The following is a 70,423-nucleotide window of genomic DNA, read 5'->3' as shown; positions in this document are numbered from 1 at the left end:
CTTTAATTGGATAGGTAATGGTCCACCTAATTCATTTTGAGCTAAAAGATATGATTATTTAAAGTTGACCCTCACTCCTAACTTAAAACTAAAAACTGTTTTTAGGGGACTGTTTTGAGGGTCTCGGTTCTAAATGATTTCATGACCTAGCTTAAGGTCTTGCTAGCTTATAAAAGTGATTAATCAACTAGCTAATCAACCCCTTAAGCCCTTAAACAACACTCCAAACTTCAACGACAAGACCCTTACAACTTACTAGTTCAAACGACTAGTTTCCGGACGTCACTGTCATTTCTCATCATTCATCAAGTTCTCAACTCCAAACTCACATGTGAGGCTCTAGTTTCACTAGTTCGTTTTTTTTTGGGTCGTTACACTATGTCTCTCACAAAGTTATACTTGATGTCAATGTGTTTGGTCTTGTTGTAATATTTAGGATCCTTCATATATGCGATAGCCGCTTGACTATCACAATATAGAATCAAGAGACCCTTAGAATTCTTTGCAATGCTCAAAGAATCTCTTTAACCAAGTAGCTTTTTGTACTATAGACGCACAAGTCAAGAATTTAGATTCCATGGTTGAAAGAGTTGTGCAAGTTTGCTTTTTACTTTTCCATGAAATAGCACCACCATTTAGTAAGAAAGCATAATTGGATGTTGATTTTCTATCATTTCGGTCACCAACCCAATCAACATCTATATAACCTCTTATGAATAAATCAGATCCACTATAACAAATTGTATGATCTGCAGTTCCCTTCAAGTATCGGAATATTCTCTTTACTTCTTTCCAATGATCTTTTCCCGGATTGAATTGATACTTGCTAACTAGACTCATAGCATAACAAATGTCAGGGTGAGTACACATCATAGCATACATCAAACTCCCGACAACACTAGAATAAGGAACTCGAGACATGTCTTCCTTTTCTTTTTCAGTCTTTAGACACATTTCAAGGCTTAAAGTTTCACCCCTTGCTACATGAGTATCCATGGATTTGCAACTATTCACGTTCCAATATTTTCTTTATATAAGTTTCTTGAGATAAACTCAAAAATTTCTTGGAACGATTTCTTTGAATCACCCATATCTTTCATATCAAATGATTTTGAAAGTCATGACTTGACATTTTTCACATACTCCAAATTACTTCCAGGTAATTAAATATCATTTATGTAAAGAGAAAGAATTACAAAATTTCTATTGGACTTTTTCACATAGATGCAAATCGATCATGGTGAAATCAAATACATCACATCCTTATGAAATCTCAGGTACCACTNATTGGACTTTTTCACATAGATGCAATGGTCTTCATCGATCATGGTGAAATCAAATGACATCACATCCTTATGAAATCTCAGGTACCACTACCTTGAAGATTGCTTTAGGCCATAAATTGATCTTTTCAATTTACAAACTTTCTTTTCTTGACTTTTAACAAAGAAACCTACTAGTTATTTCATGTAGACTTCCTCGTTTAATTCTCCATTGAGAAAAGCAGTCTTCACATCCATTTGGTGTAATTCTAGATCTAAACGTGCAACAATAGCTAAAAGTAATCGTATGGAGGTAAACTTCACAACTAGTGAAAAAGTTTCCTCATAGTCTATTCCAACTTCTTGAGTAAAACCTTTTGCCACCAATCGCGCTTTGTGTCTTTCTATCGACCCATAGGATCTACGTTTAACTTTGAGAATCCATTTATTCCCAATAGCTTTATGCTCCTTAGGAAGGTCAACTATATCCTACACTTTATTGGTTTTCATGGACTCTAATTCTTCTTATCACTTTTAACCATTCATCTTTTTTATGGCTCGATAAGGCCTTAGTCACAGAATTAGGTTCATCCAATTCTGTTAGAGATACCAAGAAAACATAATCCTCAATCTCATAAGATCATTTAGGTACACCTTTTCTTTTACTCTGACGTATTTGAAGTTAAGATTCCTCTATAGGATTTTGGGATTCATAACTCCCACTTGGACCAGGAATCATTTCTTCATCCATTGAATTATCAAGTATGTCTGACAACATTACCTGATCTTCTGAATTCAACATTTCGTGGAGAGGCTCAACTTCATCTATTTCACCCTTTTTGGGAAAATCATTTTCCAGAAATCTGTCATCTCGTGATACAATTTCAATAATACTTCCATCCTCTAGTTCATCGATGAACACATAACCTTTGGAGCATTCAGAGTACCTTATAAAGATACATTTCTTTCCTTTTGAACTTAGTTTACCAAACTCACCAAAGCGATCTTTAATATATGTTGCACAACTCCACGGTCGTATATCATTTAGGTTTGTTTTGTGACCAGTCCAATGTTCATAAGGAGCGGAAGAAACGGATTTAGAAGGCACTAGGTTCAATATGTGAACCACAATCAATAATGCATCTCCCCATAAAGAGATAGATAAATTTGTCTGCGCCATCATTGATCTTATCATGTCCAATAATGTTTTATTCCTTCTTTCAGCAACACCATTTTGTTGAGGTGTATAAGGAGTAGTTAATTGTCTGATAATACTCTTTTCAGAACATAATTCTTCAAATTGTTTTGACAAATATTCACGTCCTCAGTCAGTTCTTAAAGCCTTTATGCTTTTATCTAATTGATTTTCAACTTCGTTCATATATCTTTTAAAGCACTCAAGTGCTTCAAATTTATGAGAAAGCAAATACACATAACCAAAACGCGTGAAATCATCAATAAATATATTGAAGTATATAGCACCAGACCTTGCCTTCACATTCATTAGACCACAAATATCAGAATAAATGAATTGAAGCGAGAACTTGGATCTTTTAGCCTTCCCAAATGGTTTATGCGTGATCTTTCCAGCAAGACAGTTTTCACAAGTTGGCATATCAATTTTGGTGAAAGAATCTAAATGTCCTTCTTTTGCCAACTTATTTATTCGATCTAGCCCTATGTGACATGCATAATCTTGCATGCCATGTAATAACATTAAGATCATTGTTACTTGAATAACATGACATTACATAACGGTCAACATAATAGTCATAAGTTGAAGGATTATAATCTAAAATGATAAAATGATCATAACGTAGTCCAAAATCATATAAAACATTATCTAGAGTTATTCTAACACCATTACGACTAAAAAAATAAATCAAAACCAACGTTTAAAAGAACATACACAGATACTAAGTTTCGTCGAATCTCTGGAGCATATCGGATGTCATGCAACATTAAGGAACGACCAACGCAAGTCCACTTTGCAAGTATCAATAACTTTGACTTCAAGCCTAACATTATTTCCTACGTATATCCACCTTGATTTAGATGAAACTCGACGAAACTCCACAAACGCCTCTCTATCTCGACTCACGTGGTCGGTGGATCCTGAGTCTACGATCCACATAGGATAAGATTCAGTTAGTAAAGAAGTGCTAGAAACATATGTAGCACTTAGAGATGCGTTTAGAAATGCTACATTTTTGGGCTCGATATATTCACGAGCAAAATGCCTCAATCCTTGGCAATTGTAGCACTTCATTTTACTCGTCTCTCTTCTTGAAAAATCATTTGTCTTTCTTGGAATTTGGCTTCTTCCTTTTCTTAGAGGGTCCTTCTCAGTCTCTTTATCCTTTCCATTTCTTTTCTAATTTTTCTTGCGTTTGAAGCCTGAAGATTTTGTATCACTTGACTCTGCCACAAAGGCATTAGAAGCAACTTTAGCAGCACTAAGGCGCTCATCTTCAAGTTCAACATGTCGTGCAACATCAGAAAAAGTTTTGATGTTGTCATTATGGGTCAAGTTAATGTTCAAATGTTCCCAATAATTAGGAAGAGACCGAATCACTGCCTGAACTTGTTGCTCATCTGAAAGAACATGGCCAACACTCTTGAGTTGAGCTATCATGTTTGACATCACCCTAAGGTGTTGTTTGATATTTTGATCATGATTTTTTTGTAAGTGTCAAATTTGATAGTCAACTGTCGGAGGGGGGTTACGTAACCCCATACGTTCCTCGCAGATGTGCCCACATAGCATGAGCAGTTGGGAATTCCTCACATTCATGTATGAGGTCATCAACCACTGTACTAACTATTATTCCACGTGCAGTGGAATTAACTTTTTTTTTAAGCTTTGTAAGCTTCAAGATCTCTTCTGTGTTGTGCAGAATTACCCTAATCTGATTGATTCAAAACATGATTTATACCTTCCAGAGCATTTGGCTCTTCCAGTACATGCCATATTTTACGACTCCAGAAGTCGTAATTGTCACCATTAAGTTTTCCACCTATGTTTAAGTCAGTAATGATACTTTTTGATGCCATGTATGTTATTGAGATATAATAGGGCAATAATTTTTAATCAATTATGCATACGACATACATATTTAAGCAAATCAATTCTCATAAAATTTCATATTTAATGTAAAATCGAAAAGACACATATGCATTCAATCATCATCTACAAACTAAATAATTAACCAAAATTCAAATCTAATTTCTTAATGTGTATAATTAATTTATTGAAGACTTTCATAACAAGGATTTTTAAGTCTAATAACATAAGCTGAGAAAAAACAAACTACATAATTCATATCTTGAAAAACAAACTGCATAATTCATATCTTGAAAAACAAATCAACAATAACAAATTATAAGTGATTCAAAGACTAAAATCCTCCCACAAGTCTTCAAGACAACAAATATACACCCTAAAAGGCTGACTGGGCCAATTGTCATGATAAACATCAGTCAATCTACTACCCCAAGATTCACGGAGAGCGTCTGTTAAATAAGCTAATGCTCTCCAATCTGAAATTTCCTTATAATCAACTAATTCAATCCATTATTTCAAAAGGTGAATAAAATCATGTGCTGAAATATTAGGGGACATCTTCAAAGACTCAAACTCTTTAAATTTCTTCTCTTTATCCCTTCGAATGGTCCTTTGATTCCTTGACAGATTTTGTGTTGCTCTTGAGACATTAATTTGTGTTATTTCACGCCCTCGTAAATATGTCTTATGATGACTTTCTCTTCTACCTTGTCTCTTTGCTCGACTTTGAGAACTCCCACTTTGAGTAATTTGAGCATGTTCCCGTTCAGCCATATCTGAAATGGAAACAAAATGGAAATATGGTTAATACCATTTAATGCGACAACATATGTCACAAATTTCTCGTAAAAGGGAAAGAATTGCTTGAGGAACATAAGGACTAAATGAATTTACCGATATCAATTTTAATGCACATAATAAAAATCATAATTTAGTCAAAAACATTTGGTCACTATTCTTTATAAAACAAAGAAAATAATTCAAAGTCTATATCCCAAAAGGTTTTGACTAGATCCAAAAAAAATTATTACATAAATTTCACATGTCTTGAATAAGAAACTTTTTTTAAAATTCATATCCATTGAACAAGTACAATATGTACTACCTTAAGTAAATAGGAATGGATGTCACATCAGATGACAAAAGAATATTTTTAAATGACTATAAATATCTAGCAAAAATAGAGGCAACTCACGTTTTTTTTTTTCAAAAAAAAATAATTAAGCCTTCCATAGTACTAGTCTCCTTATTCTAAAAGGACATTGTATTTAATATTTTTTTTTCTTACTTTTTATTTGACTTTTTCCAACAAAGAACGTACAAAAGACCAAAAAACAATACAAGTCATTTAAAATCCATAACACTCCTTTTCCTTTACAACTCTAATCTTATTCAACTTTTCATCTTATATTTAGATTTTTAAAAAAAAACTTCAAAAAAAACAAACAGAAGAAAACGCTTCATCCACGATAGAGAAAAAAACTTTATTCTCTATCCAAAACGAAAAAAATTGATCATCTTTGATTGTCTTCCCAACAAAAATAAAAATAAAAACACTTCATCGTCAGAATACTAAATTGAAGAATCAAAGGTATGTTCTTAGATTTACAATCAAAGTCAATTTTTTTTTCTTTTAACATATGAGTTCTACTTAACTATTGTTTCAAAAAAAAATATACAGATCTTCATATAAATATTCTTGACACAAGATTTATATATATATATATATATATATATATATATTAATTTCAACGAATATTACATAATCATTGAGCAATTAACGATGGCTCTGATACCAATGAACGAATTTAAACAACAGTTGGTACAAGATTTGTGTACCTTTGATTGTTGCAGCGGAATGAAATTCACGAACTGGATGATTTGCTCCAAATCCTTCTTTGAATCACTAGGAAACAAAGATAGTGTTTCTCAAACTAAATGTTCTTTTTGTTGTGTGTCTTTAATCTAAGAAGATTTTCTTATTCTCTTTTGAGTTTTTGTTGTTTTTTTTGTCTTCACTAATCTAAACACAGTGGCGGATCCAGGATTTAGAGTTCATGGGTGCCAAATAACTTATCGATTAAATTAATTTTATATTTGATTGAATTATTCGTTTTTTTGATATATATCATAAATTGAATCAATAAAATATAAATAATAAGATATTACACTTTTATTGAGTATTAATCAAATAAAAGAAAAGTCAAAGAAGTAATAATGTAATTAATTTAATTTAAGTCAATAACAATTATTAAAAAAAAAATTGTGCCAACTGTTTTTCCTTAAAAAATGTGCTTGGAGCTTTTTTTTTTTCCTTAAAAAACGTATGCGGCAAATTTCTCAAAAAAATAGATACAAATGGAATTCGAACCCGCAACATCAACCTTCTAAAGTTGCCCTCCTACCGTGGCACCACAAGCCAGTTTTGTTTTGTGGGTGGCACGCTTTATATTTATATAAATATTATATATATATATATATATATATATATATATAACTATGTATATATAGAGTTTCCGTCGAACGGCACCCCCACAATCCTTCATAGATCCGCCACTGCTAAAAAGTAAAAAGAAATAAACTTGATTTAAAAAGGAGAGCATATTAACGTTGGAACAGTTCCCACCCCTTTTTGAATTAGTATGTATCTTTTTTTTTATTCAGAAAAAAAAAATATTGGGTTGGATTGGATCCAATCGGGTCGGGTCGGTTCATATGGACAATCCACAACCCAAAACTTATAGTGTCTCAATGTATAAAACTATAAATCATTTTAGGGGTTACACTAATAAAAAATTGTGGGATTAACGAAAAAAAAAAATCAATAAATTTCACATTAAAGAATCTAAAAAATGATTTGTTTTCTTAATTAAGTGTTATTCTTCTAATATTAGTTCTTTTATTGTGATTGAACAATAGTTCTTCGTCTTCTTTTTTTAAAAAAGAAAAATTATCCTTGATTTCTAACATATATCTATATTACCATAATCTTACAAAAGGCTAATGAATATGAAGTTGTTTGATGAGGTAGAGGCGGATCCAGAATTAAGAGTTTAGGGGTTCTAAATTTTAGGACAGATGAGAAAAATATTGCAAAGCATGCTTCTTCTTTTTTTTTAAAAAAAAAAAAGAAACTTAGTTGATAGTGAAGTTCAAATCCACAACTCTAGAGCGAAAAGCATTTTCATAACTCATTCCTTATCACCGAGCCATCAATTAATTTTGTTAGGGGATTCATAAGTTAATTTACACATTTATTTATTTGATTTTCTAATACAAATTCAAGCTCTATTGAAAAGCTGTTGAATTCGTTTGAAACGCCGAACCAGGGGTGGCTCTATGCTTTGTAAAATAAGGCTTATGCATTTTGGGGGTCCCAAATTTTTATCAAAAATAAATTAATTATGTGTTAAAAATTTTATAGAAAAAATTGATTATTTATGATTAAAAGTATAACATTTTAAATATATATTATTATACCCACTTTAACATCTTTTGTACTTTGTTAAAAATAAGAATTAATAATGAAAAGTGTTGAACAAAGTGAATTACAAATTCTTTTTTATTTGTTTTTAAATTTTAGCTTCAAGCATACAACAAGCATATTAAAAGGGGTATATCAAGTTATCAACTTCATGAGATTATATGGTTCTAACTCTTATCTTTATTCAAAATTTGTCAATTTATTACTTATAGAATAAAATTTGAATAAATGTGTATACGAAGTTTGTTTATATTTTAGGCCTCGAATTGAAATTTCGCTTTAGACCCCCAACTACGTTGAGCCGCCCCTGCGCCGAACCCAAACCCCCTAAATCCCCACTCAGCTTCGCCCTTGTGAAGAGGTAAGCCAAAAATTTATTTTAGTTGGGGTTGTTAACTTGCAGGGATTTAATTTATATATATTGTCTACGTAACTTGCCGGCAATACAGAAGTGGAGCGTCAAATTCTCTGGCTAAAATTTATATTTTATTTTTAAATATTTTTGTCTTTTTTTTCTTTTATATTTCTCTTTAAAATATTTTTTGACAAAATTTCTCTTTAAAATATTTGTTGGAAGAAAAATACAAAAAGTTCATAATTGTCTACATTCATTGCCAAAAAAATTATTCAAAAGTATAAAGTATTTTCAATTTACACTAATATTCTTAATCTTCATGTCTTATTAATAGCCTTCAAAGTTTAATATAGATTGATTTTCATTTTATTTTTACAGTAATTATTTTAATCTCTTTTTTCGAATTTAGTTTTTCCTTCAAAGTTTAATATCAATTACGGAGATTGATTTTCATTTTATTTTTACAATAATTATTTTAATCTCTTTTTTCGAATTTAGTTTTCTTTCTTATGATTGGGTGAAACATAGATAAGTTTGCTAGTTAGTGATAGAGAGAGAAATGAACCTTCAAGGATTAATTTGAAATAAACTTACTACTCTGCATTAACCAAAACTTGACCCCGTAGGGTGGCAATGGAGCGGGGTGGATTTAAGTCTATGCGGGGGCAGGACGGATTTATGGTTGTGCGGGGCGGGTAGAATTGGATTTTTAAAAAATTAATGTGGGACGGGACAGGTTGTGGGTATATGTGATTTTATGTGGATCGAACTTAATTAACTTTTTACATGTTTAAAGAATGATAGAGCATTAGTTATTGAGATAATTACATTAAAGCTACTAAAATATTCAAAATAATAAATGAAAATAGTTCAATAAAAAATAATACAATTTCTTACATGTTCCCCAATTAACCTCTAAAAAATAGATTTTAAGTCACTATCCTATTAAATTAAGTATAATTATAGGAAGGGAAAAAGGACGGATTTACCCCCGAACTTTAATAAATGGTACGTCTATGCCCTCCTTTATACTTTGCGTCCACATAAGCCCCTGCCGTCCAATTATAGGTACACACATGCCCCTCTCACTAACGGCCCCCTCATTTTTTACACATGTCTTAAATCTAATCAACTACCCGTTTAACCTTTCTTTTTAACCCATAAACCAACTACCCGCCCCATAAACCCAATACCCACCCAATTTCCTCTAAGATATATCCTATTATTTAGTTTCCTTTTTCAATTTTCCCCTAAACTTCAAACTTCAAAAAAAATCCCCTAAATTCTCGTTCTAGGAGAAAAAAATTCTCTTTGGGTCAGAATCTTCTCTCTTCCAGTGACTTTATTGCACTTTCCTCTCTCGATTTCTCCACAATTTTGGTCGATTGAATTCTGTGTGCATGCAAAGTTTTGATCTTTGTGTGGTGGAGAATTTTCAACATCGTGATCGATGGAGGGGTGGTATAGAGCCCTATGAATTTGGAAGGATTAGGGTTTGGATGTGATCTGTTGTTGTTTGTGGGTTTGTGTAAATGCTCGTGGGAGGGGATCTAGGGTTTCTCTCGAGCTTGGTGGTGGCGATGTTCGTGGCGGTTTTTGGATCGGTGTTAGGTTTTGTGGTTAGACGGAAATACAAGCGTTCGGTTAGACCGCTGAGGAATATGGGCATGATTATAGGTATAGGTATGAGTCGCTGAAGGAGGATGATGAGGTGTTTGTTGAAACACCGGCATCATCAGCAGCACCACCAACAATTTCAACATCATATTCTGGGTCTTTTAATTAGGATATGTCTTAGAGGAAATTGGGTGGGTATTGGGTTTATGGGGCGGGTAGTTGGTTTATGGGTTAAAAAAAAAGGTCAAACGGGTAGTTGATTAGATTTAAGACACGTGTAAAAAATGAGGGGCCCATTAGTGAGAGGGCATGTGTGTACCTATAATTGGACTGCAGAGGCTTATGTGAACACAAAGTATAACGGAGGGCATAGACGTACCATTTATTAAAGTTCGGGGGTAAATCCGTCCTTTTTCCCTTATAGGAACCACATATTATAAGTACTAAATAACATCCTATCCCTTCTAGTTTTCTATTTACCAAAAATCCCTTAAAAATGATATTTGCGGGATACATTAGGTTTGATACATTCCACATAGCGGGATACATAGCGTTGTGCACGGGAAACATTAAGTTTGATACATTCCACATAGCGGGATACATAACATTGTGCACGAAATACATAGCGTTTGATACATTCCACGTAGTGAGATACATAGCGTTGTGCACGGGATACATGTGGAATACATAGGTACATAAGGGATTTTTGAAATTTTTGAAATAAGTAGGAATAAATGGATATTAAGATAAGTAAAAGAGTGTAGTCAAGTAATTTGTCCTTAAATTAATGCAACCTAATGAAAAAAAAAATTATTTTTATGAATTTTATTTTTAGTATCAAACTTAGAAAAAAACTAATTTTAATTATATATTATAAAAGAAAAAAAAAACTTAACTAGAAAAAAGAAAATATTAAGAAAATTATTCAGGACAGGTCTATGTGGAGCGGGGCAGGTTGAAAATGAAAAGGGTTGTGGGGCAGGGCAGGTTAAAAATTCTGCAGGTTAAGCTCAATCCTCACTGCCCCCACCCCACACCGCCCCATTGCCTTCCATATTGACCCGACAATTAATGTGACCCATTTTGACCCGCCCATTTGTCAACAACAGTAAATTCCCACACGCTTATCCTTTGTAAGAATAAAGAACCATTACAAAGTTTCAAATAATATTTATAAGTTTTTGATGCAGTAAACAGAAGCAATTTATCAGATATGGATTTGCCGCGAAATACATTTGAGTTTTAAACTCAACTATAAAATTTGAGCTAAAAATATCCGTCAGACTTGAATAAAACCCCTTTAAGAAATCAAAATAGTCTTGACCTCATAGAAAATTACACGAACACTCATTGAAAGGTGTAAAAATGATTATCGTTTACCTCTACGGAGCTTAGACGATAGTGATTGTCCTTGTAAAGGGACAAAATGTATCGAGTAAGCAGATCATTGTCCTTTCTACTACTAACAGAAAGAAAAAAAAAAGAATATAGGATCAAAGGGAAAAAAGAGTTGAACAATGTTTGCGGAAAAATGATACATGCACCCTAACTGTCACTGGTTTCACCATCTCTTCACAGCATCTTAATGAGGTTTCAACAATGGAAAGAAAGAAGTATCACATGCCTGATTTACATGCTTCATTCCATACCATTCGCTCACACCATTGTAGCAGAAGAACTATAAGCTCGTAAGAGGCTCACAACATATGAAGCAGTTAGCACTTAGCAGGACCTTCTGCACAGATATCAATAGATTTGCCCACTTGCATCATAGGAAGTAATCGGGTGTTCTTCGGGTTACATCTGGCTCCCCTCTCCTGGGAGCTGGTTCAAACTGCAAAAGAATTATTTTTAGACTTCATGAACAAATTGCAATTTTATTACAGAACACACATTAATACAGTACACTAATTAGCAAAATTACTTGTCTGGCCTTGACAAAAGAAATTTGTACCAGGATAATGAAAGAAAGACCAACAAAAAAGGAAAAGAAAAGAAAAGAGCAGAGACCTGAATGAATGTACGGTCCTTGGCATCATCCACTTCCAAGATGGAAGCCATATTACCACAGCGGTAACAATAATTAGGTGCACTAAAGATGGTAACCACCTTTTGATCCTGCAATGAGAGCATCACTCATGAATCTTTCTCTTGGATAAAACTTGCACATAAAGAAAGAAGGATTTTAAGGAATAATTACATGGGCCCAATTGAATCCCTCCATAACCAGCTGGTGTGCTCTAGCAATTAGATTCAAGTTGTTGGTGTGGTTAAATTGCTCAGAAATATCCTGTTGTAATTCAATTAGCAAGATAACGAAGCTTCATATGCTGACAGGAACAAATACAAACTATTCATATACATCAAAAGAGAATGAATATGCAAGTTACCTGGCCAAATGTATATCCAGCACCCCTTGGGGAGATACCCCAACCACAACGATCATCAGGATCAGACCATAGAAGATCACACATGGCCCCCTCATGTGGAACTTCTTGGACCCGATCAAAATTGCGTATATCATCAAGAGTTTCGATAGTCGGAGACAAACCACCATGGAGGCAAAATATCTCTGACTCAACCTTCAAAATATCCCCAACGAACCCATTAAGACTCGAATTATGTGCCAAAGGCAACAGTCAACAATATTAGCAAATCAGAAAATGCATTCAAAAACTAAATCAGAAGATGACTTTAAGCATATTTTCCAGTTTTCTGAAATCATCCAGGAAAGTAATATCCGGTAATCCACGCAGGCTTTGAAAAGAATCACCAAGGTCTGAGGCTTGCTTCCTAATATATCCAACATCTTTTTGGTGCATTGCTTATGTGGAATTTTCCTAGAGCATCACATACACACCATTTAGGAACTCCATGCCATCACTCAAGGTTGTACAAAGAGCAGCTCTGCTACCATATGTAACAATCCAACCAACAGTAATATTGTTTGTTTGAACTTTGACAATACGCTTAAAACAAGACATTAGGGTCTAACACTTGTTTCCTTGTATCTACTAATATATAAGTGGTAATAAGAACACACCTCATGGTCAACATGTGTGCTTATTAGAATTGTCATTGAATTGGAGGTTGTTTATGTCAATTTAAGGCTTTCCATTTTATAGCTTCATGCTTTGATGATGTACTAAATGTTACAATTTGTGTGCCTTTTTTATATGGCCAAAAAAGGACTATATCGGTAGTTTATCTTTCTTTTTTTACATGGGCCAGCCCCCATTCATTTCAGACTTTATTGGCTACATGCAAATTTAGTAAGTTACTCTTCTTCCTATAAATTCTTTTGAACTATGTGGGGATTTTTGGCAAATAGTTATTATTTATTTCAAAATGTGTTTGGGAAGCCATAAAAATGGTGTATTGAAGAAGCTTCAATTAATTGAAAAGGATAGCAAAGAAGAGAAAGTGTTGGCATTTGATAGGCACTTTTGAGGAAAAGTATTCTTACTTTCATTGGTGCCTTTTTCCTATAAATATTCTCTTTTGCTTCAGCAAAGCATTGAAGAGAAACAAAAGCTAAAAACTAGCAAAAGTACTACTTGCTCTCTTTCTTCCTCCTCTCGTCCTTTCCTTTCTTTTCATCAAGTTTTTTTGCTTTTATTATTTCTTTTAATAACTTGCTGGTGTTACTAAAATTTTGTTGATTCATGTAATCTCTAATTAATTAAAGAAGACTTGTTTAATCCTGAAAAATATTTAACTTTGCTGAAATAGTTTCTTAGATTGAAAAAGACAAAAATAGAAAAACAGAGCATTGACAATTTTCAAAATCTAAAACGAATCCTCTACCGAGTCTGAGCACTGATTCATACACCTATAGCTTTACTTTGGGGATCTTGGGAAAGGAACAAGAGCTATTTCAAATTTGAGAACTAGTGGTTCAAATACGAGGGTTTTATTGATAGAGTTAGGGATTGGTAGCCATCCTTCAACTTTACTAGGAAACTTGACTTTAGACTGGCATGCAAACTATAAGTTTTGAAGAGCAAACTTAGAGAATGGAGGAAGGGAGAAGAAGGAAACTTGATCATTCCGGAAGAGATTGATGGAATAGATGGCTGACTTAGATGCTGATAGGGAGGACAGAACTCTCACACTATTGAGGAATCTGCATTAAAATCTGAGTTGTTGCTGAAGTATGAGTTGATCAAGGAGGAAATCTCCTGGAGGCAAAAATCAAGGGCTCTTTGGCTGAAAGAAGGTGATAAGAATACTAAAATTCTTTCACAAGACTGCAAATGCACACAAAAGATATAACAACATTGACCAGCTGGTCATACAGGAAGAGTGACTCAAGAGCCAAATAGAAGTAGAGAGAATTATTGATTACTACACTAGGTTGTATATAGAAACTACTCAGTGGAGACCCATGTATCAATATGTGTAATGCCCTGTTATAACAGAAGAAGAAAGACAGATTCTTCAAAGTAATTTTGAGGAAAGTGAAGTTCTGAGGTGCTTAAAGTTGTGCGCAATTGATAAACCAGCAGGTCCAGATAGCTTTACTATGGAGTTCTTCATTACATGTTAAGATGTGGTAAAGCAAGACATTATTATGGACACTTTTCAAAACTTTTATGAGTAAGAAGTATATGAGAAGAGTTTCAATGCAACATTTATGGCCCTTGTACCCCAAAAAGAAAGGTGCCAAGGAGTTGAGAGATTTTAGGCCAATTTGCCTAATTAGTAGTGTATACAAACTGATCTCTAAAGTCTTGACTGAGGCAAAAAAGGGTGGTAGACAAGTTGATAGATTCACAACAAATGACTTTTATTAAAGGGAGACAGATAATGGATGCAGTTTTGGTTGCAAATGAAGTTATTGACTCAAGAAACAAACAAAAGAAACTTGGGGTACAGTACACTGTAAGCTAAGCTGGATATAGAAAAGGCATATGATCATGTTAGCTGGAAATACCTAGTGAAGATGCTGGAAATGATGGGTTTTGGGCAGAAGTGGCTGAATTGGGCAAAGTTTTGTATCTCAACAATTGGCTTCTCAATTCTCATCAATGGTGAGATCCTGCAGGATTCTTCCAAACTCAGAGAGGACTCAGACAAGGTGACCCCTTCTCCCCCTTTTTGCTCTTGATCACTATGGAGGGCCTAAATAACATGATAAAGACAACAAACATGAGAGAGTGGTTAAGGGGCTTTGAGGTGGCTAGAGAAGGTACTGAGAGACTAGAAGTTACACACTTGCAATATGCAGATGACACTTCGATATTTTGTGATGCTGAGGAGGTACTTCTTAAATACCTAAGGATAATTCTAGTCTTGTTTGAAGGTATGGCAAAGAGAGTGATGTATCCTATCAAGGAGGTGAACAATATGAGATGGTTAGCTTTATTCCTGAGAAGTGAAATAGGAGCACTACCAACTACTTACTTGGGAATGCCTTTGAGAGCCAATTCTAAGTCCACAGAAATATGGAACAGTGTGATTGAGAAGTGTGAGGAGAAACTAGCCAAGTGGAAGACATAGTATTTATCCATGGGGGGTAGACTGACCCTTATCAACTCAATACTTGATGCTTGACCAACCTATATGATGTCCCTTTTACCTATTCTAGCAGGGGTCAATAAGAGGTTGGATAGCATCAAGAGGAAATTCTTGTGGCATGGTAATAAGGAGAAGAAAAGTTCACTTGGTAAAATGAAAGGCAGTGATGACAGGTAAAAAGAATGGAGGGATGGGCATAAAGAATCTCCAAATTCAAAGCAAGGCCCCAAGAATTAAATGGTTATGAAAGTATTCAAATAATAACCAGATGTTATGGATGAAGGTGATTGGAGTCAAATATGATGAAGAGAACAACTAGATTACTAAAGAAGTGACCAATCCTTATGGGGTTAGCCTCTAGAGATCCATCAGGAGTCTGCGGAATGAAATTAAAAGCAACTCAAAGATAAAAGTCTTGGATGGAAGAAAGACCAGATATTAGAAGGATAATTGGCATGAGAAAGGTAACATGGAAATACTTTTGTCCCAACAAAGTACCATAGCAGAGCTATGGTCCCCACTGGGATGGAATTTCACTTTCAGAAGACAGTTGAATGACTGGGAGATCATGAGTTGCTGAATTTTTAAACAAACCAGCAAACAAATATGGAAGAGTAGGATACCTCACAAAGTTTCATGCTTGGTTGGGTAATGGCTAAGGAAGCAGTCCTTACACAAGACAATGTCATGAAGAGGAAGATAACCTTGTGCTCCAGGTGTTTCCATGTAGTGAAACAAATAGACTGTCAACCATCTATTTTTACATTGCAAATACACCCAAAATTATGGAGAATATTTATCAGCCTGAAAGGCATTCCTTGGACCATGCCTAGGGAAGTGACCGGGGCCTTAATGAGCTGGGAGGGAGAAAGGGTGCATGCAAAAGACAAAAGTAGATCGATAATTATCCCTAGTGTTATATGGTGGGCTATCTGGAAAGAGAGAAATTCGAGATTTTTGAGAGCATAGTGAACAATGTGTAGAAAGTTAAACTTAACTGCATTCTTTTTTTATTTTTTGGTATAATCAGCTATACTCAAATGACACTATCTCTGTTTATTGATGTTCTAGACTCAATTTAATCATAGAGAAGTGAAATTGGGAGTACACTTGTATATAAGGTACAACTCATGCATCGGTATGTGATATAATACAAAGTTACCAAGTTCCAGAAAAAAATAGCAACAAGAATTTTTACGTTCACCAACCATAATCATACCAGGATTACTGTTATAAATTATGACCAGAAAATTATCCAAATTGTATCATTGAAAAAAGGTTATCCTGATGCACATATTTTATTCTAAATCCAATGAAATCAAGTTAGCAAAAAAAGCAATTTGATAAAGCTTCTAAGTGAAAATGAGTGATTTAGTTTGCCAACTCTTTAAATCACTTCTTCAAAATGATAGAGAACACTTCAAACCACCATCAAGTTCCAAGTTTGATTTTGGGTTTTGCAAATGTCTTCCAGGCAAGTCTACTTAACGCAATTTATTGGATATTCAATATATTTCCTAAGCATAAAGAGCTCTCTTAATTCAGAATCTCAATACATTTTAGGGTCCATTGTCAAACATAATGAATCAGCGCAATAAGTAAAAAGGAAGATCGTATCATATCATCAAAAGGAAAGGACTTATATAACATCAGCAATAAACATCTTAAGAGAAAATTTAAGAGACAGAGATATGTGTTTCAAATCAAAATCAATCAAAAAAGGAAGGAAGAAACTATTTGCATAACATGTAAGTAATCCGCTAAAGGCAGTTAAAAAGATATCATACTAACCAAAGCAGTCAGAGGAAAGTAGTCAAACAGATCTGTGAAAGTCTTCCACACATTGGCATTACCATATCTGTAAAATGCAAATACAGAAAATCACCAAACATTAATTGCTATAAACCTAACAATATGATGAGTCAGAAAAGCATCCATAGTTGCAAGTTTGGTGATATTCTAAGATGAATTAGATGAGCTACTAATGGAAAATAATAAAGTCAATAGTTGCTCTGCTTTTTTACTTGAGTGAAAAATAGTAAGGTTTAAGACTTGGGAGCTTTATTTTAAAAATTATATAAATTCATGAACATCAACAAATGCTACATCATTAACTTCTAACACTTCTTTTCATGAACGACAGTACATCACAGCTTGTGCCACTAATGTCAATAGGACCCAAAAGCTTGTGAAATGACTTTCAAGGTTTTGTCCTAGTATAAGTAACTCCAAAAATAGAATGATTCCTCTTTCCGAGAACTCTAATTAGTAAGACAAATATTGCTCCATTTATGATCTCCATTGAACATACCTTCATCTAGCTGACCCACTTCTGCACATTTCAACAATTACTTTAAGCGCATATCCCAATAACTCCAATGATAATATTTTTGTCATTCTCGATTTCTATACTATCCACCTGGATCAGCTTTATTGGTAAAGAGGGAATATTGCTCTGAGTTACAAACTTAATCCATCACTATCATATAGTATTTGAGACATAAACTTTAACCTTCTAAACTCATATTGACTCTCTATGTTCAGATGATAAGTTGCATCATATGCAGGCACTAGCCCTTAAAGCAACTCTAGAGACTACAACTTTCAAGAAGTTCAAATGACAAAAATGTTGAATATATCTTAAGGAAGTACCACCAATATGTGTATCTCCAGAACCTAGCTACACACATTGTGGAAAACTAGCATATAAACAGCATACCTTAACTGTGAAATACCAAATCAAGGAATTTGTTTAATCCAGATATCCAAACCCACCTCTCCCCGTTCACCCAAGGCCAAAGAACAGAAAACAATGACATAATGTAACTTACAAGAAGTAAAAATTAGGAGGCTTACTTTCGAAGGCATTCATCATAAAACCCATAAACCTGAGTAATCTGCATGAGACAGAGCCACAATCAGTATTCACCATCCGAATCTAAGCAAGATTAAAAATCATACTGGACCAAATGAATAAATACTTTTAACTCAATGAATGAAGGGATCCATTTAATGTGGTTTATGTAAAACTTAGAGAGAGAGGGAAAACTTTAATTCAAGAATGAAGTATACCTGACGACTCTCATGATTTCCCCTTAGGATTGTAATTCGTTGGGGATAGCGAACTTTGAGAGCCACCAAAAGCTGGAAACGTGAAAACCAAATGAGTATATAGTCAAAATGAGACCATCACTAGCAACAGCTACACAACAGTAAGCACATCTCATTAGTGAAAAGATCTTCCAGTACAATAGTGAAAAACTCTTCTTATGCATGTAACGCCGTTACACTTATGGTTTCGGACTTCATACATTCCAGCATACCAAATTGTAAATTCAACAATGCCCCATGATATCAAATAAGTCAAAGCAGCCAATGACAATTTTCATAAGTGAACTTTTTTTAAAGTTTCAATTTTTCATAAGTGACTATCATAGAAATGAAAAGCTTTGAACACTTCAGATAGCGAAGCAGAGAAGATATTTCTCCAAGTTTAAGAGATCAAATGCAAAAGGGTACTGTCCTGAAAAGGTGTACTGTAACATGAGAAGAACAAAAGAGAGGCATTCGGAAGATGGGAAAGGTTACAAGTATTACATGATTTTGTCATAAACAACTCATATATCATTACAGCATCAACTTGTTTTTAGAGGTAGAGGAGCTAAAATCTCACCGAAACTGTTTCGACAGAATAGTATCCACGATCCACATAATCTCCCATGAATAAATAATTAGTGTCGGGACACTGCCAATAAAACAAAAATTAGGATATGTAAGAAGATCAAATCTGATGACAATCACTTCCATGGAAATGTTAGAACTACTTGTTTTCAAGTAACAAATGAAAAAGTTAACAATTCAATTATCACATTAATTGTGACAAAAGCCACATTATTACCCGTAGGAACATGCATTATGTAGCTCATGTCCTTAACAATATAAGATTCCTTGGAGCTTGTAATAAAGTGACTAACCATACCATAGACCATTTCTGAAGAATTATTCATATCGTGCACCATTTCTGAAGATTTCTTCTGTTCATTTTTCTTTCATAGCGTATTGGTTTTGGTTTTGGTTTGCTCCATCGCAATGAAAAGAAGATACATCTTAGCTCTCTTGAGTTAGTGAAACGGCTTAGATCTAAATTGTACAGTGTTCACTTTCAGATTATTAACACAGCAACAAAACTAGAGTTCATCACTTAGAGAACATTATATGCAGCATTGCATATAGCTTCTAATAATAGCATATTAAACAAATTATCCTCCTTCCTGAAGAAGATAGGAAGTCTTCTCCCCAACCAGAGGAGTAACCAAATGACTAACATATTCTGAAAACGTTAATTGCCACCACGTATGACTATGATAAAAGACAATTACACAATTCTTCTTGCCCTGGCATGTCCCCTAGTCTCATCTTCATCTTCCGGCAAGAACAAATATGTAAAGTAGAAAGCAAGGCATAAAAAGGTCTGATACCTTCCCACCAATTCGAAAAAGCTCAGCAAGATCATGGAACTGCCCATGAATATCACCACATATCGTCACAGGGCTTTTCACAGGCTGCAAAAGGGAAGTGGAAAACTAATCAGTACTCCAATAATCAATCCACCCACGAGGTTGGAAATATTCACATGCAACATGTTCAAAGTAAAAAGTGATGCAAAAGCTCTGAAAGTCGCTAAACAGTATTCCAATTATTTAACATATTCTGTCATAAAATAAAATAAAATTCCTTCACATGCTCTCTGTATGAGTTGATAAAAATAAGGGGAGATTCAATACAGGCTATCATAAACTGAATCAGTTTGAGTCTTGCACTACCTTCTCATAGTAGATGTTCTAAATCGAGACCTCATGGGGATGACCTAGTGGTTGTGGCATGGAAGAACAACCTAAAATCCCAGGTTTGAATCCCCGGCTATGACTATTGGTGTGAGCCTATCTGCTAGAGAGCAGGACTACCTTGGCAACCAGTGCGTGTGAACTGGTTGCTCGCTAGATCAGTTGAGGTACATGTTCACCAGCGAGACATTATTGATATACAAAAGAAAGGGATGTCCTGAATTTACTACCCAAACATTAGTAGGAAAAAAACTAGCTCGAAAAGCATCTTACATTCATAACTCCTTGTGGGAAAAAGAAAATCATTAGATTGATATTGATGGAGAAGTGTCTATTATAAGGATTTGAATTGTGAAAAGTAAAGATATTAGTGGGAAAGATGCCACATCAAATTAATACAATATTGGCCTGGTTTGGAGGGAAAAGAATTGCCACTTAGGTCAGCTTTTTACAATATACCAAAGAGAAAGGACGTGTCAACTTTTAGGGACATGACAGAGTAAAAAATTGTTTAGACTTTCGTATTAACGTATGAGTACTGTAGCAAGTACAAAATAAGCTGAAATCTTGACCACATACTTGAGATATACCTAAGGGCTAGTAGTGCAGCTTCAAAGCTTGGTGAATAATGTGATTGTCCCTCTATTCCTCTACTCTTCTCCACTTAAATACTACGCTTTTGTCTGCGGCAAGATCCGAACCCATGCTGTGCCCCCTAAACCCCAACATCACATGGTGTGCTCTTACCACTAGACAAAGTCTGGGGTAACTGAAGTAAATAGTTTATTGTCTTTATAAGTTTAAATCAGATCAAAATGAAGTATTTCGTACAAATGAAGTCGTGACCAGGTCCAACCCTCTACCTGCCCTCCCAGAATGGAAGGAAATAAATAATATCTTCAACAGAAAAGAAGAAGCGAGAAAACATAACCAACCATAGAGGTATCGTACCTGCACATTACTCTCTTGCACTAGAATCTCCTTCGCTTTCTCGCACAGTCCTCTTACCTACACAGCAAGCACCTTTATCAGCCAATTCTTTCATTACTAATACAAGAGGGGGAATAAAACACGTGCACCATAATAAAAGAGCCACATGAAGCAAGCCATTAAATAAGAGCTTAACATAAGCTCAGATGCATAAGCTCAAAATAAAACAACTTCAGTAGAAGACCTAAAGTATTGATAAATACTTTCTTTATTATAAGCTTAATGTCCATCTCTTTCCATGTATACAAGCTTCTGCAATAAAATGCCACAATCTAGCATACTCAAAACGGTAGCTTCTGGTAACTACCTTCTGGCCTACTGAAATTCATGTGAATGATTGTGAAAGCTCTTCGAATACTATTTCACTGGAAAAAGTGATTCCATTCTGTTTTTGCTTTCTTTTCTCAGAGGAGGATGGGGAAACCTATGTAAAAATCTGCAATAAGCCATTACCATTCCTTTCATGGATTCCATTTCTAACAACTATTATTAAGGAATTAGCAGAGTCAATTACAAGCTCATGAAGGAAGAGAGATGACACCACCATAAAAAGACCAGATTGTCCAGTACAGATTAGTAAAAGATTGATTATACAATCAGAAGGGAACAAATTTCTGAAATACGCTTCTAAGAATTCGAGAGCACTAGGAAGTCAGCAAGTGACCAAGGAGCAAAAAAGGGTCAAAAGTATATATGATGCCACATTCAATTTGATTGAAGTCACAGATTTTATATGACAGCACCATTTCCATCTCTTTTGACCCCCGCCATAATCTGAATTCCCAGAGTAACCAAAAAACTACGAGCTCATGAAGTAAGACAGGAATCCATTCATTATACTAAGTGTCATTAACAAATTCAAGTTCTTTTTTCTTTTAAAGTGGTTACACCCATTCCCCCTCAGGAGTCATCAGTAGCCCTTTCACTCTTTGCTCCCTTGGTACACAAATGCCAAGGTTGGAAGTGGAGGTCTTCTCCACTAGGCTATCCCTCACTTGTAGAAAACAGTTCAAGTTTTCAACTTAAAAAGATTAATACTTCACTATTTTTTCATAGGATCTTGGAATTCTGTAGAAAAGGGAAATGAGGACAACTAAAAGTAAAAAATGATTGTCTGCCTCACTACAATTCATAGAAAAATGATACTAAAGAACAATAAAATAAACTTTTCCATGGTTTTCCTACATCTAAACTGAAAAAAAAAATGTCTTCCTAGTTATATTGCAAATCTTTTAGATAAACCTATTACAGAATTATCTGGAAATATTTCAAAATGAAATCGAGCAACACATATGTGTTTCCTTTCTTGAGGGCAATTAATAGGAAATATGAGAATCAAGTGTATTTCATGAGAAAATGATACTAAAGAACACTAAAATGAACTTTTCTATGTTTTCCCTACATCCAAAACTGACAAGAAACTGAAAATATTTCAAAGTCTTGAAATCAAATAACACATATATGTTAGTTTCCCTTCTTCAAACCATCTAAATAATGAAGAACACATGGATCTGATTCACATAAACTTGGAATAAAAACCAAAAAGTTTCGACCAGATAAATCCTCAATCTAGAATTGAATCAAGAAAAATGGCACGAAATTTAAGGGAAAATACACATCCAGATCCGAACCCCAAAAAAAGAAAAGAAATCGTACCGCCTGCTCGGACAAGGGTTTGCACTGCATAAGCAGACCAATTTGTTCATCAAGATTTCCTACCGAATCCATGGTGATCTTCTTCTACTACTTGTGGGTCCAGAGGTAACTCCAAGAAACAGACAACGGCGATGAGGAAACTTTCTTCACACTCCACACTCCACACTCCACACTCCACAGCAGAATCCCTAGATTTTGTTCACAGCGAAAAAAGGGGGAAGAAATCAAAATGGAGGTTTGATTCGCTTTTGATTTTCTCTCAGCTCCGCAGAGAGAGAGAAAGAAAGGAAGAGAAGTGAGTGAGCGAGCGAGTGGTGGTGGTGAAACCAAAGGGAGGAAAGGGTGAAATAGGAAAAAACCTACTCTTTTGCTTTTGTCTTGTTCTCAAACCTCTTCTGCTTGGAGGTGGGAAGGTGGGAGAGTGGGGTGTAAAAAAAAAACAATCTTAAATATTTTTATTTTTTATAAATTTGTCAAATGTGAATATTTCATTTTTATTCCCATCAAAAAATATATTTGGGGATATTTTTGTCATTTTCTTTTTCAGTAATACTAATAGGTAGGTATTATTTGATATCTCCACTTAAGAGCATGTTTGACATTGTTGCTAAAAACTGTTTATTTTCACAAACACTTTTTTTAAAATAATTTTTTAGAAAAGTGCTTTTGATAAAAAAAAAAAATTGTGTTTGGCTAATTCATTTAAAAAATATTTTTTTATAAGAAAATTGTGTTTGACTAATTTTTTTAAAAAAATGTTTTTGAGAGTCAAATTACGATTAAAGTCTAGTATTAATGTACTTTTAATATTAAGATTATTTTATAGAGAAAAACTAATTTAAACATTTATTACAAGAAATTAAATTAAATTTTTATTTTTATTAAATTAAAATGTTTACATTCAAATTTTCAATCAATTTTTATACATTTTTTGAAGGGTTGAAATCTTTAATTGTTGTTTTTTTCTTCTTCTTTTTTTTTTTTTTTATAATCTTACAAACATATTGTTGTTACCTTTTTCTTGTTTTCTAATTCTATAAAATAATAAGTAAAATGATAGTACGTAAACGTAAAATAAAATATAAAATTTATTATATAAAAATAAAAAAATAGAACTATTAAATGGAACATAACCAAACATATGAGATATGTTAATTAATTAATAAGAGATATAGAAGTGTGCGTGCATGCATGCCTGGGGGACATTTTGGTCTTGAAAAAAAATAGTTTTCTGCTTCTGCTTTTTTTAAAAAGCAGAAAATTTTATAGCTTCTTCCCAACAGCTGAAAAACTGCTTCTGCTTCTATTTAAAAATAGTTTTAGAGGTTTGCCAAACACCTATTTTTTCAAAAAAAAAGTGATTTTTCTCAAAATAAGTGTTTTTGGGCTCCTAACAGCAATGCCAAATAGGCTCTAAAATGTAGGACATCTTGAACATTTTGTAACTTTTCAAGTCCATAGGAAGGAACAAAACTCAAAGCGAAGCATCCTAGATTGAACTGAAGTCAAAACAGGCTAAATAAGGTGGTCTGCATCGCAGGGCATGCACTATGTGTTGGCCTCAACATTGCACCTATTGGTGGGCTCAATTTTGAGACTAATAATTTATGTGATCACCTTTTGCCGCATTTAGAAAGCAGATAGAGCTTCAGGATGCCCCTCCTTGTGCAAACTTCATGTTCCACAATGGAGTTTGCGGCGCACACTAGTGTATCTATGGAATTATTTTAATACAACCAAGGTCGAGTCTAACTATGATTAGTGGGTATTTTCTACCACTATAAATAGACCACAATAACAACTTTTCAAGATTACACTCTGCCAATAGATAATAAGGATTATTGTTCATTGTTACGAACTACTCAAAGATACTATTCTTTTACAAAGTCATTGTAGTTCACTATTTTCATAATGATTATTATTGCACTCACAAGAGATTTTTGCAAGCGTTGCAAAAAATTTATCTTATTTTTTCAATGTAATATTTATTGCTTACATTAATTACTTTTATTTTTCGCAATTAATTATGAATAGCTTAGTCATATAACTAGATTTATGTAACCTAAAGTAGGGATAAGGATAATGCAATCTTCACACTAAAATGTTTACATGAAGGTGTGATTGTTGTGCATTAAGGTTCTATCGTAAAGATTGTCTTTTTAATGATTACAAACAAAAGAACTAACTTGTATTTTGACTTACTTGACAAAAGAAGTTAAGTTTAGAAAAAATAATCATTAGCATGGGTTTGAGGCTACCTACTCCTATCTAATATCTTGATACCTATAACAATGAACAAATTAAATCCACACTCAAGTGTCGAAAGGACTTAGGGTGAAATTCTTCTAGTTGGGCTAACAAACTTTAAAAGACAAATAGATTCATCTATTTTGCACAATGAACACACTTGAATAAGTCGATAGTGAATTATCTATTTGAATTCTAGTATATAGGAACATATCTCTAGTTTGTCCAATATATATAAATTGGTGAAAGTGATAATGAATATGCACTATGTGATTTAGGGGCAATTATAAATCTAATGCCCCTATTAGTATTTAAGACACATGGCAAGGGAGAGTTGCAACCTACCAACATCACTTTATTATTGGCTAATAGGTTCCGTGTTTCTTCGGACGGAATAGTTTAAGACGTGCTCATTAGAGCGGGTAAGTTTGTAATTTCTACCTCTTTTTTATAATTCTTGATTTTGAGGCAAATGTCGGGTTTCTAGTCACATCGGGGTGTCCATTCCTAGCAACTAGGGGGAACACTTATTGATTGAAATCCAACCAGATGAAAATATGGGTCAACAACGAAGACATGAATTTCACATTTTGTAAATCTTCACACCCTCACACTATAGAAATCTACGCTGAATCACAGAGGTGACCAAGATTGAGATCGAAATTATAAAGAGTGGGTATGGTTGATTGCTCAAGGTGTTGTAGAAGCATGAGTAAGTCATCAAATGGCTCGAACTTAAGCTAGAAAGCAGAAGAGAAAAGAGGAAGCTAGAGGAAAATGAAGAGGGAAGACCCCTCATGATGAAGAAGAAATGAAAAATTGCTCGTAAGAGTAGAAAATAAAAGAGATGGTCTTGAACGTCAACTTTAGTCATTCTGTGATATTGAATCAAGCGCTACTTGGGAGGCAAACTGTGATTGTAATTGTGTAGGATATTCCTTTTTATTAATAAGAATAAAAAAATACAATGCTAATAGCCAAGATTGCTACCAGCTCATGTTTATGCCAACCAAAAACAAAAAGCCCAAAATAGGAAATATATACAAACTCGATCCAAAAGTGATTGAGTTCTTCAAACTTTGCCCCTAAAAAATAGGGTTTCCTATTTCCTTCTCTCTCAATATTCATCTCCACCACTCTTCTGGTGCTATGTTCCAATCTTTGTTTAGACGAGCTTTGATTGCATTTCTCCTCTAGATCATCAACTTTCTTAACACATTGCCTTGTCAGTGTGCATTTAGCTCGCAGAAGTGAAAGTGATTGTGTAGGATATAAAAATAAGAAAATACAAAAAAAAATGGTGTGTCATGATCAAAACTAAGGTGCTTGGTGAGAGGAAACCCACCTATCTAGCAACTATATGAGTGTTTTATAGGTATTAGGTGCCAAGAGAATGGAAAATGCATATTAAAGCACACAAGTATTAGAGGAAGTTGAGGCCTACCAAATAGCGCACTAGGAGGCGTAGATCCACAATCTGTGCACTGAGCTTTGTGACACGGACCTAGTCCCACATGTTAAGTCTGCACTGCGAATGTGGGCAAACTTTAGAGGTCACAAAAACTCAAGTATGTCATTATCTTCACGGCTTAGACCCATTCTTTGATGATAGGTCCTACATCACGCCCAACATGTTTTCAAGAAAAAATCAGTAAAAGCTCATCGGATCAACCTGACTTGATCGATATAATAAAGTCATATACCTCATTTTTTTCTTCATTTCCTCACTTCTACACTCTTCTCTATCAAAATCTCTTTTTTCCCTTATTTTTCACTACATCAAACGTTAAAGGTAAGTCTAAAATTGATTTATATTCATTCATTTTGTTGTTTGAAGTATAGTTTGTTCAACCATTCACTCTTTTTCCCTAGGTTAGAAATAATGAGTTGAAATTGATAATAAACATATTCTTGTGGTCATATATTGTTGAGTTAATGAAATCTATACTTTGTAGTGTATATTATGCTCGAAAGTGCATACAAATTGTGAAATACGGATGCCCTAGGGTTTGTTCTTGAAAATGAAATGTTCGTAAAATTATTTCTACTCATTTATTTAATCTCCAGTCACCTACCCAGATGACAATTAATACTCATATATCATTTAACTTTGAACGCGCACACACGATGCATTTCTTTGCGATCTAACCTTTTTGGTTATATATAGTGCAACATCGATGATTAACATCTAATAAATTGTTTATATATATAACAACCTTCATTTAACCTATGCACAATTCAACCCATAGACTTATCAAGTATAAGGTAGTTCAACCACACTTAGTATTTGTAAGAGGAATTTACTTGCAAGAGTTAAATGTATACTATTCTTTTAACATTATTAGACCTAACTAGCAGGTAAAATTATTAAACTTTTCAATACAACTCATCAATGTAAATCATCACATACTTGTTAAATTCAACAAGCCAATTCAAAACACATGTCAATATGCAACAAGTAAATTCAAACATTTGTCAAGATGCAACAAGTCATTTCAAATACACTTGTGAAAATACAACAAGTCAAATGAAATTCATATCCATCCTAGTGTTGCATAGTTACTGCACTTGTCAGGAATCACCAACATACCTCTTAGAATCATTAGTCTCATTCTCATTTGTACACACATGCTAAAGGATCTTAATCTTGACCATCTAGTCATGAACTAGTGGGAACCTAGGTGTACATGTACAATACTGACATGGTATTCAATCCCACATAATTCGCTCGTCCGTAATCTCACATCAAACTCGAGTAACTCATCATCCTAATATTGGTTATATACTCACTATATCTGCATATTTCATTATGCTACTCTCCAATTTCCTCTTAGAGCAACATGTCAAGCATAACCACAATAATATCATTCATAATATCATCGCATTAAAACTTATTACAAGTTCATAATATATATTATCAATGAATAATCAATTCCGCATTTTGCATGTTAAATCTTACCAGCAACACTTAATTTCGTCAAAACTATAAGAACTATGTACGAAGACCAATCAACATGCAATACAACTCCCATTACATATTGACAACTAAGTAATATCTAACTCTAAGTAAACCGTAACATACGTCATTGCACTCCTCCTAATTACTGACTCAACAATAATTTTTAGGATTAATCACTTCCTTAACTATTTTATGATTCTCCTAATTTATCAACGTCTCTTTAACCCTAGATTACAGACCGTCTGCCTTTCTTACTTAACACATCATGACAACCCATAGTTTACAACACTCTTGTTCTTACCCTCAAAGTTTCAAGATCAATAACCAATCTTTTCATTGTCACAATTTCTATAAAAACACCACATCATAATCACAACCACCAAATTCGATAAATAGAGACCACTTCCAATATGTTATTGGTTGATTTTAACCTTTAATCTTATGTAATGTTCCAAAATCTCTCATTTAATCATATTATTCCAAAGTTTATTCATAAATCCGTAGCAAATAGTTATCAACATAGTTATCAAAGTTTATTCAATCATAGTTATTTTAAGGTCAACACCTAATTTTCATGCTCGTAGGCCTACTTAGATTATCCTCATCAACCCCATGATGCCAAACATGTCACTAAACAAGTCTAGAGTTGAGTAAATCATAACCTACTTTAAACATGAGTAGTTGGCCTCAATTTTCATGAAGTTCTACTTTTTTTGATGGCCCGATGACTTGGTGAAGGAATCTGGAGGAAAGCTTTAGGTAGACTTGCAAGAAGTATTTTCTTCTCTCCCCTCTCTCTTGATCTCTCCTCTATCAAAATAATTCCTAGGACGTCCTAAAAAAAGTCCCAATGTTTTTTTTTTAAAAAAAAACCCTCCAAAGCCACTATTTTACCGATCCTTTGCTATAAGGTCTTCGCTATAGTGAGACTCCTTCGGTGTAGAGAAAGTTGTTGACCAATAAAGTTTAACTTGACAATTAATGAAAAATTCAAGTAGCCCCAAAATTAAAAAGTACCCAATTTTTCAATGTACTCCCCAAGTAACAACGAATTAGGTTATTATATCAGATATCAATTAAACAATTGTTTGTCCCAAATAGAGTTATATCACACTGATGGTTGGCCTTCACGATAAAGGCGGAAATAATAACATGACCAAACATTTTGAAAGGGATCATCTTGAAATTATAATTACATAGACATTATCAAGAATTGAAACAAATGACTCAAGAAATGGGAAAGGACCAAGACTCTCAAAAAGCAAGATACTAATGTGTGGAGGCTTGCTATAGCAGGAATCCTTTGCTATAGTGAACATCTTCACTATCACAAAATTTTACTATAGTAATACCTTCGCTTAGAAGAAATGTTCAGTTCAAAGAAAGGAAAACAAACAGTTTTCCTCCTAGTCCCCTCATTTTCCAACTCACAAATAAAAAAATCTCTCTCCAACTATTCACTCTTACTCATCTACTAAGGCAATCTACTCATTCAATCACATATTCTAATTGTACATGCTATTCTCCTTGATTTTTATGCTTACAAACCAAGCTAAATGGGGGTTATGGGGCATATGATTTTCTTTGAAAAACTTTTTTTATTCTCTAGAACTAGATTAAATCAAAGCATGCTTCTAAAATATACGTAACAAAATCATTTCTTGCCTTGCTTACCTCGGACTAGTTAAAAATATGGTTAGAATCATTCAACGAAATGAGTAGTTGTAGAAAATCTTTGTTTGAACTTTGGTGGTCTTCTAGGGCTTGATTTTGGCTAATATTGGTTATAAGAACCTTGTTAGGAGTGTTGTATTCTAGATTAGGACTAGATCTATAAGAAATTTGGCGAATTCGGGAAAAAAATATTGAATCCTCTATGGAAGGCTCGGAGTTCAGCGATGAAGACGATTCTCGCTATAACAGGGGGTATTTACTATAGAGGACTCTACTATGGCGAAGATCATTTGCCATAGAGGGCTTCTCTATAACAAAAGCCTTTTGCTATAGTGAGGGTGTTTGCTATAGCGAGAGACAATAGCTCAGTCGTTGTCCAACTTATTTTTTCTAGTCTCTTTCTTTTCCCAACACTTCTATTCCTGCATTCTTATTAGAATTTCTGTGAACATGATGTCTAATGATGATTTCTATGCTAAGCTATCAAGAAATGGCTGGACCTAGTTATGGCGTCCCTATGAAAGGTTTGCATTGAACTAGTACCGTCGACACTTGTAACGATCCAAACTATCGTGACTGATACCCACACGAACCCCTGGAGGGCGAACCAATACTTACCAGCCTAATTCATGCATTAATCTAACATTTCTAGTAAAAAAAGGTAAGCACAACATAATAAAGTCTAAATCTGAAATAGATAAAATATGTAGAAGTCTAAACTATTACAACTCAAAAACCGAAAGTCATCGTGCTAACACATCTAACTATCAAGTCTAAAAAATAGTAATAACTACTCCCTCCATTAAAAAAAGAATGACCTAGTTTGATTTGGCACAAAGTTTAACAAAATAAGAAAGTCTTTTCAATCCCGTAGTCCTAAATTAAAGTTATGTCAAATGTATCAAAATGCCTTTTAATCTCGTGGCCTTAAACATGTCATGTGGACAACTGAAATTAAATTGTTGTCAAAAAAAGAAATGGGTTTTTTTAAAAACAAACTAAAAAGGAAAGTGGATCATTCTTTTTTAAATGGAGGGGGTAATAAACACGGAGTCAGATGTATGCATAGAAAGACATTAGAAAATAAGAAGATTTGTGACATCGCGAACGGAAGTAGCTCACCCTCAGACCTGGAGGCAAATACTATCAAATGCGGGGTCTAGTAGATATCTCTAGATCATGGTTTGCAATCAAAAAAAGTGCAAGAGTAGAATTTGTACAAACACTGTATGCTAATGTGGTATCATAGTCTGACTAAGATTCATGAAAAATATGTTATCACAGTTACAAGACATGTAGATAGACATTTGCACATAGTATGTGTCGGGACATCAAGGGAAGAGTTTGTTTTTGTAAAGATGGTCTTTTTCAAGAGTTTGACATTTTGAAATTTCATCAAGGCCGCTAAAGTGGTGTTAAATTAAGCTATAGTGATGCCGCTACAGTGAGTTGGGCCGCTATAGTGGGTTGGGCCGTTATAACAGGATGGATTGGGGTTTAGTGTAGAAATAGCCCCAAAGCCGCTATTTTCAACACTTTGAATTCTTGGACTTAGGAGGGGCGATTTTTGGAAGTTCACACCTATTTTCCCATTGAATTCATTGATAAAGGTAAGAATTTCACTTCCCCAACCTTATGCATTGATTCTTAAGCATTGGAATATAGGTTATTGCAATTGGGGGAAGGGTTTGGACATGATTCCAAGGTGGGAAAGAGCCCTAAGTTGGGGAATATGATCTTATTTTGGCCTAGGGTTAGGATTTGTTAATAATCTGAATAAATTTATAGGCCATTAGTGATTAATTGTTGTTTATATTGTTGTATAGACCAAGAACAAGTTGAGTTATTCCACTAGGGGAAAGATCGAGTTATGCAGAGTTTCCAAGAGGTTTGATTTGAGATACGTAATGGTTGTATGTTTTCGATTTATATATTCATGCATGTCTAAAGCTTTGTAGTATCATTTGTGCAATGCATTGTAGGGAGAGATATAAAATGATATCATGTAGGTAATATCATGCAATGAACTTGTTAGTGTGAATTGTGGTTTTCAAGTGGTATTGTTCATGATGATGTGTGATTGTGCATGATTGTTTATTGGCTTAGGTACCATATCGGTACATTAACAATGGATAGATCGGGTACCACGCTGGTACACTAACAATGGATAGATCGGGTACCACGCTGGTACACTAACTATGTATGATTTGAGTACCATGTTAGTACACAAATAGTTTGGGTTTGGGTTTTGTGAGAGGACCAAGTATGTGATCGTGATTCTATGAGAGAACCAGACATTTGTATTTGTGATCATGTGGGACATGTTTCATGCATTGGTTGACCCATGTATTGTTATTTCATGACATGTGATGAACAGTCTATGTGGTTTGATGATTGTTGTTATATGCATTAGTTTGTATTATTGTATTATAGTGATTGGTTACATTTGTATCTTAGACTAGCCGCGTGATCCTACTAGTACACTACGATTTATGTATTGATACTACACATGTTATATTCCTTGAGTATAAGACATCTTCCAATGACTGATCCGAGACCTCGATTGAGAGACGTATGATATTTGAATCCAAGGGTGAACTATATCTTTCAAGTTGTTATGGGTTCTTCTGGTTTTCTTGTCCTTTATGGACACAAACACTAGCTTTAGTTGTATGGTTAGTTAAGGGTTGCACCATGTCACAACCCCGGGGTACTTCCTAGATGTAACAAGGCACATAGAACCCCGAAAGGCCCCATGTAAGCCACTTAGCATATCATAACATAAGCAATAGAACAATAAGAGTAAAAGCACATTTCAAAGTCAATATAGTCATCTATTACAATACTTGAATGATATAGGGCCTAGCCCATACAACATAGTCCAAAAAGAAAATACAAGAAATGAACTAAAATGAGATAACATCCGTCCTCAAATAATGAGGACTCATGATGTGCTGTGAAATCGAGGCACATTTGATGCTTAACAACTATGAACTAATACTGGAATTAAGTGAAATTTTGGATTATTTGATGGGTTTGTTAAATGTGTAGGCAGAATCTGGGTCGTATAGAAAAGAAGAAAAAGAAGCAGAACTGATGCCGACCAAGTGAAATTCATGGCCAACTTCACGGATCGTTAACTTCATTACGGTCTGTGGTTGACCTCATAAAAGTGAGGCAGTGGCTGGGCCTTGAGAAGATGAAGAGAAAGAATAACCAAGTGAAGACCACAGAGGGTTCTATGGGTCGTAGTCCTCACCACAGACCGTGGTACCTGCCATGAAGCTGAACCAGTATAAAAGCAAGAAAGAAGTGAAAGCAAGTTGAAACCCCCAAGTGAAGCCCACAAGCAGTTTCACGGGCCGTGGTCCTCACTACGAACCGTGATAGCTCTGGTTGATCCTCACGGGCCGTGGTCCATCCTGGTTGATCGTGGTTCATGGTCAGAGACTCTGTAAATTGGGCCTTGGACCTATGGTGCCCAATCACAGATCGTAGACCCATCTACGTGGCGTGGGTCCTGGCCGTGGTTATTGCTTTAGGCAGATTTCCATGGTGCCCATCCACGAGGCTCACTTATGGGGCATGGGTCTAACCATAGGGTGTTGTTGGCCCTCGTGGGTGAAACCTGAAAATTCTGAAATTTTGCTAAACTTCCCTCTTTCACATACGAGGTGTTACAGAAAAACTTTTTAAGACTTGAAATATGTTTTACTCTTATTGTTCTATTCTTATGTTATGAGGACTAAGTGGCTTGTATGGAGTCCTTCGAGGTTCTATATGCCTTGTTACATCTAGGGGGTACCCCTAGGTCGTGACAAACTTGGTATCAAAGCACAAGGTTTAGAGTGATCCTAGGATGATGTCTCATAAGCTATGTCTAGTAGAGTCTTTTTCTTGAGTGTGAAACGCGCCACATTTATGAATAAGAGGCTACAAGATGATTAGGAAACTTCACTTCTTCATTACAGTCGTGCCATAGAGTTTAACTCTATAAGATCTCTCTCCTAATCCCTGCCCTATGCTCTTCAGGATATGACTACTAGAAGGGCTTATGCTAGAAGGATGAAGGGTGACAATGTGGAACAAGGAGCTCCTCCCCAAGCTCCGATAGACCCTTTGGCTAAAAATGTTACAAATGCAGAGTTTAGGTCGGCTTTTCAAAAATTTTCCCAAGCCATGATGACAATTCTAATAGAGAGGTGATAGCTCCTGTGAACCCAATTATGGGCACAACCACTTCGAGAGTGAGGGATTTTATGAGGATAAACCCTCCGAAATTTTATGGCTCCAAAGTTGAGAAAGACCCTCAAGAGTTTGTCGATGAGGTTTATAAGGTACCTGCTATTATGATGGTGACTCTGGTAGAAAAGGCGGAATTGGATGCTTACCAATTGAAGGGTGTTTCTCAAGTGTGGTACGACGAATGGAAAGAGGCAACGCTTGTAGGAGCGGGTCCCGTAGAGTGGGAAGTGTTTAAATCGGCATTTCTTGATAGGTTATTTTCCCTTGAGATGAGGGAAGCAAAGGTGCAAGAGTTCATTAACCTTCGTCAAGGAAGTATGAGCGTGAAAGAGTATGCCCTAAAGTTCACTCAATTGTTTAAGTATGCTCCAACGATGGTTGTGAATTCTAGGGCTAGGATGAATAAGTTTGTGACGGGTATATCTGATTAGTGGTTAAAGAGTGTCGTACCACCATGCTCATTGGTGACATGGACATCTCTCGTCTCATGGTCCATGCACAACAAATTAAGGAGGAGAAACTCAATAAAAAGTCTAGGGAGGTAAATTGGGCTAGGACCAGAGATGGAAATTTCTCAAATGCTAGATCCGATAGACATGGTTGTCCTAAATTTCGACAAAGGTTTTCTGGTCAAGGCTCCTCAAATGCTCTTCTTAGGTTTAATAAGGATAGGGTGTCTAACCCTAAACCTCAAGGAGTGAATGGATGTGGGTCCTCTTTGGCTAGGCCTACTTGTGTGAAGTGTAGGAAGAAACATAATGGGAAGTGCCTAGCCGACACGGATTTTTGTTTTGGTTTTGGTAAGAGTGGTCACCAATTGAGGAATTGCCCAACACATACAGCTAAAGGAAGAGAGGGAAATCAAGCTCTTCCTAGTGGTCCGAATTCCACTGCTCCAAAGGAAAATTGCTTCTATGCTCTCCAAAACTGGGTAACCAAGAGATTTCTCCAGATGTAGTTACCGGTATGTTAAAGGTTTATCAAATTGATGTATATGCTTTTCTTGAACCTGGTGCTACTTTATCTTTTATGACGCCATATGTGGCGATGATGTTTGATGTTCCTCTAGAAGTATTATTTGAACTTTTTTCTTTCTCTACTCTTGTTGGTGATTCTGTGGTGGCTAAAAGGGTCTATAGAAAGTGTCATGTTTCCTTATCATATAGAGTTATTCTTGTTGACTTGGTAGAGCTTGAAATGCTGGACTTTGATGTAATTCTTGGTATGGATTGGTTGCATGCATGTTATACCTCTATTGATTGTAGAACTCGGGTGGTTAGATTTCAATTCCCAAATGATCCTATCCTAGAGTGGAAGGGGGAAATTCTATGCCTAGAGGTTAATTAGTGTCTTATCTTAAAGCTAGGAAGATGATCTCTAAGGGTTGTATCTATCATCTTGTTAGGGTGAAGGATGAAGATTCTGAAATCCCTACTCCTGAGTCGGTGCCTATAGCTAATGAGTTTTCTGAAGTATTCCCCGATGATTTACCTAGTATTCCTATCGAGCGGGAAATAGACTTCAGTATTGATTTTCTCCTGGATACGCAACCTATCTCTATTCCTCCTTATAGAACGGCTCCGACGGAGTTAAAAGAGTTGAAAGAGCAACTAAAGGATTTGTTGGATAAGGGTTTCATCCAATCGAGTATCTCTCCATGGGGTGCCCCCGTGTTGTTTGTTAGGAAGAAGGATGAGTCTCTTTGAATGTGTATTGATTATCATCAATTGAATAAAGTGACCATCAAGAATAAGTATCCTCTTCCAAGTATAGATGAGTTGTTTGACCAATTTCAAGGGGCTAGTTATTTCTCTAAGATTGATCTTCGTTCGGGTTATCACCAATTGAGGTGAGAGGAGATTATATTCCAAAGATGACTTTTAGAACCCGGCATGGTCATATGAGTTCTTGGTAATGTCGTTTGGGTTGACTAATGCTCCAACGACATTTATGGATTTGATGAATAGGGTGTTTAGACAGTACCTTAATATGTTTGTGATTGTGTTTATTGATGACATTTTGATACTATTCAAGGAGTGAGGATGAGCATATTGACTATTTGAGGATTGTGTTTCAAATTCTTAAGGACCAACAACTCTTTGCAAAGTTTAGCAAGTGTGAATTTTTGTTAAGGTCCGTAGATTTCCTTGGTCATATTATGTTAAGTAAGGGTATTGAGGTAGATCCCACGAAGACGGATGCGGTCAAGAGTTGGCCTAGACCTCTATCTCCATCGGACATTAGAAGCTTTTTGGGTTTGGCCGGTTACTATAGAAGGTTTGTTGAGGGATTTTCTTCCATTGCTTCTCTTTTGACGACTTTGACTCAAAAGAAGTCTAAGTTCGTGTGGTCAGAAGCTTGTGAGAAAAGTTTCCAAGAGTTGAAAGATAGACTTACTTCCGCTCTGGTGTTGACCTTACCAGAAGGTACATATGGTTTTGTGATGTATTGTGATGCCTCTAGAGTTGGGTTGGGATGTGTGCTTATGTAAAATGGTAAGGTGATTGCCTATGCTTCAAGACATCTTAAAGTCCATGAGAAAAATTATCCTACCCATGACCTTGAGCTAGCGGCAGTTGTGTTTGCCTTAAAAATATGGAGACATTCTTTATATGGGGTTCATGTTGATGTTTTCACCGATCATAAAAGTCTACAATATGTGTTCAGTTAAAAGGACATGAACTGTCGCCAAAAGAGGTGGTTAGAACTATTGAAAGATTATGACATGAGTGTTCTTTATCACCCCGATAAAGCCAATGTGGTCGCGGATGCTCTTAGTCGGTTGTCAATGGGTAGTGTGGCTCATGTAGATGATGAAAAGAAAGAGTTAGTACGAGAAGTTCATAGGTTAGCCCATTTAGGTGTTCAATTAGTGGACTCCGCCAAGGGTGGTGTCATGGTCCATAATGGTTCTGAATCGTCCTTTGTGATGGATGTGAAGGCTAAGAAAGGTCTTAATCCTATTTTGGTTGAGTTGAAAGAAACGGTGCTTAATAAGTCCGTTGAGGCTTTCTCCCAAGTGGGAGATGGTGTGCTTAGGTATAAAGGTTGTTTATGTGTTCCGAATGTAAATGACTTGAGGGAACAAATTCTAGAGGAAGCCCATAGTTCTCGATATTCTATTCACCCGGGAGCCACCAAAATGTATCGTGATCTACAAGAAGTCTATTGGTGGAATGGGATGAAGAAAGATATTGCGGAATTTGTGGCCAAGTGTCCTAATTGTCAACAAGTGAAAGTTGAGAACCTAAGGCCGGGAGGTTTGTCCCAAGACATTGCTATTCCTACTTGGAAGTGGGAAGACTTGAATATGGACTTTATAGTTGGTTTACCTCGCACTCGATGACAACATGACTCTATTTGGGTGATAGTAGATCGGATGATGANTCTAGAGAAAGCCCATAGTTCTCGATATTCTATTCACCCGGGAGCCACCAAAATGTATCGTGATCTACAAGAAGTCTATTGGTGGAATGGGATGAAGAAAGATATTGCAGAATTTGTGGCCAAGTGTCCTAATTGTCAACAAGTGAAAGTTGAGAACCAAAGGCCGGGAGGTTTGTCCCAAGACATTGCTATTCCTACTTGGAAGTGGGAAGACTTGAATATGGACTTTATAGTTGGTTTGCCTCGCACTCGATGACAACATGACTCTATTTGGGTGATAGTAGATCGGATGACGAAGTCGGCTCATTTTCTTCCCGTCAAGGTTCTTATTCGGTGGAGGACTATGCCAAGATGCACTTGAGAGAGATGTTAAAATTTCATGGAGTGCCTTTGTCTATCATTTTCGATTGTGGTACCTAATTCACTTCTCAATTTTGGAAGTCATTCCAAAAGGGTCTTGGTACCAAGGTTAAGCTTAGCACGACTTTTCATCCCTAAACCGATGGGCAAGTGGAGCGTACTATCCAACTTTGGAAGACATGTTAAGGGCTTGTGTGATGGACTTTAAGGGTAATTGGGATGACCATTTGCCATTGATTGAATTTTCCTATAATAATAGTTATCATTCAAGCATAGGTATGACTCAGTTTAAGGCTTTCTATGGTAGGCGGTGTATATCTCCTATAGGATGGTTTGAGGTGGGTAAAGTTGCGTTGATAGGTCCTGAGCTAGTTTATGAAGTTAGTTCGGCTCATTAGAAAGAGGTTGAAAACATCTCAAAGTCGACAAAAGTCTTATGTTGATGTTAGAAGAAGGGATCTTGAGTTCGATGTTCATGATTGGGTTTACTTGAAAATCTCACCTATGAAGGGGGTAATGAAGTTTGGTAGGAAAGAGAAGCTTAGTCGACGGTACGTAGACCCATATCAATTTTTGAGGCGTATTGGTAAGGTTGCCTATGAGTTAGATTTGCCAAATGAGTTAGCATCGGCACATCCGGTTTTCCACGTCTCTATGCTTAAAAAGTGTGTTGGAGATCCGACATCCATAATTCCCCTAAAAGGGTTGGGAGTTGATGAAAGTCTCACTTATGAGGAAGTTCCAGATGAGATTTTGGACCGGCAAGTTAAGAAGTTAAGGAATAAGGATGTTGCTTTCGTAAAGGTGTTATGGAGGAATCATTTAGTTGAGGGTGCTACTTGGGAGGCAGAGGCAAATATGATGTCCTGACATCCTCATCTCTTTCCTTCTACTCCTAATCTAGCTTTAGGTAATGAGTTCCTCTCGGTTTGTTTTATGTTTGGAGTCATGTGTGTTGTATGTGTTCCATGATCTCCTTAAGTTATGCATGTTCATGAAAGCTTATGTTTTAAAAGAAAATGAGTTATGTGATTGGTTTTCCTTATATTATTGCGCATTAAGTATGAGTTGCCTATATGTTTCATGAGATGGATTGTTGAACACGCTTTAGTTATGCTTTTTGAGAGTAAATTGTACATCGACTCCGCGAGATTGTGTTGAGCATGCTTTGAGCTCGGAGAAGGAACTTCCTCCTTAAAATATGAGAAATTTGAAATGTTTCATGCATAATGGGTTGTTAGATGTAGTTCCTACTTCCTTGCGATGCATTGAATATGTTTAGTTTGGAGTTATGTTTCCTCCTTCATTTTGTGCATTGTTATAATGTTGCATGCATGATGGGATGCTAGTCTTGAGTCTTGACTTCCATAAAGTGTCTAGAGCGTCATTCGAGAATGAATGTTCCCAAAGGGGAGATAATGTGACACCCCAGAAACTAGTAGGCTAAACTAGAGCCATGGAAGAGGGTAAGGGATAAGAGAGAGGACCAGGGCAGTCCAATCTCCCCTAGACACTGCCCAAGCAACCACAACCACCACCACGCCTCAAGGGGTGGCTTGTGGTAGGATAGGCAGTAGCCTCCTTAAGCTGCCCAAAACAGCCTCCTCCACACGAGCCACTTCACGGCTCATGAAGTTGAGGCAGTAGCTAGGCTACACTGCCCCAAGAGGAGACCCTCACCATGAGAGCCTTAATGGCTGGTAAGGCCACCACGGCTCGTGGAAGGTGTCGTTAGCCTGCCTTAGATTTTAGGGGTGGAGGTAAGGTTGACCAAGCTACTAGTCCATCACCATGGAGGGGACCACGGCTCGTGGAGCCTCTCGTGAAGTGAGGTTGTACACTAGCAAGTGGGGGCTAAACTAGTCTTTTCCGATTTTAATTAGACTTAAGCTATGTCTTTTGTTTAACCCTAGGACACCTATATAAGTCATTTTAACCCTTTAAACACTCCACTCAAGTCATTATTTCCCAAAATCCCAAATTAGATCCCCAAATTCCTCCTTTCAAATATTTCTCTCTCTAGAAACTAGAAGAAGAAGGAATTTCAACTAGGATCAAGGTTAAGGTTCAGTTCCTCCATTGAAGCTTAGCATTGGGCTTTGTTGTTAAGGTATGATAGCTTTCATCCATGGACATCTTCCATCCATGGAGTTCCTTCAAAATTCAATTTCAAAAGAAAGATAGAAATCCCCCATTGTTAGGGCTTGAGTCAAAAGTCATGGGTTCCTTTCAAACTTGATTTTAATGGTTGAATTATGTTATTATAAGCATTAATTAATGATTTCCTACGGTTTTTATGATGTATCTCCAAGAACCCATGTAATTCCCATATTTCTCAGTTCTGATCTTATGATGTGGGTCTTTGTTGATGAAAGGTGAATTTGATAAATTGATGCATGAAGTGATAGAATCATATGAATTATAATGTAATCCATGTCTAATACTTGAATTCTAGATGTGATGGTTGAAAGTAGATCTTGAACCTTGAAAGGATAATTTTATGAGATTATGCATGTTATAATGAAATTTATGTAAATGCTTTCCTGATACTTGAGAGTAAATTGTCTATGATTTTGATGATGTTGTTGTGTTGATTGAAAGACTATTCTCATGAACACATAATGAACATGATGTGAAAGGTTTTATCACATAATGACGATTCTAAGGTTGAAAGGATTTCTCACCTAATTGAATCTAATACTTACAAATGGACATGGACGGTGAAAGGTTTTTCTCACGCATGATCTAATCGCTATCCCAATGACCTCTTTTGGATTGATTGTTAAGGACATCCTTCCATAAGACATGAATCAAGTTAAGACTTAATAAGTACTCTGTGGGTATTGAATATGAGATGGAATCTCTCCCGATAGAAAGTTCGGGTTTCTAGAAGCAATCTCTTGAGATGGAAGCTCCCCCGATAGAAAGGGCTCTGGGTTTCTAGTAACAATCTCCTTATCCCATAAGCTATGTGCCCCCGTAGGATATTTAGCTAGTGGATTCACCTAAGCTAACAAATCATGGTTCCACCTTAGGCAAGTAGGACAACCATTTTCAGTGTGGGTAAGACCAGGTGATCATGTTATAGCTCACATGGTCTCATGTTAGTTAAGGCTTATTCCACAACAAGAACATGAATAATGAACTAAGGTTACTACATGAAGTATTGTTTATGAGTTCAAAGGTTTTCAAGATGATGTTGACTTACATTGGCCATGTTGTATGACTTATGATTTCTAACCTCTTATATGATGTTTAAGCTTGGTGAATTGCATGTCATGAAATGAAACGTCCCTTTTAGCATGTTTTAATGTTTTTATGCATAGTTATCATACTTGGTGCTTTTTTGTACTAACACACACTCCTGCCTACATTTTTTCCAAATGTAGGGTCCAACAGTCAGGGTCAGTTTCATGGCTAGGTGTTGATCTTGAGATTCCGAGCTTTGGTGAGTCCTCATGCTTCGTGGACGGAGTTATTGTTTAGTTTCCATTTTGTTGTATTTCTACTTTTGGACATGATGTATGGGATAGGCCCAATTTCATTCAATATTGTAATAAATGGCTATGATGAGACAGGTGTCTAGACTTCCGCTTTCTTTTATGAAAAACTTTTTAAGACTTGAAATATTTTTTACTCTTGTTGTTCTACTAGTCATGGGCACGTGCGTTGCACGTGTGAGCCATGCTAAGTTGTCTCGTTCTCTATCGAGAGACATTTGTAAAGTTGTTTTGTCTTGAGTGCGTACAATACTATTGATGTAGTAAAAGTGTACATTGTGTTAAATAGTCTTTTCATGGGTGCATAAGTTATTATTGATCTTTTAAAGGGATAAAGATTTAATTGATGCATTTCATAATATGTAGGATATTTATGTGCTAAATTATGAATGTCAACATCAACTTAATATGAAGCATGAAAGTACTGTAAATTATGAATAATAATACTATCAAAACATTAGAATGCAATACAATATCAACAAACAAGAAACTTAAACATGAAACCATACAATGTTTGGTTAAATGTCATAATTTATGTGAGAGGATTGAGGGACTCAAACAATTATCATGAATATGACATTAACACATTGAGGAGTGTGGGTCGATGAAAAATCGATTATGTCTGCATAGGTGTGTCTGTGTCTTCTAAACCTGAGATATGAAGCAATGTAATATTATTAGGACTCCACGATTTGTAAAGAGTTAACTATCTATGTTACAATGGACATTTATGTATATGAGGTTATCATACCTAAAACTTCTTAATAGACGATGTTCTTTGTGTATGTCCCATTTTGGCATTTGGGTTGTCCTGTTAGGACAAGTACTTTTGTTGTGGACATAGATATCCCTCTTGAGAGCACAACGTATACAACTGACCATGTGAGAAAACATGTTAGGGTAGATACAAACCAACATTTGGAATTGTTTGAGCTTGCGCTTTATTTATAGTCATTGCAAAGCAAAGACGTACTGGAAATTGCTTTCGAATAAATTTAAATGGATAGCCTTCATTTTCTGGTGGTGACAATTGAATTCTGGGAAGAAACACATGCTTTGTTGCACAATGACCACTTGATATTTCGGCATGCAAGACATTATGGGCAAAGCCACGACATATAATTCAGGTGCCATTGCGTAAGTCATTTGAAGGGTCTAAATTCGTCAATAGCATGATGGGTGCATTTTCCTTTAATTCTAACCTGCATTTAATAAGATATGTCAAAATATATCCATATTGATTTTTGTTACCGCCTCTTCATGATTGTAATTCATAATGTATTTTCTGCAATACCTATGTGGCGGCAGTTTGTTTGGTGTTAAAGTATTTATATATTCTTCTTGGTAATAGTTGTTGGTGTTATCTTCTGCTGAGTCAAAGCTATTGAATGTCTTGCTTTCACCTGGGAACATGGATATTAACTTGTCATTAAGATTGTCCACATGGTCATTTCTGCTTGCTAAGATAGCTCGTTTGGTGACAGATGTTGACTTAGTAGCATTTTCTTGTAGGTTTGGAAATATCTCTTTTATTATAGATTCTTCTGGAATTTCATCCCTACAATGCTTGATAGTTAATTGTTCTGGAAGAAGGATTAAAATGTTTCTTATTATTGGTTCATCTCCGTTACCCACGCGAAATAAGAACTCACTGAATATTGGATCCGTTCTTTCTCTCATATTTCTCGTAAATTGAATCTTTTCCATCAAAGGCCAGAGATATGATTTCACCAAGCTTGCATTTACAATTTCTGCTCTAGTTAATTTTGGAACTACACCTGACGAAAATTTCCTCCAAAAACCATGACTTTTCCACCAAATGGTTTATCGATGTCCATTATATCTAAAGCTCCTATCGACTGTTTCTATTGTTTGTCGCTTGGCCATTGGGGCTTCATCCCATATAATCACTTCTGCTTTTCTAATCAATTTGGCAACACCACTTTGCTTTGACATATTTGTCATAGTCGACTCATTTGTTTGTAGGGGGATCTCAAACCTCGAGTGTGTTGTATGTCCTCTCGGTAAATTTGAAGCGGCTACGCCACTGGTTGTTGTAGCCAAAACTATCATACCTCTTGATCTAACATTGGCAAGAAATGCACGATATAGGTATATTTTTCCAGTTCCCCAGGTCCATCCACAAATAATATTCCAGTTGTTCTAGTATCAATTGTTTGCACTATTTTTGTAAAAGCCTGCTCTTGTTCTGGATTTAATTGTGATTGTGCATCAAAATCTTTTGAAGGTATTTGCACGAAAAGTTCTTCATTTATTTCTCTACATTCCAATGGACAACCTTCGAGCATTTTGTGATCTAGTTGAGGAATGTCATATATGTCTACGATTTTGCCCATACTTTTCAAATAGTGATTAATACTATTAAGGGTACACATAGTATTGTGTGAGTTGCCATATAACCTGTTGAAGTCCTCAGACATATCCTTATAATAAGTATCCCAGAGTTTTCTAATATACATTGGGTTACAATGAACCGAAAATGTAGCAAACAAAATTCGAACAGCTGAAGACATTTTGAAGATAACAGCCTCTCCTAAACACAAATTGATATATACAGTTGTCGAACTCTAGTAACCCTCTTTCTCTGGCCACTTCTTTGAATGTATCACATTGCCTGCCGTTGACAGTGAGTAAGTCATTGAATGACAATGGTCCTCTTACATGGTTTAGTAATAACCTCTCATAATACATTTCCCCTTCTCGAGGATTAGCTGTACAATTTAACGAATATTTAGTAATAAGTTTAACAATTATCGATCTGTATGAAGTTATAGTTTACTACATTTGCCTTACCAATTGCAATGCGACCAATTACAGATCTTTTGTCCAAATCTTTCCCTTGGGATTCCAAACATAATACTTAGGAAATTCTCTATAAAGGTATGCTCGTGCTTCAATGTCAATTAAGCACATCCTGAAATACTCGGTCAACATTGTTTGCTTGACACTATCCCAGGCGAAGGTATTTTATAAATTTTGCTTCTTCCAGTAAAATATTATGAGCTCAATTAGAGTTAGTATTTGTATTGTGACTAATATATTTAGTATTTTAAAGAAATTGTGTTTTGTTATGCATTAATATGTGTACCTGAATGTTTTACTGGAAGATGCAGCTGAAAGGTTGATGACTGGAGGTTGCATTTCACTCAAGTTGAATTCATATATTATCTATAGTGCTTCGGGCGGTGAAACCCACCGTGCATCTTAGAAAGTTTGAATCTCGTCAATAACTTTTTCACCATCATCAGACTGAACATAAACATCACACCGATCATGACCTTTATATATATACTTGTATAGATACTCTATTGCTTTGACTCTGAGCAGACCTCAACATTAATATGACAATTGTATCTTGTGAGCAGATAAGGGATATAAGGTACCACCTATTGATTAGTCATATTCCTTCCACAAAACTCTCTATCCTTCCATCCCTTCTTCTTTTATAAATTGGATATCCGTCCTTTGCTTGAATTGATTTGTTGTTGTATGGACTAGGATAATGATATTTACATTGTCCATTTTGCATGCACGTGTTTGTTGTCGTTTGTTTCTACATGGACCATGCATCAGAGCACTAATTCATGCAAGATGGGATACTAACATTTATCTGGAATCTTTACTGAGATAAACTTATCATACTAATCTCCTGATTTCATCTTGTGCCCTTCTTTTAATATGACAAGGAGGTGTATATGTGCTAGTCCTCATTTTTGGAATTCTACCACGAATACATGAGCAGCTACAATTCCAAATATTTCTTTCTTAAAAATTTGGTCTTTTAGATCCTGCAACTTAGGCCAAAATACTCTTGTTACCAAGCCAGGCCTATCTTGAGGAATTTATCTGGGGCGCAGTTCTCTTTGGATGTCAATCCAGTCAGGATTACACGTTATTGTTATGAATAGATCTGTCCTTCCAAAATGTTGTACCAAAACCATTGCATCCATATATCGTCTTCTCATATCTCGTGGACCCCCAATAAAAGATGATGAAAGTAGTATTCTTTGTCCAATTCTATCTCCCATGTATTCTCTCGCGCTGACACTATCAACGATACTTTGATAAACCTCTCTTCTAAAATTTGATTGTTCGTTTCTGAAATATTCTATCCTTGTTGTTCCAATTGTTGTAGTAATCTTCCACATAGCAGTAATACTGACCTCTCTGTTTCTCGTAGTTGTAGTTTATAATAATAGTACTCTCTACAAGAAACATCTCCTTTTGTCTCAAGGCGGACATTTACAAGTGTTAGGAATCACATAGGTATTAGTTATATTTTATGTTACTTACAATATTGGTATAAATGAAAAGTGTATTGTATGATAATTTTAAAGATATGTCCTATTTTCTGATGTTCCTTTTTAATGTGTTATGGATACTACGTCTTTGGATTGACTTCAATGTAAAATAATGTTTAATAGGAGTAATTGATGAAAAATAGTTGGATTTTGTACCTTATTGGTATCAGCATTTGGATATAGGAAAATAGTGTACGTAATATTTAATGTGAGGAAAACTATTGTAATATTGTTTTTGATATGCATCTTAAAAAGTGACATTTTTGTCTATTTTATTTAAATTTGATAAGTAAGAGTAATATACCATATATCTAGAAAGGAAACTAATGTAAGATGATTGTATTCACATAAGTTTGGGAAAACTAAAACTATAAAGATCATGTGGGGAGGTAATTAATATTTGGTGGTATTTAAGTAAATTTTAGTTAGTCCTATTTCTCATGTCACAAGTGTTAATCCTAATATGTTGTTCGTACTAACCTTCATTGGTAAAATACTTACATGAATTTTTATCATTATCTTATATTGTGTATTTGTTTTTTTCAATATCTAACTTGTAAAGAATGTGAGTAAATTTTTACTATAAGAGGGTGGAAGGTGATACATGTTACCTTGATTCTCGTTGGCTAACACTGCATCAGCTGATATGAATGTTGGGGAGTGGCCACTTTTTGTGTGAGGTTGTATTTTGTGTTGTTTTCTTATTCCTTGATGAAATCCGCCTTCACCTCTTGGGAAGAGCAAAGGATATTGAAGAGGGTCATAACAACCGAAATAGTGTTTGACTCTATGTTTGTTCCCTGAATGTTCATGAACAATTATTTCTCGCTCAAAAGGTATATTTGGATTGTTTCAATCTATACAAATTGCTGCAACTTGATTTACTAAGGGTGTGTTGTACACTCGTTGATCCAAAGAGGCATTAGCAGCAATGCGAAGTTGGAAATTGTGGAAACTTGATTGGTCTTTTAGTTGGCAAAATATTTGCACATATGGGTTTCCCTCCATTAGCTATTTGATTTTTTTTTGTAATTTTGTCTGACAATATTCCTACTTTCACCTTTGATATCCTATTGGTCAACTCGTTGTCTGTATCAAAGAAGTATAGTTGGACGTAACAGGGATTGTTATCACGTGGCACCAATGATGGTAGATCGTGATAAAACTGACCTTGTGCTCTGAATGTGTGCACTCCTTTTCTTGCAGATGCTATTTCCTTATCAAGGTTAACACCAAAAGATGTAAAAGCAAAGATGCTATCATATGCACAAATATTTTTGCGGAAGTCTATAACGTTTGCAGTAGAAGCCACAAATATTTCATATAGTTCTGACGGAGATTCAGTGGTTGCTAATTTTATATATCCACTTGCACAACAAAATGTTGAAGGTTCATATTCAAATCTTTTTGCAGAACAATAAATACAGTCTGGGACGGTTTTTAGCATGTGCAGATATGATAAAGATAAGTTGTAAGCAACAACTCCTACATATATAAATATGGTGGGAGAAATATGTTAAAAGTACATATTCTTAAAAGTATTGAATGTTCAAGTAATATATGATATGAATTGGTTTTTTCCAATGTACCTCCACCTTCACACTCTTTAGATAATGCTCTAAATAGCCAATTTATTTTAGGTTGCTTCTTTAAACGTGGATGCTGATCTTGTAAATGAGCTATTGTTTGGCTTGCTAACATATATTTTTCCACCTTTCGCAATGCGCTTTGCAATTCCTTTTTCTCTATAAGAGGAAGAACATTTTATACAATTAGACAAAGCATGTAATACTTATGTATGTCTGTATGCAAATGTATTCACCCTGTACGAACTACTCATGTATGTAGAGTTTGACATAATTATCTAAGTTCTTACCTGTCTTGCTTATATCATTTTTTGTGTGGTTGTCATGATAATTTGCTTTACTGGTAGATGGAATGGTTTTTCCTCAATCTCCTATTGGATTTGACATGACAAGACAATAGTTTGCAATGGCTATTAGAGTAAGATAGAGTGAGTACTATATGTAGTGTGTACATGAAATGTGTATTTAAAAACATTAATTTGTGAAAATCAAATATAAATATAAGTTACTTAAGTAGTGGGTATGTAGAATTTGACATGATTATCTAAATTCTTACTGTCTTACTTATATCATTTTTTGTGTGGTTGTCATGATGATTAGCTTTACCGGTAGATGGAATGGTTTTTCCTTTATCACCTGTTCGATTTGACATTACAAGAGAATAGTTTGCAATGGCTATTAGAGTAAGATAGAGTGAGTAGTGTATGTAGTATATACATGAAAAGTGTATTTTAAAACATTAATTTGTGAAAATCAAATATAAATGTAAGTTACTTAAGTAGTGGGTCTTAAAGAGAGACAAGTCACACATTTTTGAATGGTTGATTTTGTTGGGGGATTGTTTGAGATACAACATGTATAGTGTGTATGATCTATTGTTGTTTTGGCATGCTGATCAACAGTATATCCATAAGCAATGGATTTGCCTTTATCAACTGTGAAGTGAATCGAACAGTTGGGTTAGATTTACTTTTAAACTATGATACGTATTTAACATATTAGATATACCTCGATGTTTGTTGTGTATCATTTGTTGATTTGGTTGGGAGAAAATTTGAATTGTTGGTGTTTAGTTCTCTTGTCTTGTCCAAATGGGCATTTGTAGTTTCACAGTGATCTACAACATAGAGGAATCATTAACGACAATTGTTACTGTTTGAAGTAATTTAATTTGACATACATATGCAATAGACACATATTATGTTGTAGTGTTCATTTTTCTATATATAGTTAAGAAATATGTATAGTGTAGGATGCAAGGATGCCTTTTTACTTGTATAAGGTTTAGATTGATGCAGAAGACAATAGTTGATCTATTTGGAAGTAATAAGGTGCATACACTGAATGTTTAGCAAAGCAGTTAACCAAATTCATTGAAGCAAGAGAAAATAAGTTAGTAATAAAAGCTATGTTAGGTGAAGTTGCTCGTTCATAAAAGTAAAGTAACCTTTAAATATTAGTATTAGGTAGTTAGTAAGCATTGCTAGTTTAACATAGCGAATGTTTAAATCAACTATGTATTAATTTTTTTCTACTTTGATCGGATGGGGCCTGAGGTTTATTCCTTTAACCTTCCTGGTTCTTTTTCTTCGCAGCTGAATTATCGGGGTTTCATTCTCACTTTCATCTGGTAAATTTTGCTTTCCAACCTCATATGTCGTCACTTCCAGTGTATGTTCCTCTGCAGTGGATTCATTAACTTTCTTGGTCCTCTTGTATTTTTTAGTTTTTTTTTTTGGGATTTCAATCTCCATCTCCGTTTCAACACCTGCAATATATTTTGCAACATGAGGTATCTCCGTAGCTATCCCTCACCGTTTACATTTTTGTACTCTTTTGTTAAGCTCCGTTGAATGACCAAAACTTTAATCACCCATTATGTTGCATATTTCTTCAACTTGCTAATAGGTAGACATTGGTTCTCGAGCTCTTCCACACTTGTCATTGTATGGTTATAGTAGCTAGGATGCACTAATACAATATATATTTGTGACGTAAATGTGATTTATTTCTGTGTAATTAGTATTATTAAGGTGAAACAAAAAAAGATGCTCAAGAATATAATAATATTCATCAAACATATACTAATTCTTATGTTTTAATTGTAAAAGCGAGCAACTTCAACTTACAATAGTATAAATATCACGTTAATGGTAGCAAGTAATACAAGGTGGATAAGTGTTACCAATTTTGGTGGTGCCGAAAGCAAGAAACCTGTTAAAAGTATTACAACATGAAGATATAGTAAATGTATTTTCAAATTGATCTAAATTAATAGAAAAGAAACAAATTAATGTAATGGAAGTATTAATAAATCTGTGTTTTAAGGAAGTATTAGTTCATCATTGTCACTGTTGGCTTTGGGGACCAAGCATTGCAGATTGTGAAAGCAAGAAGAAACGCCTATTGCAGAGGTTGGTTTAAAAATAACAACAAAATGCGTGATGAATAACACAATTATTTTTAATAGTAATTCAAGGTTGAAATAAATAAGAACTAATCTATTTATTGTATACTCACACGTCCACAAACAAATCGCAAACAAACAAATATAATGTGGGCAAGAAATAAACGAAAAACAAAAATATAATAGGGTGATGAAAATATTATGCGATAGTAAAAATTAACTTGTTCCTCTGCATTTATAAATTACTATTACAAATATTTATTTCGCAAGTAAGGAAGATAGTGACAAGAAAATGAGTGATATAGAGAAAAGATGGAGGAACTCACCGATTATAAATATTTATATTTTTCTCTTCAATTAATTGAGCACCTAAACAACTTATGCCCCTTGAACTTGCAAAGACAAATTATTTGACAAATCAAACAAAATTTCAATTTTAAAAGCACTTAAAGTAAATAGACATATACCCAACAAATATCCAAAGAGAACTACTTAAGAGCTATGAGTTGCAGTATAAAGAAAGTCTTAAAGAGGCAAACATCCACCTAGTCTTGGTATATGCTGATGACATTCTCATCAATATGAAGCGCAACTTTGTTTTTCTCAAAACGGACGATGATGATTATTTTTGGGGTCACTGGAGATGCTCCACAGGTAAAACTTATTCCACATTATAATGGGAACAACAATTGGAAGAATTGGTTACTGATTGTTGATTTAATTCCTGTAGGTTATTGGTACTTGTTACAATGCAAATGCTATATATCTTTTTGTAATTATTTTAGTTTTCCTTTGAAATTTCTAAAGCCTACAGAATCTTTAATTGTTTACCAGGTAGCAAATCAGTCAAAATAAGCAAACTTGAACAATTTAGAAAAACCACAAATCAAAATAAGCGAAAGTTCGAACAGCCTACTTCAAATTCCAAACTTCCCAAGGAATAAACAGAAAACAGGGGAAACAAAGAGGCTATTGATAAAGAAGAAAACAAATTTACGTGAAATAACAATATCACTTCATTCATCTAGACAAGAAACTGATAGAGGGTATTCAGTTGTTTCTTTGTTTATTTATTGTTGGATAAGTGAGCTGAAATTGATGCACGTGTATCCCATACTAATAAATAACTGGAAAACATTACTTAATATTTGTAAACACTAATTTGATGTGTATTATTCCTATCCACAGGTCTTTATCGAAAAAAAAAAGGTTCCTATTCATAGGTAAGTAGCCTCTCCCTGTTCTCAAGTCCCTACTACATGTTGTATCACATATACTCCTCTACGCAATATCTGATACATGTATGTGTAAGTATCCAATAAAGATACATGCAACTTATTGTTGATTCTTAATATATCAGTGAAGAATCTGCTCGAGTAAACAAATATATCACTCCCAATCGATTTGGGTACATTAAGGCCAACAAATAAAAACCACATTCAATTTCTTAAAACAATGGGAAAACTGGTAAATGCTGACAAGCCAGCCAGTACATTGAAATAGAAAGATATCTATATTGACTTTACATAAGTAAGTTACCACTTGTGTGCTTATTCAAAATAATTCAAGACACTTTTCGTCATCATACTTTTGGTTCAACTTTCTTGAAGACTATAGTAGGTGATCTTGTTAAGGTGATGCATTTCATAATTCCTAACCTAATTCATAATACAGGCTGTAAAGGAGTTTGAAAGTGAGTTGAAAAAGGAGCATGATGCCTCTGCTCAGCCCCCAGTTGAAAAGGCCATTGAGGGTAGTCAAGAAGAGAAGCAAGACACAAAGGTTTCAAGAATCAAGGAGAGTTCATAAAACCATAAATGCAGTTTGCCTCTAGCTATAGCTTCTAGGCTTAAATAACAATATCACAGAAATAACAATATCAAGAAGAGACATGATAAAGAGAATGAAACAAAGTAAGCTAGATAAAGACATACACAGTAAATAGGAAAACAGAGCAGCTCTTGATAAATAAAAAGGAGAAGAAAAATTTACCTGATGTATTTGAATGAGGCATAGAAAAGAGAAATATATTAATGGACAATGACATGTTGCTAGAGACATTTATATAGATGAGTGAAGAATCTGAAAAGGTTTTGGATCAGCTGATAATCAAAGCAATGGAACTTGAGCGTCAGAAAAAGGCTGCTACACTGATTGAGGGACGCTGAACAGAAACTATACGTTTCTGGAGAATTAAATTAGGGTTGAGATTATCAACAATATTTTTTTAATATATTAATATTTAAGTAATATTGTAGGGTCAAAACGGTAAATCAACTTTGGGATTAAGCTCTTCCCACTTATAGTAATATATGATTTCTTATGTTATGAGGACTAAGTGGCTTGTATGGAGTCCTTGGGGGTTCTATACGCCTTGTTACATCTAGGGGTACCCGTAGGTCGTGACACTTACCAAACACTAGAAAGTAAGTAGACCCACTTGTTTTTCAAGAAAATATTTTCTAGGAAATTATTTTTTGTAGAATTTTTTTTTCTCCATACCAAACACATTCTTATTATGTAAATTTCTCCAAAATGAGAGGAACTACCAATCACCTAGCTATATATACATATGGTACATTCATTGCACTTTGAAGAAGTAGAATAAATAAATCAGTTAATTATCTTCACCACCACTGCTGCAATAACAACATTCATCAAAGAAATCGTCATCTATAATTAGATACACAAAATTTTTATGGCAATAAAATTGCATGTGAGTTTTAAGAATGGACACACAAAGAGAGAGATGAAAGAGAATTATCAATAGGTTAGTGATTAAATTTGATAAAGTTTATTTTTTTACCCATTTTAACAATGTACTTAGATCAATAGTACCTTCAAGTAATTATTATCTCTTAATTGAATAACATTAAGGGGTAAAGAAGTAATTCCTAACATCTATGGGTCAGTATTATAATAGCTAGTGTTTGCCGCTAACTTTTCCTATGATTGTCTTGAGGCTACGTATAACACCTCAAGAATTTCTAAGTTAAGACCCAAACTATTCTTGAATCGCGTATAAGATCGTACCGAGTGATTCTTAATTATTCTTAGATGCTAAGGTAAATTCATTAGCGTGGAAATGATTTTGGATATGAATTGAAGTCACTAGAATCCCTTAGCATAAAGTTGAGTTGAAAGCTTTCCTACCGATTGAGTTTCAATATGAGATTTTAATTGGGTCAACTTCAAAATGACCATTTCTCTCAGCACAAACAGAATTAGGTGACCCATGAACTATCAACTTAAAGGTCTTTGAGTCCTCTTTCCAATGCCACCAAGTTTGCCTCATTTCAAGTTTGGGGTAAAAAGTTATTTTTGAGTGTTTTAACGGAGTATATCATTCAACTAACTAGTTTTCACCAATCAAAATATCAAGTATTTAGAAATATTCTTAAAACTCACCTAGGGTTCCTCTTCTCCCACAAAAACCCTAAAACCTTCAAGTCAAAGATCCAAGATATAAAGAGAATCCTTTCACCCAAGGTTTTCCCATGTTCTCCCACTCTAAGAACTTCATAAAAGAGTTTCTTTTTATCAAGAGCAATCACCAAGGTTCCATGATCAAAGGTTTCCTCCAAAAAGCTAATGTTCCTCTTCAAGCTCAAGATAAATCAAGTCTCCACCAATGTTTGCATTCTAAAATCTTCATAATCGGGTATGTAAGGCTATTCATAGTGTTGGACAAGTTTGTCCTCACGCCCTTCATCTCAATTCAGTCTTTATCAAGTTGAATGTAGGGTTCTTCCTTCACTTCTATGAGATTCCTATATTATGAGATTGTGATACTTTACACATTGGAATTCTTGAATTATTGTTCATGCCTGTAGTTCCACATGAACCCTATATATATTGAGTTTTACTAAAAGTATTTTGAGCCAGTAATTTTCCTTACATTGATTTTGAAAACTAAAGTGAGTTTAAGAGAAAAGTTTAAAAACATTATTTTGAAAAAGAGTTTAAGGGAACTTAAAGGATTCAGAATGCATCATTTTTATATTGAAAACAAGAGCACTATTTTCAGAAAAGTATAAGAGTTTTCAGTTTTTATATATCGATCTTGGACTTTAAAGATACGTCCATAAGTATACGTTTTAAATGCAAGTTTAAACAAAGTCTTTTAAGAAAGAGTGAAATGGTTTCATATGTACTATTTGACAGTTAAAAAGAAAGAGTATGATTGATGGTCTTTAAATGTACTTCAGTAAAGTAATAGTCCATTTCTTTGTAAAGGGTGATAGAGCAAAGTAAAAAGTAAAGTAAAGTAATAGTTCCTTTCTTTGTAAAGGGTGACCGGGCAAAGTTAAAAGAAAAGTAAAGTAATAGTCCATTTCTTTGTAAAGGGTGATTGAGCATAAAGTATATTAAATATTTTGAAAGTAGTATTGAGCAACGAATTGGGTAAGAGTCTATTTTTAACAAAAGTTCCATAAAAATACATAGCTAGTGTAGGATAGGATCACACCAATTTATCGTGTGTCTCATCACTGCCGGCCTATTAGATGGATCCATATATAGTTACAGTAACATCCTAAACCCCGACAAGGTATATGATAGCCCTTGCAACATGAGTGAAACGTTGTATCATTGCTAGGCTCATAGTAACGATTGTCGGTTCGAGAAACTCCCCACAAAGTAACGTATATTATTTTCATATTGCTTTTATTGCATATCTTATTGTAAAGCTTAAATGGTTTTCACTCCATGTTCATGTATTGATTTAGGTGAGTTGCTTTCAGTCATTCTATTCAGTTATTTATTTATTCGGCCATATAACGTACTTGTACATTTAATGTATTGATGTCATTCGACCTGCATCTTATTATGATGTAGATACAAATGTTCAGGATCATCAACATGCATTTCTTTGAGATCATTTTGCACTTCAAATAGCTTAGGTGAGTCTCCTTGTATTCTGGGGGGACTTTACATTTATTTTCTAGTCAGTTGTCTTGAGATGTTGTGGGTCTTGTCCCGACATCCATGCATCTTGAGCAATAGAGACTTCCTAGATAGATAGAGTTGATGAGTTTTTTAGTATTACTTTTCCTTGAGATGTTTCCATAAACTGTTATACTTATGTTATTGAGTATTTTACAGACAATTTGAGTTGAGTTTTTACTTTGACTTTAAATGTTCAAAATTTTGTTTTGAAACCTTTTATTGCTTGAGTAAGTCTTCCGCTAAGTAGTCAACCAGTCCAAGGGTTCACTTGGGGACCAGCAATGGTTCTCGAGTGTCGGTCACGTTCAGGGTATAGGCTCGGGGAGTGACACTACGTGTTTGTGATAAGTTACACTGTTGGCTTCTACAATAATTGTTCTTGCCTAGGTTATTTTCCACACGTTACTATGCGATTCAACTATATATCTTACTTAACTGTGCTTTGTATAATTTTTATTGCTCTCCATGTGTCATGATTTGATACAATCACGTGTCTTAACTATTTTTATCCTATGCATTTTTATTATTTCTTATGCGCCTATCAAGTTTTGAAGAAATTGGACTAAGACATGCATAAATAGAATGATACGAAAAAATAAAAATTTCTATAGGAAAAATTGATTAGAATTGAGCCATAATTATTGTTGTTACTATATGCTTAGTGGAGATGTTAAAAGAAGTTGAAAGTGAGTATTTTTTATCTAGATGAAGATAATACTCATGTGATAATTGAGGCACCAACATCTCATAAATTTTATGATAATGAATGCAATAAATTAATATGTACACACATTATCTTGAACATATTTGTTAAGAAAATATTTTTAGTTGGTTTGATTTGGTTACTTCTGTTACTTTTTTTTTAATTTAAAATCAAAATTAAAAAGTTCTAATATTTTCTTTGATTTTTGGATGTCTGTGAACGAGTCCCTAAATGACACATTCATTACCTTTATATTTGCCTCAAGTATATCCTTTTATATATGTGTAGGTCTTTCGGATGGCGAAAAAGGATGCTTTAGTCATCAATTGTGTCTAACATTCTTAGGTTGTTATCTTTCTTAGGCTTTTAACGTGTTCAAGGTCCAAAAAAATGATCCACCTGGTACTTTTTAGGCTCACCACCTGCTACTGCATAAGCTTTACTAAAAGAAAATCTGGAAAAGAATTCAAAAAGTTCCTCACATTTATCTCTCATTTTGGTACTTTAGGTCTTCCGTCAAGAACAAGAAAAAGTGTCGTCCTCCATTTTTCCCTCTTTCTGAATTTTATTGATATTTTCGTATATGGAAGAACATACTAATTTTTTCTATGTTGAAGAAATATCGAAACACATGCATGATTCAAATAATCAGATAGATTATTTGTTAAGGTTCAATTTTTTTTGGATTTGTAATCCTATTTTTATGTGTTTGGTAACATTCTGTTAGTGGGTAACCATGATAATGAACTTCCTTGAAATAGAATTCGCGATGGATGTTGTTGCTCGAGTTACAAAAGAGAATTGATTTTGTACTGCTAATGTCAATTTGGCATAGAGTATATCTGGTAGTCCTACACTGCTTTTGGTGTGTAGATTGATGTATTAAGTACAGAGGCGGACCCACATGTATTTGTGGGGTGCACGTGCACCCGTTAGCTTTAGTAAAAAATATGTGTATATATGTATATCTATCTTAAGAAACTGACAGAAACTAAATATAATTAATAGTGTCTCCGTAAAAAGCACAAAAAGTGTGCTTTGTACCTTTGCTAGCATCTCATTCACTTTGTCGTTGTTCGATTTTATAAATCCAGAGATGAAGAAGATGTAATCAACTTTGTTTCTTAGCAGATTGTAGTCATCTTCATTGTCTATTTTTTCGATTTTCCTTGTGTTATTCCCTTGCTTCATCTAGCAGAGACTCATCCTTCTCCCAGATAAATAGTACGACATGACTAATTTTAAGATTTTAAGATACATGAATATGGTGCATCACGCATTCTGGGTATATAGGGGCTTCTATTGTTTTTTTTTTTTGTTTGTGGATCAAACAATAATTTTTTTTTATTGAACCAACTCCCGAGCCTTCGTTGCTAATTTCTTTATATTCTTTAATATAACAGGTTGCATCATACAAGAAGATTAGAGAAGTTCACTTCAGAGCTTCTATACCTAGGTCTGCAGCTGGAAAAATTCTTAGAAAGGACTTAAGTGTCACGTTCTAAGCCTACACTTTGAATGTGATCGGTGCTCGAAGATCATTTGTTTTTAAGGGAACCCTTGGCATGACTGACCTTTAGCGGAAGACTAAAACATAAACACGAAAGCTTAAATTGATAAGTAATTTAAAGAAATAAAGTGAATCTCAAATGTTGTCTGAAAATACTGAATATAAGAGATATAATTTTAGCAAAACATCTGAAAGAAAACTAAATGACCCTCTATCTCTGTCTATCAATGAAGTCTCTACTGTCTAAATATGGGTGTCGGGACAGGATCCACGACAAACTCAAAATACTACTACTACTAAAGCAATAAAACTAGAGTCCCCCGAAAGCAAGGAGGCTTCACCAAAAGCAGACAAATGGATGATGTAATCTCAACAAAGCGCCTGTTGATGATCTTAAATATATGTATCTGCATCATAAATTTAGCAGCGTAGAAGGGCATTATTCTAGACATTCATAACGTAATATTACCTTGTAATCTTTATTTGATCAGGGGTTCCTATCATAATTTTATGACACATTTTACTGCTTCTTATTCATGTATTTAGTTGTTCTTAAGCAAAGTGGAGTTTTGCAAAATTTATTGCCAAAAGTGCGGATATATCGAAAGATAACCAAAATAACTGGATGTAGTTTACAAGTGTCATGATGGGTACAAGTCTCTCTGTTTTTTCCTCTTTAGATTTCTCTGAATTTGTGGACCATATTGATGTAATGGAAAAAGAAAATAGTGACTCAAGAAAATAATATTTCAGTAGTTCATCAAGTAAATAGAAGTAAATTTAGTCAATCATGTTGACAAGTTGTCACGACCCAGGGGTACACCCTAGACGTAACATGGCGTATAGGACACCGAGAGGCCCCATACAAGCCACTTAGCATTCATAACATAAGAAATAGAACAAAGGAGATAAAAACAATATATCAAGTCCAAAGTTTTTATAAAAGTAAAGCGGAAGTCTAAACACTTGTCTCAATAGCCATCTAATACAATAGAATGAAATTAGGCCTAGCCCATACATCATGTCCAAAACTGAAAGTAATAAATAAACTTAAATCAATGAAAGTCCGTCCTCAAATGCATGAGGACTGACCAAAGCTCAGAAATCTCGTAAGTCAACCTCTAGCCACAAAACTAAGAACCCTGACAGTTGGAACCTACATTTGGGGAAATGTAGGCAAAAGTTTGCGCTAGTACAAAACAATGTACCAAGCATGATAGCCATACATAAAATATTTAAAACATGCTAAAAAGGGACATTTTCATGAGTAATCAATGATCAAGCTAAAACATGCATCTTGAGAGTTTAGAAACCATAAGTCATAAAACCATGATCAATGTTAAAACATACTTACAATACTTCCTTGAAGTAACCTTGGTTCATTATTATTGTGGAAATTAGTTTTAACCGACATAAAGACCATGTGAGCTATAACATGATCCCCCGGAGTCTCCCACACCGAAAAGGGTTGTCCTACTTGCCAAGGTAGAACCATGAATCTGAGCTAAAGTGGATCCACTAGCTAATGTCTATCTAGACAATCATTCTATGGGGGCACATAGGTAAGGGATAAGGAGATTGCTACTAGAAACCCGACCTCTACTAACGGGAGAGTTTCCATCTCAATATCCTCTTGGTGCTAAGCATAAATCCCACATAGTAGTTATTTTCTTAACTTGTTCTTATTATCCATGGAAAGACACTTCATCTTGCTAATCCAAGCTATCCATGGAAAGGTATCATTCAATAACCAATCCAAGCTAAGTCATCATCCATGGAGAGGTACAGTTAAGTAACCAATCCAAGCTAGGCCTTATTGGGATAGCTCCTAAAGTCTTTGATTCATAGTTTAGTTGAGAAAACCTTTCAACACTAAGAATCCTATATGTGAGAATGTCATTTCACAAATCATGCTTTAATGTGTTTATGAGAAACCCTTTCAACAACACAACAACAATCATCATCATTGATACTTTACTCTCAAAGCATCCTTAAAACATTTACATATATCTCTTAAGAGCATGCATAATTTCATAATTCACCTTTCATGGTTCCAAACCCACTTCATACATCAACATCTAGAAATCATGCGTTGGGCTCATAGAAATTCATCATAAAATCATATAATTCTATCAATTCATGCTTGATTTCATAAAATCTTCTTTCATAATCAAAGACCCACATCATATGATCATAATTTGGAAAACATGGGATTTACATGGGTTCATGTGGGATCATCATAAAAACCATAGTGTTTCATCAATTCATGCATAAGAGATCATAATTCAATCATTTATATCAACTATGAAGAGAACCCATGGCAATTGAAGAAAACCCTAACTTAATTGGGGATTTTTACCTTTGAAAATAGGAGAATTTGAGAACTTCATGGATGAAAGTAATCCATGGATGAAAACTATCATACCTCAAGTCCAATTGCTTATCTTCAATGGTGAAAATGGAGGCTTGCCTTCAAACCCTAGGTTGAATCCTTCTTCTTCTTCTTCTTCTTCAAGTTCTAGAGAGAGAAATATTTTGAGAGTCCTTCTTTTTGGTGAATTGAGAGAATGATTTCTATAGGGAAATTTGGGGGTTAAATTACTTATATAAGGTGTTAGACTTAGGAAAAACGACATAGTATTAAGCTAGACTAATTAGGAAAAGACCCCACTGCCCCTAAAAATATTTGCTAGTCCCCCACCGACGGACCACTGATGACGGACTGTGGTTAGGACGACAGACCATCCTGCACGACCGTCGTTTGTGGTCAGAAATTGGATTTTGGCCTATGGACCACGAGCCCCAACCATGCACCATGGTCTAACCGACGGTCCATTGGTCAGGCCATGGTTTCATGTTTCCTGGGAGACTTGGGTGCCTAGTCCACGAACCATACCCATAGTCCGTGGTCCCATCCATAGGCCATGGTTGGCCTCCGTGGCTGGCACCTGCAACTTCTTAAAATTAGCTATGTTGCCCTCTTTCAGATTCGGGGTGTTACAAGATCTCCCCTTTGGGAACATTCGTCTTTGAATGAGATTCTAGACACATTTTTTTAAAAGGAAAGACTCAATATTAGCTGCCAATCATGCATGCAATCTCATTAAAATGCACATAACTAGGGAGGAAACATCGACTCCGACCTAAATATACTCAATGCATCCTAAGGAAGGTAGGAACTAGACCTAGCAAACCAATATGTATGAAATTTCAGATTTCTCATATTCTAGGAGGAACTACCTTCTCCAAAGCTAAACGTATGCTCAACATCCTCTCATGGAGCCTTTATGCAATTCATACTCAATAGCATTGCTAAAGCATGTTCAACAATTCATCCTCAATAACATAGCTAAAGCATGTTCAACAATTCATCTCATGAAGCCTATAGGCAACTCACACTCAATGCACAACAACATAAGGAAAATCAATCACATAAACTCTTTTTCTTTCAAACACAAGTGTTTTATGAACATGCATAACATAAGGAAATCATGGGAATATCTAGAACACACATGACACCAAAACAAAGAACAACCATGAGGAACTCATTACCTCAAGCTAGAATAGGAGTAGAAGGAAAGAGATAATGATATCGAGACATCATATTGGCCTCGGCCTCTCAAGTAACACCCTCAACTAAATGATTCCTCCGTAACACTTTCACGGAAGCAACTTCCTTGTTTCTCAACTTCTTGACTTGCCAGTCTAAATATCAACCGGAACTTCCTCATAAGAAAGATTCTTCTTAACTCCCAAACCTTCTAAAGGAACTATGCATGTCGTATCACCAACATATTTCTTCAACATAGAGACATGGAAAATCGGATGCACCGGTGCCAACTCATTAGGAGTATCAAGTTCATAAGCAACCTTACCAACACGTCTCAAAATGTCATATGGGCCTACAAAATGGGGACTAAGCTTCCCTTTCTTACCAAACCTCGTTAGACCCTTCCTTCATAGGTGAAATTTTCAAGTAAACCCAATCATGAACATCAAATTCAAGATCCCTTATTCTACCATCAGTATATTACTTTTGTCGACTTTGAGCCATTTTCAACCTTTCTCTAATAAGTCAAACCTTCTCTATAGCCTCATGAACTAACTCGAGCCCAATTAAGGCAACTTCACCCACTTCAAACCAACCTATAAGAGATCTACGCCTCCTACCATAAAGAGCCTCAAATGGAGCCATACCAATACTCGAGTGATGACTATTAACATAGGAAAATTCAATCAATGGCAGATGGTCATCCCAATTACCCTTAAAATTAATCACACAAGCTCTCAACATATCTTCCAAAGTTTGGAAAGTGCGCTCAGCTTGCCCATCGGTTTGGGGATGAAAAGTCGTACTAAGCTTAACACGAGTACCAAGACCCTTTTGGAAAGACTTCCAAAACTGAGAAGTGAATTGAGTACCATGATGCAACCTTACCATTTCTCTTAATTACAACTTAGCATAATCCTCTGCCGAATAGAAAACCTTGACGAGAATAAAATGAGTCGATTTCGTCATCTGATCTACTATAACCCAAATTGAGTCATGTTGTTTCCGAGTGCGTGGCAACCCTACTATGAAGTCCATATTCAAATCTTCCCACTTCCAAGTAGGAATACTAATATCTTGGGACAAACCTCCTAGTTTCTGGTGTTCAACTTTCACTTGTTGGCAATTAGGACACTTAGCCATGAATTCCACAATATCCTTCTTTATCCTATTCCACCAATAGATCTCCCGCAAGTCACGGTATATCTTAGTGACTCCCGCGTGAATGGAATATCGAAAACTATGGGCTTCTGACAAGATATGTTCCTCAAATCATCAACATTAGGAACACATAAATGTAACATTCTGGAAACTAGTAGGCTAAACTAGAGCTTGACGTGAAAGTTAGAGCCTTGAATGTACCTCTCCGTACCTTAAAAAAGTGTTTACGTCCTAGAATGTAAAGGTTCAAACCCCAAGGACCAACCATGGGTCCTTGAGGAATGCACCAAAAACATGCCTGGGCAGTGATATAGAAAGGGCCACTCACGCCCCATAGGACCCCCACGCCTCGTGGGTGAGGGGCCGTAGATAGAACATGTAGAATCAAGTCTCAAAACCTGACACACGCTTCACCAGCACGAGTCGTGGGTCTAACCACGGTCCGTCTTCGAGGGGTCGTGGGTGGTGACCTGGAACCATTTTTGGGAATTAGTGTAGGGTACTTTAGGGTTTTCCATTTTAGGTTAATATTAAGTGACGTTGTTTTGTATTAATGTTATACCCCAGAAACTAGTAAGTGAGACTAGAGAGTTCAAGAGCTTTTCGTAAGAGTTTTAGAGTTACAAATGAGGGTTAAGTTCGTAAAATGACTTCTTGTGCTTAGAATGAGGGCTTTAGGGTTAGGGCATCAAGGTACGATCCCCCAAGGACCACCCAAGGGGTCCTTGAGATGACCTCAAAAAAGCCCCAAAAATTGTCAAAATTCAGCCACCTACGAAGCCATCTACGACCAGTAGATGGACCCACGCCCTGTGGGTTGGGTTCGTGGGTTAAGGCCGGCTCTTGACTGCAAATTTCAGCTGCATACCTCCACCTACGGAGGTTCAGTATGGTCAGTAGACCCATCCACGATCTGTGGATGGAAGTTTCGTGAGTGAAATTAAATTATGAGTTTTTAGTTTTAAGTTAGGGGTTTGGGGGTTAATTAGTAATTAGTTAGGGGGTTAAGGGAGGTCGGTTAGTTAGTTATTAAGCCACCTATATAATCCTAATAGACCGCTAAACTAAGTCTATTAGTTCATTCTTCTAAGACCCCAAATTCTCTCTCTAAAAGTGAAGAAGAATAAGATGAAGAGAAGGAAGAGGGTATATTTTCCTCCATTGTTTCAAGATTGGTTAGGGATTCAATTGAGGTATGTTAGCTTAATCATCTATGGGTTCTTCCACCCATAGAGGCCCCCTAGGTTTTCCCCCAATTGTGAAATCAAAACCCAACTCTAGCTAGGGTTTATTCCTACATTGTGGGTAGTGTTTAGGTATGATTCCAATATAGTGTATAATACCTAATTATAAATGAATTAGAATTGAATTATGATGAATTTATATGATTTCTATGGTAAACCCTAGTCTAATTGATGAATGTGATATTGTGTGCGTTTATGCCATGAAAGGTGAAATTAAGAATTAGAATTGATCTTCTAAAATCAATGTCATGTGTAGTAGTTGTTAGAGGTTAGGAACATATAATCATAAATTGAACTAAACTTTATTAAATATGAAAGATCATAACTAGTAAAGTTGAATTTGAACCTTTATGATCAATTATGACTAGAATCATCTACTAATGAAGGATGTGATTAGAATACCTTGAAATCTAGGTATAAAGAAGAGAGTAAGAAGTAAAGCTTGAGAATAAGGCTTGTACTCACCAATGTTAGGGCTTTGGGAGTGAAGCTAATAGAATGTGATCCTGTTGTGTATTGTTTTCTCACTTATACATTTAGGCATAAACATGCTAGGAGATCCAAGGTTCTCTCACATAGAATGATTCTAGGTTGGCTTTATAACCTTAAATGAACCAATGCTTATTAGTCTAGAATAGCTTGAAGTTGTGATATATGTTCCCTTTATGTATAGCTTGACTTGGTAAGACAATACCAAGATAGGTTAGATTAGGATTGAGGATTTACAATCTCCTAAGGGTAGCTTGACTTAGACTTGTAAGATGCATGTCAAGGGTAGCATGAGTTAGGAGTAGTCATGGTAGCCTAGGATTGAGGATCTATACTCTCTTAAGGGTAGGTTGAACTAGCATTATTAAGATGCTTTCATGATATCATGACTTGGTTTGCCCAAGACCATTTCATGGTAGCTTTAGGATTGAAGACTTATACTATCCTAAGGGTAGCTTAGGATTGAGAATCATACTCTCGTAAGGATAGATTACATTAGCATCTTGGTGTGATTGTAAGGGTAGATTGACTTTGCATTGTGAGATGCATTTCAAGGGTAGCTTGAGTTAGGGTTAGTCATCGTAGCTTAGGATTGAGGACTTATACTCTCCTAAGGGTAGCTTAGGATTGAGGACTTATACTCTCCTAAGGGTAGCTTAGGATTGAGAATCATACACTTCTAAGAGTAGCTTGCACTAGCATCATAGTGTGCTTGTAAGGGTAGCATGACTTAGTTGGACTAGGACTATTTCATGGTAGCTAGGATGGAAAACTTGTACCCTTGATAGAATAGCTTGGTCTTGCATGATACTGTGACTTCCAAGGTATTCAGTTTTGCTTAGTATAGTTATTTTAGTAAGATGATAGCATGGTCTAGCCTATTATGGGGTTATTCCTTGGTAGGTTTGAATTGGAAAATAGAATCCATTCATGTATTGTGACTTGACTTGTACTAAGTAGAGAAGTACCTTAAATGACTAATGACAAATAGTAAAGAGGGACTAGTCCCCAACTAGTAAGCAAGTATGATAGCCTAAAGTGGTACTTAGTGTGTATAGTAGTATGGGGTGCTATTCATATATTGCACAAGTATAACTTGAAGCTACTTATGAAGTGTTCTCTTATATAGTGTAGATTTAGCTTGGGTTTTTGCTAAAGTTGCCTTCCAAGATATGATTGACTAAAGGTGATAGTTCCCATGTTTATAAGAATTAAGCTAATAGTGAGACCAAAGGAGGGTAAGTATGACTAGGATGACTTCAAGGTTATGCTTAGTGTGAAGGTTAGTATGGGATGCTTTTCATACATTGCACAAGTGTGGTTTGAGGTAACTTAGGAGTATGGTGCCCTTATGGTAGAAAAGCTTAATGACTTGACCATGTCTATAGACTATGATTAAGATGACCAAAGAGGGATGGTTAGCTTGGGTGGTTTTATGGGATGCTATTCATTCATTGCACAACTATTCTTTTAGGTTACTTGAGAGTAGTTCTATTATGGTATAGATGACTAAGAGTCAAATAATTCCTATATGATGCTTATGTTGGAGACTTTGCTTATTATGATGATATTGTCTCTTATGCTTATAGTTTATGTTGCATGAAGTATTTCATATGATTTTGGATTATGTCTTATATTGACTAACCCTTGTCTTATGCACTTATGATTATGCTAGCTAAAATATTTAGTACATTTTGTACTAACAATTTGCCTACATTCTAATCAAAAGTAGGGTTTGGATATTGAGTTCTACTCTTGGAGATAGGTTTCTAGAAGTTGCAAGGAGTTGAAGATTTTGGTGAGTCCTCATAGCTTCGAGGACAAAATCCACTAGTTCCTTTATGTCTTTTATTTTCATGTTGAGACAATTGTATGGACTGTGTCCCAAGAGTTTCTATTCTATAGTTGTATTAGATGGTTTGAGACAAAGTGTAGTAAAGACTTCCGCTTGCTTTTATGAAAATGACTTTGATTGTATGGATAAAATTTTTAAAGTTTCCATACTTTTCTATTATCTCATGTTATGATATGCTAAGGGCTTGTATGAGACCCCTTCGGGCTCAAGTACGCCATGTTACATCTAGGGTGTACCCCTGGGTTGTGACAAACTTGGTATTAGAGCACAAGGTTTAGAATGTTTCTAGGATTGTCTCAAACCACATCTAGTAAAGTCTTGTTCATAAATGTGAAGCGCGCCACATTTATGAATAGGAGGCTATTGGATGCTTAGGAAATCTCACTTATTCATTCTTTAAGTCATGCCAAAGAGTTTAACTCTATAAGGTCTCTCTCCTATTCCTTATCTGATGGTCTTTAGGATATGACTACTCGAAGGGCTTATTCTAGAAGGAGCGAGGGAGAAAAGGTTGGTTGTGATGCCAATTATGGCTATGTGACTTGATGGATTTGAGATGATAGACTGTGATGTTGTCTTTAGTATGAATGGATTGCACTATGGTTATGTTTAGCTGATGGTAGAACCCGACTTAGTCATGATGAGTATTGAAGTATGTTGATAGATTTGATGAATAAGGTGTTATAGTAATGCCTAGATGTGCTGAGTGAGTAGACTACTCTAAGAAGGGTAGAAGTGTAATTCACCATGGTTTAGAAGCATCTTGTGTGATGGATGTGAAAGATTAGTGATGACTTACTTCGGACTTAGAATCTAAAGAAGTGATACTTAAAAGAGTTTGTATAGGCTTGCTCACAAGGGGGAGATAATGTGCTTAGATAGCAAGGTCGTTGAGTGTTCGTGATGTTCATGAGTTAGGTTTTCTTGAAATTCTCACCTTGAGAGGTGTAGTGAGTATGAGAAGTTTAGTCCCGGCTTGGTAGGATCATGCGAGATCTTGAGTGGTGTTAGTAAGGATGCTTGTGAGCTAGAGTTGCTTAAAGAGAACCTCTCTAAGTTAGAAGTACCGGTGGGGATCTTAGACCAGCAAGTTAAGAAATAGAAGAAATGAAGTCGTTCCCATGAAAATATTAAGGAGTGATCTTTTAGTAAGGGTTTAGTTGATGGTGCTACTTGGGAGGCCTAGTGTCATATCCCGCCACTATCTGGGCCAAATTTTGCAGCCAAGTAGGCATGGAGGTTTCTAGAGTTAAAGAGAGAACTCTAGAATGCCTTAGATATTTCAAGAAGGCCTCGGAGAATTCTAGACTATGTAGAATTCTCTAGAAAGGGGGCCAATGTGTAAATATCTTAGGGACTTCTCATGTAAATATTAATTGCACTTTAGTCCTTAGGACGTAGTATAAATAGAGGTGCCTCTCATTTGCAAGGCATCACTCAAGTGTAAAGCAATCTTCCGAGAGCAATACAAAAGCCTTCTTCCAAAACTCTGTCTTTGTTCTTTCTAAGTCTTTCCTTAAGCATTCTCTTAGTGATCCAAGTCTTAAATGCTTCCTTGAATTTACAGGATCTTGAAAAAGTAGTGAGTAAATTGTCAAGGGCCGCACGGAGCTTTAGCCAACACTCTAAGTCCGTGACACTAGGGCCAATGAGAAGTCCCGATATCCTCATTCCTTTTCCTTGTATTCCTCCTTTAGCACTTAATATCTTGAGATGATAAATTCTTCTTGATTTTCTTATATGTGGAGTCATGTGTGATTTTTATGTTTCCATAATTTCCTTATGTGGTGCATGTTCATAAAGCTTGTAATTTAAAAGAAAATGAGTGTGCATTGTTTTGCCTCATGTTGTAGTGCATTTAAGTAGGATTGCATATAGACTTCATGAGATGAATTAATGAGCATGCCTTAGTTTGGAATTGAAAGATTCCTCCTTGAATAAATGCTTTTTGAGAGTAAATTGCATTTAGGCTCCATGAGTGTGTCTCGAGCATGTTTTAGCTAGGAGATGTTCATTCTTTCTTGAAAATGAGTAGATATAGAATTTCATGCATTTTGGGTTTGTAGAAGTAGTTCCTACTCCCTTGTGTTGCATTGAATGTGTTTAGCTTGGAATTGAAAATTTCTTCCTTGGTTATGTGCATTTAGATATAGTGCATGCATGATGGGCTTCTAGTTAGAATCATCATTCGAGGACGAATGATCCCAAGGGGGAGATATTGTTATACCCCGGAAACTAGTAAGTGAGACTAGAGAGTTCTAGAGCTTTTCGTAAGAGTTTTAGAGTTACAAATGAGGGTTAAGCACGTAAAATGAATTCCCGTACTTAGAATGAGGGTTTAAGTGTTAGGGAGTCAATGTACGACACCCCAAGGGGTCCTTGAGGAGGACCTCAAAACAGCCTCGAAAGCTGTCAAAATGCAGCCACCTACGAAGCCATCTACGATCAGTAGATGGGCCCACGCCCCGTGGGTTAGGGTCATGGGTCAAGGCATGCTCTTGAATGCAAATTTCAGCTGCAGAACTCCACCTACGGAGGTGCAGCATGGGCAGTAGACCCATCCACGGTCCGTGGATGGGGGTTTCGTGAGTGAGGTCAGATTTTGAATTTTTAGTTTTAAGTTAGGGGTTTAGGGGTTAATTAGTAATTAGTTAGGGGTTAAGGAAGGTCGGTTAGTTAGTTATTGAACAACCTATATAAGCCAAATAGACCCCTAAACTAAGTCAATTAGTTCATTCTTCCAAGAGCCCAAATTCTCTCTAAATAATTCTCTCTCTAGAAGTGAAGAAGAACAAGAAGAAGAAGAGAAGGAAGAGGGGAAGATTTTCCTCCATTGTTTCAAGCTTGGTTAGGGCTTTGAATTGAGGTATGTTAGTTTAATCATCTATGTGTTTTTCCACCCATAGAAGCCCCTAGGTTTTCCCCCAATTGTGAAGTCAAAATCCAAAACTCTAGCTAGGGTTTCTTCCTACATTGTGGATAGTGTTTAGGTATGATTCCAATCTAGTGGATAATACCTAATTATGAATGAATTAGCATTGAATTATGATATAATGATGAATTTATGTGATTTCTATGGTAAACCCTAGTCTAATTGATGAATGTGATCTTGTGTGGGACTATGCCATGAAAGGTGAAGTTGAAGAATTAGAATTGATCTTCTAAAATCAATGTCATGTGTAGTATTTGTTCAAGGTTAGGTACATATAATCATGAATTGAACTAGACTTTATTGAATATGAAGGAGCATAACTAGTAAAGTTGAATTTGAACGTTTATGATCAATTATGACTAGAATCACCTACTAATGAAGGATGTGATTAGAATATCTTGAAATCTAGGTATAAAGAAGAGAGTAAGAATTAAAGCTTGAGAATAAGGCTTGTAGTCACCATTGTTAGGGCTTTGGGAGTGAAGCTAATATAATGTGATCTTTTGTGCATTGTTTTCTCACGTATACATTTAGACATAAATATGCTAGGAGATCCAAGGTTCTCTCACATAGAATGATTTTAGGTTGGCTTAATAACCTAAAATGAATCAAAGCTTGTTAGTGTAGAATAGCTTGAAGTTTTGATATATGTTCCCTTCATGTATAGCTTGACTTGGTAAGATAAGACCAATTTAAGATAGCTTAGGATTTTGGATTTAGGATTTACACTTTCCTAAGGGTAGCTTGACTTAGCATTGTAAGATGCATGTCAAGGGTAGCATGAGTTAGGAATACTCATGGTAGCCTAGGATTGAGGATCTATGCTCTCATAAGGGTAGCTTTAACTAGCATTATTAGGATGCTTTCATGATAGCATGACTTGGTTTGGCCAAGTCCATTTAATGGTAGCTTTAGGATTGAGGACTTATACTCTCCTTAGGGTAGCTTAGGATTGAGAATCATACTCCCCTAAGGTTAGCTTGCATTAGCATCTTGGTGTTCTTGTAAGGGTAGCTTGACTTTGCATTGTGGGATGCATTTCAAGGGTAGCTTGAGTTAGGGTTAGTCATGGTAGCTTAGGATTGAGGACTTATACTCTCCTAAGGTTAGCTTAGGATTGAGGACTTATACTCTCCTAAGGGTAGCTTAGGATTGAGAATCATACTCTCCTAAGGGTAGCTTGCATTAGCATCATAGTGTGCTTGTAAAGGTAGCATGACTTAGTTGGACTAGGACTATTTCATGGTAACTAGGATGGAACACTTGTACCCTTCCTAAAATAGCTTGGACTTGCATCATAGTGTTCCTTCCAAGGTAGTTAGTTTAGCTTAATATAGTTATGTAAGTTAGATGATAGCATGATCTAGCCTATTAGGGGGTTATTCCTTGGTAGCCTTGAATTGGGAAATAGAATCCATTCATGTGTTGTGACTTTCCTTGTACTAAATAGAGAAGTACCTTAAATGACTAATGACAAATAGTAAAAAAGGACTAGTCCCTAACTAATGAGCAAGTATGATGGCCTAAAGTGGTACTTAGTGTGGATAGTAGTATGGGATGCTATTCATACACTGCACAATTATGACTTGAAGCTACTTATGAAGTGTTCTCTTATATAGTGTAGATTTAGCTTGGGTTGTTGCTATAGTTGCCTTCTTAGATATGATTGACTAAAGGTGATAGTTCCATTGTTTAAAAGAAGTAAGCTAATAGTGAGACCAAATGAGGGTAAGTATAACTAGGATGACTTCAAGGTTATGCTTAGTGTGAAGGATCGTATGGGATGCCTTTCATACATTGCACAAGTGTGCTTTGAGGCTACTTAGGAGTATGGTTCCCTTAAGGTAGAAAAGTTTAAAGACTTGACCATGTATATATACTATGATTAAGATGACCAAAAAGGAATGCTTAGCTTGGGTGGTATTATGGGATGCTATTCATGTATTGCACAAGTATGCTTTCAGGTTACTTGAGTGTAGTTATAATATGGTATAGATGACTAAGAGTCAAATAATCCTTATATGATGCTTATGTTGGCGAATTTGCTTATTATGATGATATTGTCTCTTATGCTTATAGTTTATGTTGCATGAAGTATTTCATATGATTTTGAATTATGTCTTATATTGACTGACCCTTGTCTTATGCTCCTATGATTATGCTAGCTAACATATTTAGTACATTTTGTACTAACGCATACTTTTCCTACATTTTAATCAAATGTAGGGTTTGGAGATTGAGTTTTACTCTTGGAGATATGTTTCTAGAAGTTGCAAGGAGTTTAAGATTTTTGGTGAGTCCTCATAGCTTCGAGGACAAAATCCACTAGTTCCTTTATGTCTTTTATTTTCATGTTGAGACTATTGTTTGGGCTGTGTCCCAAGAGTTTTATTCTAAAGTTGTATTAGATGGTTTGTGATAAAGTGTAGTAAAGACTTCCTCTTGCTTTTATGAAAATGACTTTGATTGTATGGATAAACTTTTTAAATTTTCCCTAGTTTTCTATTATCTTATGTTATGATATGCTAAAGGCTTGTATGAGACCCCTTCGGG

At 35.4% G+C, this 70,423-nt stretch overlaps 1 protein-coding gene across 1 annotated transcript; it reads right to left on the bottom strand.

The window, feature by feature from the left end:
• Positions 1 to 11,069: 11,069 nt before the first annotated feature.
• LOC125873981 (serine/threonine-protein phosphatase PP2A catalytic subunit) lies at positions 11,070 to 23,111 on the bottom strand. The gene is made up of 11 exons (XM_049554793.1): positions 22,793 to 23,111; positions 21,098 to 21,154; positions 19,781 to 19,864; positions 18,976 to 19,047; positions 18,375 to 18,446; positions 18,159 to 18,199; positions 17,094 to 17,160; positions 12,173 to 12,364; positions 11,983 to 12,072; positions 11,793 to 11,900; positions 11,070 to 11,616 (listed from the first exon to the last, which is right to left on the bottom strand). The coding sequence occupies exons 1-11, from the start codon at positions 22,862 to 22,864 to the stop codon at positions 11,551 to 11,553; spliced, it is 921 nt and encodes a 306-aa protein (XP_049410750.1). The 5' UTR covers positions 22,865 to 23,111; the 3' UTR covers positions 11,070 to 11,550.
• Between the last annotated feature and the right edge of the window lie 47,312 nt (positions 23,112 to 70,423).

This window comes from Solanum stenotomum, chromosome 1, assembly GCF_019186545.1.
Source record: "Solanum stenotomum isolate F172 chromosome 1, ASM1918654v1, whole genome shotgun sequence".
NCBI lineage: Eukaryota > Viridiplantae > Streptophyta > Magnoliopsida > Solanales > Solanaceae > Solanum > Solanum stenotomum.
Note: the sequence above shows the minus strand (reverse complement) of the source record. Positions and strands in the feature narration are given on the sequence as shown.

What these genes read in the sequence shown, in the direction of transcription:
- LOC125873981 (XM_049554793.1), bottom strand. Translation starts at nt 22,864, where the DNA reads ATGGATTCGGTAGGAAATCTTGATGAACAAATTGGTCTGCTTATGCAG. An exon ending in AACCCTTGTCCGAGCAGGCG is followed by an intron (nt 21,155 to 22,792) that starts GTACGATTTCTT and finishes CTTGCTGTGTAG; the next exon opens with GTAAGAGGACTGTGCGAGAA. An exon ending in CTGGATATACATTTGGCCAG is followed by an intron (nt 12,073 to 12,172) that starts GTAACTTGCATA and finishes GAATTACAACAG; the next exon opens with GATATTTCTGAGCAATTTAA.